Source organism: Notolepis coatsorum, assembly GCF_963971535.1.
Source record: "Notolepis coatsorum genome assembly, chromosome: 15".
NCBI classification, from domain to species: Eukaryota; Metazoa; Chordata; class Actinopteri; order Aulopiformes; family Paralepididae; genus Notolepis; species Notolepis coatsorum.
Window position 1 is genome coordinate 106,133,879 of NC_140179.1, and position 72,089 is coordinate 106,205,967.

Sequence of the window (72,089 nt, forward strand, 5' to 3'; positions counted from 1 at the left end):
TGGTTTTGCAGTTCGCCCAATCCCATCCTCCGTTCTCGGGTTTGGTGCCGACCCTATTGTTAGGGTCAGACGCAGTGACAGCCCTGGCCGACGAGATCCAATCTCTGTTGGCGAAGCAGGCCGTCGTTGTGGTCCCGAGAGAGGACGCAATGTCAGGCGTCTACTCCCGTTATTTTCTGGTGCCCAAGAAAACAGGGGGGGTCAGACCTATACTGGATCTGTCCGCGTTCAATCGGTTGATTGTGGCGAGACCGTTCAGGATGTTGACCGTCCGACTCCTTCTGCTTGCTGTCAGGAGGGGGGACTGGTTCACCTCCATAGACCTGAAGGATGCGTATTTTCACATCCCCATTTACCCTCCTCACAGGAAGTTCCTACGGTTCCTGTTTCAGGGCGTAGCGTACGTGTACCACAGGATGCCGTTCGGTTATTCTCTGGCTCCCCGCACATTCACCAAGTGCGTGGCGGCTGCTCTGGGGCCCTTACGTCGTCTGGGGATACGAGTTCTATTCTATCTCGATGACATTCTACTCCTCAGCCGTTCAGAGGAGGTTGCCAGGTCTCATACTCGGCTGGTGGTGGAATTCCTCACCAGCCTGGGTTTTGCTGTGAATTGGAAGAAGAGTACCCCTCTTCCCAGTCAACAGGTGGAGTACTTGGGCTTGACATTGAGGTCGAGGCCCATGATTGCAACCCTCTCGGAGCAGCGTCGGGGGGCTCTCCGTCACGCGCTCGGGGGTTTCCGTCTGGGAGGGACGGTTACGGCGCTGCAGGTGATGCGTCTGCTGGGCATTATGGCGTCTGCTCACATGGTGGTTCCTCTTGGCCTCCTCTTTATGAGGAGGATACAGAGGTGGTTTGTCTCTTTGAGACTACAGCCGGTGAGGGACAGGAGGAAACGGTTGACGGTTCCTTTGTCGATATGGGGAGATCTCGCCCACTGGAGGAGGCTGGGTATCCTCACCATTGGGGTCCCCATAGGCAGCAGGGGCTCACACGTCACGGTCTTCACCGACGCCTCTCTCACGGGTTGGGGAGGGACATGTCGGACCCATGCAGTGGGGGGCAGCTGGACAGGTCATACTGGCCCGGCTACCCTGCATATCAACGTGTTGGAGTTGAAGGCGGTCCTCCTGGTCCTCAAACGGTTCGACCACCTGGTGGTAGGCGAACATGTTTTGGTCAGGACGGACAGTGTGACGGCGGCAGCGTATATAAACAGGCAGGGTGGGACTCGTTCCGCCCTCCTGCTCCGGGCGGCGCACGAACTGTTGCTATGGGCATCCCGCAGGCTGCGCAGTCTGAGGGCGCTCCACATTCCTGGTACAGAGAATGTGGGGGCGGATATAATGTCTCGGGGGGGTCTTCGTCACGACGAGTGGGAACTCCACCCCGACATAGTCAGACAGATCTGGAATCGGTTCGGGGAGGCCTCGGTAGATCTGTTTGCGTGCCGACGCTCTCACAAGTGCCCCTTGTGGTTCTCGCTCAGTCGGGCAGATCATCCCCCCTTGGGGGTGGATGCCTTCTCGACCTTTCCATGGCCGCCCGGTCTTCTGTACGCCTTCCCTCCTGTACAGCTGTTGAGTCAGCTGTTGGAGCGGATACGGAGGGAGCGCAGGACGGTGATCCTGGTCGCACCGGACCGGGGGCACGTCAGTGTGGTTCCCGGTCTTAATCCAGCTTCTGGTCGCTCCTCCTTGGGTCATTCCGTGGTCAGCGACGGCCCTCTCACAGCGCAACGGATTGCTTTTCCAGCCTCCGGTGTTGGGCCAACGCCTGGTGGTGTGGCTGGTGGGAGGGTGAGTCTGGAGAGGTTGGATCCCTCTGTGGTTGATACCATCCGGTGTGCGCATGCTCCCTCCACTGTCGCGGTTTACGCGGGCAGATGGCGTGCGTTCCAAGAGTGGTGTAAGGGGGAGGGCTGTGACACAGTCTCCTGCCCCCTGGATGCTGTCCTGAGTTATCTCCAGTCTCTTCTTGATAGACTGTCGGCTTCGACGGTGAGGGTATATGCGGCTGCTATATCCTCCTATCATGAGGGTTTTGAGGGGACTGTTTTGTTCAGCCACCCTCTTGTGAAGCGTTTCCTGCTTGGCGCTCGACGCGTTAAGCCGGTGCAACGCTCCTTGGCTCCGACTTGGGATCTTCAATTGGTCCTCGTCGGTTGTCCTTGGCCCCGTTTGAGCCGCTCGAGCAGGCGCCGTTGGGACAGCTGTCATTCAAGACCGCGTTCCTCCTGGCTGTCACTTCCGCTAAACACGTAGGTGAGCTCTGTGCTCTCTCGGTACGTCCAGAGTGCCTGTCTTTTCGGGCCGACTGCGGTGCCACTCTGCGACCTAATCCTGCTTTCGTGCCTAAAAATATCCGGAGTTCCTTCCGCTCCCGGGATATTGTGGTTCAGGCGTTTCGTCCTCCTCCTCACGCTAGTGAGTTAGATGCGGGCCTTCACCTGTCATGTCCAGTTTGTGCTTTGGGGATTTACCTCAGCCGTACTCAGGACTTCAGGGTTACCGATCAGCTTTTTGTCTGTTACGGTGGGGCTCGTGCTGGTAGGGCACTGTCGAAACAGCGCCTGTCCCATTGGTTGTGCGAGGGCATTACCCTCTGCTACACATTGGCTGGGCAGGATCCCCCTGGGGGCATCAGGGCGCATTCCACTCTTGGGGTGGCTGCCTCTGCCGCTCTCCTGGGTGGGGCCTCGGTGGAGGACATCTGTGCTGCAGCTTCGTGGTCTTCCCCGGGCCCCTTTGTAAGGTTTTACCTCATGGACATGACCGGGGGTTCTGTCTCCCAGGCGGTTCTGGGGTCTGTGGCCTTTCCTGCTTCCCGTCCTTTGGAAGGGTAGCAGGACTGTATGGGTATGGACCACAGTGTGTTGAGTCACACGTGGTTCCGCCTGTGCGGTGTGTTCAAGGGGTTCTAGTTCCCTCTTGTTCGCATTCAGGTGGAGTTGACTGCGCCCCCCCTTCATTAGGAAGGATGGGGTGACAGGGCTCCCCGCAACCCTTGATGTGGGCTTACGGGTCCTCAGGGGGTACATCTGTCGGGTCTCGCGTCCGCTCTTCCCCATATCTCATAAGGCTCAGAGCGGGACGCGATAAGCAAATACGATATATAACGATAGGTTATGTATATAACCTAGTTATATTAGTATTGGCTGAGCGTCCCGCTCTGCGCGGCCCTGAGTTCCCTCTTGAGGGTTCTTTTCCTGGAACGAGATTTGGCGAGGAAGGGTGTTTGGTGACCAGAGTCATGGTTATATAGGCTACGCCTCCATAAGGGCGGGGGCCCTTCAGGTATGGTTGCATTTGGTTGTTCGTTGGGATATAATAGGTATCATAGGAGATAGGAGGTATCTCATAAGGCTCAGAGCGGGACGCTCAGCCAATACTAATATAACTAGGTTATATACATAACCTATCGTTTTTCACATTAGGATCTAACATCCCAACAGGCCACCTTGTTTATGGGTTGATTCAGTTTTAGTAGAATGTGAAAGACATGAATGATGTGACATACTATAAAATCAGTTTATTTACAGTGCAATGAAATAGTTCTGGATTACTGTACAGTTCAAAGTAATGTTTACCTTCTGTTGGTATTCACAGTTTAAAACCTGAGTCTTCCCTCTTGTATCAGTAAACACAATGGGTTTGATAAGCGATTGTTTTGATAATCAACCATGTGAGAAATTACTGCATATCAAGTGCAATGCTGCATATTTCCATCTCTAGATTCCACATACTATAAATACTGCCAACAATGTAGAATGCATTACAGTTACCAGGAATGGAAAGATCGTCTACATAACTTCAACGACATTGATCTACCCTTGTGCCTTTACTTTAGGAATGTTACAGGTTAGAAACTGGCTGACAACTTATTAAATGTACATGGAAATTTGAGGCTCTTACAGATTGAAACTTTATTAACAGATGCAGAATACAATACAGTACGACTCAAGACACAGAACATGAGTATGCAAAATAAAAAATTAACACAGATTTGAGGGCGAATAGAGTTACGAGGTTTAGACAGATGATCTGTTTAATGCTTTCTCTTTTACAAGTCGATTATTCATTTCGATATAGAATATTCGTTGACAGCCCTACAAGTACAATTAGTTATTGCACACTACCCCTGAGTGGAACATGGTAAGCCAAACTTTCCCCCACTGTACCGAAAACCCATACCGAACTTCAAAACAGAGGTACGTACCGAACCGTGGGTTTTGTGTACCGTTACACCATTTCCCATTGTTTACTTTGTAAAACCACACACACATGGAGGATGATCTACACAGTTGATTTATAAAAAATTTAAAATGATATCCTGTTTTCGTGGAAACATGTGCCAAACCTTGTCATACCATTGCCATTGTGTGAATGAATGAATGAATGAATGAATGAATGAATGAATGAATGAATGAATGAATGAAAACTTTATTTAACAGATTGCAGAATGGGTACAATACAGTACGGCTCAATACACACAATTGTTAAGGGGATGCAGACCAGTTTCTCCGGTGGTGGTGCTGTTTGTCTTGGGTTGTCCAGACAACACGAGGCACTCTTGGTGGTGGCTGGTTGCCAAGGCAACCTTGGTTTCGGATCCTCGGCGGTTTGGGAGCGCTTGATTTCGTCTAGGCTCGGTGGAGTCTGGCTCCCCTGCTGCGAGGCGATCGTCTATCACCGTCTGTGTCCATAGCTCTGTGTGTGTCCGGCACGGCTCTCGAGTCTCCGGTTCTCCAGTCTCCTTCTGTCTCCGTGTGTGTGTGTGTGTCCGTCTCCATCAGCCCTCCTTAAAAAGGAAAGACTTTCCCCCAGAGCCCCCGGAGACGTACGTCCCCCAGGGCTCGGGCTTCTCCTATTGGCTAAAGGATCTCCCCGCTGAGTGACACGTCAGCCTGGTCTGGTGACACAACGTTACACAGTAGAATCCGACTGGCTGTTAGCCGTTTTCTATTCCACCATCTCACCTGGCAATCCTTACAGCTCCTCTCTCCGTGAACAGATAATTGCATACGTCCTTTCAACAGAAAACAGAATACTTGGTCTCTGACCAACCGACAAGAAGTCCTGTGTCATGGTTTCTTTCATCCCCATTATTTAAGAGCCATTCCCCATTGTGACCACCGTTCTCCTAATAGTTCTAAGAGTTATGCCTACATGCAACCCACGAAATTGCCCCACTAAATGTTTCCATCCTACTGATGGTTTGTCCATTCTCCCAGCAATAACCTCCTCTTTAATCCCTATTTTAGCTTAAACCCTAATTTACTACCTATGTTTTATTATTTGGTTCACTTGTTGTCAACTTTTCATGCCTGCCAAACCTATTATCCAATGTGATTTTGTATGACAGCTCACTTGTAGTTAAGTATGCTAGGCATTAATTCTAGAATGTATTTAACTCTATTTGGTTTTTCTAGTGTCCAATGTAGATCATGTTTGATACCTAACTGAATGTTTCTGAAACTCCCTTGCTTCTAAACTAACCTTTAGTCGATTATGTGATAATTGTACTGTTTAATTGTCTATACTCTGAAACCTAGTCTCTGACCAGCTGTCGTAGCCGGGATTTACCCTCCAGTCCTTAAGGGCCCAACGGCTGGTCAGCTATTGTCTACAAGACCTCTGCGCTCCTCCCGTTCGGATGCACTCCTTGCCCTACTTAGATGCACCTCTCCCCAAATGAGTTTAGGTAGTCCGCTACGTCGGTACAACCGGCTTCTCAGGGCCGCCTTGCCCGACACCGGCCCCTCTCCCCCAACAGAGATGCAGGTCTCCACTTCCGTAGTACCTCTCAGCCACTCAGTTTTGAAACCTACGGTCTGATCCCCACCCCACTTGCTATGGGAATGGAAACTTTGACCGTTTTCACCAGCCTGGCCTGTTCACAGCAGGTGCTGTGCCCCCTCCGGTGCACTGCCCCACTTCTAGGTTTGGACCGTCGTCCACCTACCACCCAGTGCCCACATATACATTACATGCGACGTTACCTGGGCCGACTAGACGGTAACACAGTAAGATGTTGGTCATCTTGCCAGACACGAGGGCCATTCAGTATCTCCCTTGCTTACTATAGAGAGGATTTAACGTGCCCAGGGAATCTTCCGATTCCACCGCCGCCTGCTGAAGACTAGAGGTTCGGGGTGCCTACCCCCTCCCTAACCTCCACAATCTCTGAGCCTTCTAATTCTAGGTTTCATCATCCTACAGAATGTATCCCCCTCCCCCCAGATCTTGTTCATGCCTGTTCTAAAGATAATACCTGACTCTCTAGTCTCCTACCAAATTGGGTTCGACCGTGGGGGAGGATTATTCTCCTTTTGGCCTGGTGCCAGCTGACACCAGTTCTCCCGAAGCCCCTGTGGCCCCTCTGCCAAATCAGCATTTCGTCTAATCATTTTGTACAGTTTCATTGATATTTTTACATGTTTTATCTAGATAATATACGACAAAGCTTACCGTAACAATCTTAACAAAAATATAAAATAAAACCCATATATCTTTATATGACAAATATGAAAATAAACACATTATAGTAACATGTAACTTTGCTGTGTTACAATCACACCAGCCAGCCTGAACTTATATAGCTGAACTGGTGTGGATTAGCTACACTGTACAAGGCTATTAAACATACAGCCTTTCATTTCCCACTAAAATCATATAAAACGTTTGCAAAAGAAACAGACAAAAACATCTCCATACCTGTGTAACATAGATCCAACATACAAAGGTATTAGATTTGGTGTGCAGTGACTTCCTCCACCTTCTGACAAAAGATAAGAATGACAAAACGTCAGCTGTGTGTGAATACACGTAATGAGAAACCGTGCGAACATAACAGTGAGTTTATGCTAGTTACCAAATGATAAATTAGCCCATCAAGACTAGACTGATATAGAATGGTTTGTGATCTTGGATTCGAACAGGATGTACACAGGATGAGTAGAATATTTAACTGAACATGTAGCCATAAGTAGATAATGTTTAAAGCACAAATTACGACTTTTATCAATGTTTATCAGGCGGACATTAACAACGTGGCTCACCTTAATTGCATATCCAAAGCAACAGAACGTGAGCCAGGTTTGATCGTGCATAATGATGTCGTCACGCAATGTCACAATGGTGCGTTCAGCATCCACACCATATCCCAAAACAACACAGGTGACACCATAGGTAAGAGATCACGGTGGTGCGTTCAGCATCCACACCAAAACAAAGGTAGGAGATTCCAACAAAACAATGAAAAAGGGTGTTTTGGCGAAATTCACAAGGGGAACATATTAACCTGTTACACATGGTTACAGCTCAGACTGCATTAAGCCCTCTGGCATCTGAACATTCAAGAGGGGATGTGTCTAAAACTGGACATTTAAATGGATGGAATATTGTAGTGACGGGGCTGCTCACAGTTGTAGCTAACACTTTTGTGTGACATTATTTAACCATCTGGGTCAAGTTTAGACCATTGGAAGGGCACCAATGGGCACGTCCTCTCGCTTTTGCTACTCAAAAGGGCACTTTAGGTTTAGTGCGATGTTTTCAACTGTGGGGGCACATGGTCAAGTTTAGACCATTGGAGGGGCACATCCTCTAGTTTTTTCACTCAAAGGGGCACTTTAGCGCGATATCGCCAGTGGTTGCTCTGCTACAAACACAGTAGAGCAGCTGTGTGCACATCCAACCTGTTTTAGGCCAGGTGCAGGATAAAACTAAATGTGACTGAAGGAAAAATTGCAATGAACTGACCGACACAATTGACAACTATAAGCAATGCAATGCTCAGAGAGAGAGAGCGAGAGAGAGAGAGGGAGAGAGAGAGAGAGAGAGAGAGAGAGAGAGAGAGAGAGAGAGAGAGAGAGAGAGAGAGAGAGAGAGAGAGAGAGAGAGAGAGAGAGAGAGAGAGAGAGAGAGAGAGAGAGAGAGAGAGAGAGAGAGAGAGAGAGATCAAACCAAGTCCAATGTAATACAAAAAGTCAACCAACGAACTCGATTCTTGTACCGGATCTCCTCTCTGGTAAACAAGAATACCCTGAAGACTCTAGCAGGAGCACTCATTCAAGGGTACTACGACTATGCTTGCACCTCATGGTACCAAAGCACCTCAAAGGCACTAAAAAACTAATTACAAACATCTCAAAACAAGCTAGTCAGACTACTGCTTGACCTGACTCCTAGAACCCACCTCACCCCTGCCCACTTTGACAACCTAGGATGGCTTAGAGTAGACGACAGAGTACAGCAACTTGCAATGGGCCTGGTCTACAAGATACACTACGCGACCAAGGTACCCATGTACATGTCAAAATACTTCCCAAAGGTCAGTGAATACTACGATCACAACACCAGAGGGAGCTCCACAAATCATGTTAAACCCAGATTCGGCTCAAACAAGGGACTAAACACGTTTCGCAATTATGCCACATCAATGTGGAACGCCCTACCCAAAGCTGTAAAGGAATGTGAATCACTACCCACTTTCAAAAACACTCTCAAAAAACACCTACGGGAGACTGCAATTCGAAACTGGACCCCACAAATGTCCTAACCCAGGTGTACAGTAAATGACCAAGTATGGCTTTGTCAGTATTCCAATGTACAGTGTACAGTGTCCCCCCCCCACCTCCAATGTACAACCCCCACCCACCCCCACCCCACCCACCCACGCTCCTCCAATGTACAGTTTCTACGTCAAATGTATATACACTCTTTTTCTGGACACTTTTGTATCACAAACAGTACTGTATTTGCAAATCTGATATGTCATAAATGTATAGATGTCATGTAGCATTACTGTCTATCTGTATGTCATGTATGTCATATATGTTATGATGAATTGAAAATGGGGGACCCTGATGTAAACAAGACGAAAGTCTTTCTCTGGTCTGCATCCCCTTAACAATTGTATGTATTGAGCTGTACTGTACTGTACCCATTCTGCAATCTGTTAATAAACTTTTCAATCAATCAATCAAAACCTAGTCCAAGCCACGAAGCCCCGCCCAGACGTTGGGCTTGCGGCTCTGCAGATATACCCTACTAAAAAAATACACACTTTCCGGATTTCTACGAGGTGAGCTGAGGGTCCGCCTGATAAACGCTTATAAAAGTTGTCATTCGTGTTTTAAACGTTATCTACTTGTTGCTACATGTTCCGTAAAATATTCCACTCATCCTGTGTACATTGTGTACATTGTGTTCGGATCCAAGACCACTAACCCACTTTGTATTAGTTTAGTCTGGGAGAAAGTAGGCTAACGCTAGCTCCTGTACAGCTAGCTACTAGCTCCTGTTAGCTCTCTCTCCTCTCAGCTCCAGAGCTCCAGCTGACTGCAGTCAAGTTCTGTTCTGTTGATCAGCTGGAACCAAGCTGCTTCACACCAAACCCAGTGATGTGCATCTGATGTGTGGAACACAGGTATGGAGATGTTTGTGTCTGTTTCTTTTCAACACGTTGTTCTATGTGGAATGAAAGGCTGTAGGCCTAGTAGCCTTCTAGCTAATCCACACCAGTCCAGCTATATAAGGTGAGTCTGGCTGGTGTGATTGTTATTATAATAACACAACACAGTTACATGTTGTTCTAAGGTCACTAAAGCCCTATTTGAATGTGAAGAATGATACTGTGTGATTATAATGTTTTATTTTCATATTTGTTATTGAAGTGAATATGGGTCATTTAATATTTTTGATTGTTTATGGAATTTAATTTAGTTTTTTGCCAAACAGAATATATACAGTATATTAGTGTAATTTGTAACACAGTATTTTGGGATGCCTATGAGGTGAAACCAAGCAACTGCACACCAAACCTAATGATTGTGCATCTGATGTGTGTCACACAGAGACCTCCAGTCAATGAGCCTGATACCCAGTACTGCCTCCTGCCTGATTCATGGTCTGGTTTTATTCTTAATCCCAGAGGGGAAACATGGTTTGCCACCAGAGCGAATACAAATACACAAACAAGAAACAATTACATACAGTACAAATGACACAACACAGTAAATAGAAGATGATTGATTGATTGATTGATTGAAAAGTGTATTAACAGATTGCAGAATGGGTACAGTACAGTACAGCTCAATACATACAATTGTTAAGGGGATGCAGACCAGAGAAAGACTTTCGTCTTGTTTACATCAGGGTCCCCCATTTTCAATTCATCATATGACACACACGACATACAGATAGACAGTACTGCTACATCTATACATTTATGACATACCAGATTTGCAAATACAGTACTGTTTGTGATACAAAAAGTGTCCAGAAAAAGAGTTATATACATTTGACGTAGAAACTGTACATTGGAGGAGGTTCGGTAGGTGGGGTGGGCAGGGAACAAAATAAGTACCCGCCAAGCGCCAATGGCGGGCAGATTTAAGGTTTGGCGAGTAACAATGAGAGGTCTGCCCGCCACCTGGCCGGTAACAAAATAGTTCATATCGATACTCTTATTTTGAAAATCCTGTGGCGGGTCTCATTTCCGCCCCAAGCGCAACTCCAGCTATAATATCTATGGCTCCGGCAGCTAGCAACGTTCGGTTCATATCGATACTCTTATTTTGAAAATCCCGTGGCAACTCGGCGTCATATCCGCCCAGTCCGTGCTTCTGCTGGCATTAAGCAGAGCAGGGCTACACAGCAGTGCGCCTATTTTGCGACCCGAAATAAGTGTTTTTTTTTTCTTCTCACAACGGGTCAAATGCATCTAACATGCTTTGCATCGTCGCCATTCCTTTATGCCCACATCGCCCGAAATTAACGTTACGTTAGCAAGCTAATCCTGATCAGCGGCAGAGCCATAGAGAACAGCAGAAAGTGTGGACTGGGGAAAGGGAAATGGGGGGGGGGGCACTCTCCCTTTCTCTGTGTGTGTGCGCGTTTGGAAAGACGATGAAGTCAGGAGTATATTATAGTAAATTGAGGATTACTGAGGATGGACAGATAATGTTGATATTCAAATATAAAAAAAATTATAATAAATGAATTCATGATCATCATGCAACATAAAACAATTGTAGAAACGGTTTGGGAGAGGAAGGGGTTTATACATGCCCTGATGCCTCAGTGTATGGCAGTGTAAAAAGGTTGGTTGCCCTATAAATATATATATATATATATATATATATGCGGTAATTAAATATAAAAATGTAAATATTATTATTATTAAATGGGTTACAATTACAAATATGTGGAAGTGGAACCATATGGAAGGAGTAAGCCTGCCGCTAAAAAGAAAACCCACCGCGCCTTTCTCAGACGAAAAAGAAAGTTTCGAGAGGAGTGGATGTTTGAAGACAGACTAGACTACAATATGATGCGGGGTGGTGAGTTGAAACAGTGTGCGTGTGTGTCCCGACCCCACTTCTATGTTTCAATAAATTATTTGCATTTAAAACTATTAACGCTGACTCATTCCTTCAGTCAACTCAAAATTATGCTAATATTCCTTATGTTGTTTATGATATTAATTGAAAATAGCATATGAGAGTATTATATAGTAATAATAACACATGGCGATATACTAAAAAGCTATTTATAATTTTTGGCTGGTAAAAGATCTGCCTGGCTGGTAGTTTTTTAAATCTACCAGCCAAATGGGCTGGTAAGTCAAGAAGTAAATTTTGTTCCCTGGGGGTGGGGTTGGGTGGGTGGGGCTGTACATTGGAGGTGGGGGGGACACTGTACACTGTACATTGGAATACTGACAAAGCCATACATGGTCTTTACTGTACAACTGGGTTAGGACATTTGTAGGGGCCAGTTTCGAATTGCAGTCTCCCGTACAGGGCCCTACGCTAACCTTTTTCCCAAGGAGCACATGTGCTCCTAAATGAAAAAATTTAGGAGCACACAAAGAAATTTAGGAGCACCCAAAAATATTTAGGAGCACAGTGAAAATATTTCAAGTAACAGAGTTTTTTATTTTTTTCAAAAATAAATGTATATTTGTACTGTGCGTGCATGTGTGTAAATTAGCCCTTGCTACAACCCTGCATGTTTACATTTTGTATTTTGTACTTGATGTACATGTGCTGTCCCTATCAAATAAACTATCAAATCAAACTACTGCTACAAAAGGTTCAGTCACTTAACTTTAGCTTTTGCCCCTTTTATGCATACAATGCCTATGTTTTGGCTGTGTTGCTCTTCTAGAAAAATAATCCTTTCAGGGTTGCCTATTGAAATACTGTACACCTCCAGTACAGAAACATTGTTTATGAGTTTGCGTGTCAGGTAGACCATTGATTGACAGTCGAGTCTGCCAATTACATCACACCGCTTGCACTCCAGCCGTCCGGCGCTGCAGCTGGACCCTAGCCCATCTCTGCTGTTGATAACGCTAGCCAAGTTATTATACACACAGATACACAGTGGGCCAGTGACTTTGGTGTAGGGGTGTAACAATGCATCGATCCTAAGGGGAAAATTCAACTGCATCGATTTGAAAATGTTAGAATAGATTATCGCAATTTTAATGTGTACACGTTATGTTATTGTCATGTCCGTTACAGCCAACACACAGACATACGCTACTGCATCAACGTTATGATTAACAAAGCAAGGCATTCGTTTTGTTGCATTAACGTTATATTACTATTGCTATCGATAAATCTAGGTGTTCTAAAATCTATTGCTATTGGTAAGAAAGATACTATATAATAAGTTAGTGTCTCGGAAAACGAGAGCCCTGATCGCAATGGCGGAGTTTCAGGAAGTAAACAAGCAAAATGAGAGCTTCCGATTGGTCATTTGCTTTATTTCCCATGAAACCAGTCACTTCACTCTACTGTGATTGGACCATTGGCTTGAGTGCAATGTGGGACTTGTAGTTTTTTAACGATTCTCAGCGGAGAAATAAAAAGTACGACTGAAGGCTGTAATCTGCAGTCGCACACCGTGCGCCTAATTGACTTTTGAGGTTCGCACACAAATATTTTTAGGGGCATATGCAAGCAATATGGTCGCACTGTAGAGCCCTGCCGTAGGTGTTCTTTGAGAGTGTTTTTGAAAGTGGGTAGTGATTCACATTCCTTTACAGCTTTGGGTAGAGGGCGTTCCACATTGATGTGGCATAATTGCGAAACGTGTTTAGTCCCTTGTTTGAGCCGAATCTGGGTTTAACATGATTTGTGGAGCTCCCTCTGGTGTTGTGATCGTGGTATTCACTGACCTTTGGGAAGTATTTTGACATGTACATGGGTACCTTGGTCGTGTAGTGTATCTTGTAGACCAGGCCCATTGCAAGTTGCTGTATTCTGTCATCTACTCTAAGCCATCCTAGGTTGGCAAAGTGGGCAGGGGTGAGGTGGGTTCTAGGAGTCAGGTCAAGCAGTAGTCTGACTAGTTTGTTTTGAGATGTTTGTAATTTGGTTTTTAGTGCCTTTGAGGTGCTTTGGTACCATGAGGTGCAAGCATAGTCGTAGTACCCTTGAATGAGTGCCCCTGCCAGAGTCTTCAGGGTATTCTTGTTTACCAGAGAGGAGATCCGGTACAAGAATTGAGTTCGTTGGTTGACTTTTTTTATTACATTGGATGCCATTTTGTCACAGGAAAGATTAGCCTCTAGGATGGAGCCCAGGTAGGTAATTTCATCTTTCCTTGTGACAATATTGTCACCCACTGTAACTGAGAAGAAGAGAGCCTCTCAACACAGAGCTAGCGGTGTTCGTTAAATAATTTAACCGCAGCAGGAACAAAGGACCTTCTCAATCGCTCAATAGAGCATAGAGGCATCAGAAACCTATCGCTAAATGAGCTTTGCAGAGCATCAAATATATTGTACAGAGGGTGGTCTTCAAAAGATTTGTGTTCAATTTAGTCCTAGTTCGCTTGGCAATAATGATCTCCAAGGAATCAGGAGGGAGGCCAATCACTGAGCCAGCATTTTTTAAATTTTTATATTGATCTTTTCCCCCCTCCCTTTTCCTCCGATTTTCTCCCATCCCAATGTTAGTCGTTATGCCAATTCCCAATCCCCTTCCTGGTCGCTGCACACTTACCCCCCACTGTCGGTCTGGGAGAGTGGAGGCTATCACGTGCTTCCTCCGACACACGTCTAGCCAATCAACCGTTTCATCTGGCAGCGCGGACTCTCACTGAGAGGGTGTAACGTGCAGAAGGATCACACTACCCCCCATAGATCCTATCCGCGCTGAGCAGGCGCCCCGACCGAACTGTAGGAGTCGCTGTTTACAATGACCCGGACCCACCCCGCCAGCTTTCCCACCCTCTAATACTGCCAATTGTATTAGTGTGAACGGCCAGCCAAGCTGGTGACAACGCCGGAGCTGTGAGCTGGATTCGAACAGGCGAATCCAGCGTCTCCGGCGTTTGGTGACGAACGCAATCTCCGCTACGCCACCTGCCCGCCTTGAGCCAGCATTTTTAATGATTTAATATATATGTTTTTTTTGTCCATGATACTGCCCCCCCCCCCCCAGCAGAGAACACAGCATAGAACAGGACACTAGCAAGGCGGCATGGTGGTGTAGTGGTTAACACTGTCGCCTCACAGCAAAAAGGTCCAGGGTTCGATTCCCGCTTGGGGACCAGGTTTCCATGATGCCAGGTACCCAGGTGGGGTATCTCCCAGGCCTTTCTGTGTGGAGTTTGCATGTTCTCCCCGTGCTCGCAAGGGTTTCCCCCCCGATAAGATAAACCCAATGGAAAAAAAAAACATGCACAACAACAGATCGTTAATGCTGTGGCGTCCTTGACGAAGATGGACAGGAGCACTTGGATTGGTCCCCTGGCGCGGCTCACGTTGACGCCTGTCTGCTCCTGGCTGCCCTTGGGGGGGAAGGACGACGGGATGGGTTAATCGCAGAGACGAATCGCATCGGCGATCCTAAAGAGACAATGCATGCGTGTGTGTTCCGGTGTGTGTGCTAAACTAACCGCTGTGTGTACCGCTAAAACCTTGAGTGTCGTTGCATGCCGAATAAAGACCTCTGCAACAGGTCCTGCATTATTAGATTATTAGTAGAACACATGAAGAAGTGACCTGCTGATATCAAAGGATCTAAGCTTCCTCAAATGAAAAAGCAGAGACTGGGCTTTCTTGAACACAGAATCTGTGTTCTTCTTCCAGTCCAGCTTGCTGTCCAGGTGGACACCAAGATACATATAGAACTGGACTATCTCCATTTCTGCCCCCCAATGATGACAGGAGAGACATTCACTGTCTTCCTACTGAAGTTGATGACAGTTTCAATACTCATTTCCCGCAATATCGATACTTTCTGCACTATCGATACCAGCTGGCGTTCTCGCAGTCTTCTCTCCTACAGCTTCTCTCCTTGTTGACACACGCACACACACGCTGCTGGGGCATTGCCCCTCCCCTCCCCCCTCCGCTCCCCTCCCCTCCCCTCCCCTCCCCTCCCCCCTCCGCTCACGGACCTGTCTTGTGTCGACACAATCCTCAGGCTCTCACTCGCTCCAAGTGCAGAGCCTCGACAGCTCTTTCAACATCACTGAATCATTAAACAAAATGACCCATATTAAACTATTGACTTTAGTTTAATACATGAGGCGTTGTCTAATGTTGGCCTTTGTGGCGTTCGTTGCAGGCTTGCAGCTGTTGGCTAGCTGTTGGTTAGCTAGCTATCTTTCTCAGTTGGCTAACATTAGCTACCTAGCTACTAGCTAGCTAATACTGGCTGGCTGCCTACCTTTTAATTCGCAATGGAATGGCTAGCTAACTAACTGTACATATTGATGTGATTGGCTGAGACCGTAATTTGTACGGTTGGCTGGATTGGGGGTGGCCAGCTGGCTGGCTGGCAGTTCGCAGTGCAGTAGCTGCTGGCTGGATAGCTGTTGTATTCTGGGTTAAGGTAGCCAGCTGGCTGGCTGGCAGTTCATGGTGCAGTAGCTGGCTGGATAGCTGTTGTATTCTGGGTTAAGGTAGCCAGCTGGCTGGCTGGCAGTTCATGGTGCAGTAGCTGGCTGGATAGCTGTTGTATTCTGGGTTAAGGTAGCCAGCTGGCTGGCTGGCAGTTCATGGTGCAGTAGCTGGCTGGATAGCTGTTGTATTCTGGGTTAAGGTAGATAGCTGGCAGTTCGCAGTGCAGTAGCTGGCTGGATAGCTGTTGTATTCAGGGTTAAGGTAGCTAGCTGGCTGGCTGGCAGTTCGCGGTGCAGTAGCTGGCTGGATAGCTGTTGTATTCTGGGTTAAGGTAGCTAGCTGGCTGGCTGGCAGTTCATGGTGCAGTAGCTGGCTGGATAGCTGTTGTATTGTGGGTTAAGGTAGCTAGCTGGCTGGCTGGCAGTTCATGATGCAGTAGCTGGCTGGATAGCTGTTGTATTCTGGGTTAAGGTAGCTAGCTGGCTGGCTGGCTGGCAGTTCATGGTGCAGTAGCTGGCTGGATAGCTGTTGTATTCTGGGTTAAGGTAGCTAGCTGGCTGGCTGGCAGTTCATGATGCAGTAGCTGGCTGGATAGCTGGCTAATGTTGGCCAATATACAGTAGCTGTAACTGAATGATGCTAGCCTTATGTGCTCTTATGAGTTTCAGTTCATAGGAAAATACTTTGACTATAATGGTCAGAAGTAAATTAACTGTAGTGTATATACTCTCTTTTTAGAAACTGTCTCTTAAACAGTACTGTATATCTTGTATGTCATAAATGTCTGGATGTAACAGTACTGTTTATCTGTATGTCATAAATGTTATGATGAATTGAAAATGGGGGACCCTGATGTAAACAAGACAAAAGTCTTTCTCTGGTCTGCATCCCCTTAACAATTGTGTGTATTGAGCTGTACTGTACTGTACCCATTCTGCAATCTGTTATGGTTAACACGCAGTACTATTAACTTTACTTAATTTCTAAGATTATATCATTTAGTTATTTTTAAATGTCTGATCTAAAGATAAACAAAGGATTTTAAACGTGTTATATTTATCTTCTCTTATAGTACCAGAGAGAAGCTGAGGAGAATCGACCAGCAACAAAAGCAAAATTTATAAAAAAAGAATATTATATATATATATTTTTTTTTTTACATTTTAAGAACCTTTTTCGCTGTGGTATTGAAAATGGTATCGAATATCGATACTTTTCAAGGTATCGAAGTTCGAAATGCCAGTATCGTGACAACACCTTGTGATGGCCTTCTTACCAGCTATTGTCATGATTTTGAACAGGTACAAGTCTCCTCTGTGATCAAACCCAGGTATATCAACTGGGGTTCCATGGGGAATTCATAGCTAAGAATTCTGTACATTGCCTGTGTAACACTCTTCCAAAATGGTTGCACTTTATCACATAACCAAAATATGTGAGAGTGGTTGGCATTCATCTGTCCACACTGTCTCCAGCAGGGTTGTTGCCCTTTTTAATTGTTTACTCTTAATTTGCGGTGTGATTTTGAATTTCATCACATTTTTCCAACCGAATTCTCTCCATCCTCTAGAGCTAGTGGATGAGTGTTGTGTCTCACATAAAGAATGCCAATCATCCTCCGTCAGGATTATACTCAGTTCACTTTCCCATTTCTTCTTCACATTATATGAATCACAGTTGTTGCGAACTTGTAAACTTTTGTACATTTCCGATACTATTTTCACTGGAGTTTGCGAATACGCCAGCTCCATCATTCCCACCACCCCGTTACCCCCTACCGATATCCTACTCTTGATTTCTGTATCATAGAAGTGTCGCAGTTGTAGATATCTTTTTTTTTTATCCACTTTTTCTCCCATTTTCTATTTTTCTCCCATCCCAATTTCGTATCATCCAATTCTACCCTCCCCTATCTCGAACGCTGTTTCATGCCTCCCACAAGCCGGCTGTAATGTGGACGAAGCCATACATTGCACGAGTCCCCTCCGGTACTCGAGGTAGCAGCCGTCGCATCTTTTCACCTGCGCAGCGCAATCTTTCAGCGTCAGGGGTCTGCGCTTTGGAGGGACGCCGCCCCCGTCGCTCCCTGATTCTACTGCACAGGCGCACCAACCGACCTGTAGGAGTTGCTGTCCACAACGTCCGATCCCCACCCATCAGTTTTCCCACCCTCTAATACTGCCAATTGTATTAGTACGGACGACCAGCCAAACTGAAAACTATGTGGAGAGCTGGGCTCGACAGTTGTAGATATCTAAACAAATTGTCATTACCCAAATACATTTTTTTCTTAAATTGCTCAAAAGACATGAAGTTGTGGTCCTCTAAAAGTGTACATGTGGCTGTTATACCCCTATCTCTCCACCCGTCAAAAGTGGCGTCCAGTGACCCCGGGCCAAAACTGGGGGTCTGGGAAGGCCAAATCAGAAGTCTACTGTCTTCTTTTGATTTATATTTCCTGACCACCTCTTTCCAAACCGCCAGGGTGTGGTCCACTATTGAATTACTTCCCTGTTGTGCTGCGTGTTCTTTCCCTCCCAGTCTGGCCTGAGGTTGGACTCGCTCTAGGTGTGTCTCTATGTCCTTCCACCTGGCCCTGTATGTTCTTGAGCACCAGTAAACGGCGTACCTCAGCTGGGCTGCGTAACTGACTGTTTTAAATGACAATACGCATTAAGCATTCATTGTGTATATTGCTGTGCATTATGTCCACGGAGCGAGCCATAATCAAATCGGTAGTGTGTGTGTGTGTGACTCCACGCAATATCTTGTTATTGCTACTGTCATGCGCTTTAAGATGCATTCTAAACATTGATTTCCCAATAGGTTTTTTGAGTAATTCATGCGAGTACTTGATCTGGGAAAATATTACTCTTGCCCATCCCTAGTGCCAGCCTGCTCATTGGCAGCAGTTTGGGTTTAAGTGTCTTGAGAGTCAATGTGTTTGAATATGGCCAACAGTGATGTCATCAGCAACATTGAATCCTTGTGTTAATTACAGCTCAATGAAATTATATGTAGATGGAAAAAATAGCAAAACTTTGGCCTATAGGGACTGGTACCTTATAGTTTCATTGAGCTGTAATTAACACAAGTATTCAATGTCCCGTGGCGGCCGGGTAGCACAGCGGACAAAGCGTCTGTCTTCCACCGCAGAGACACTCGTATCGAATCCGGCTGTCGGTGGTGCCTCCGGCTTGGTCGGTCGTCATACTGACACAAGTGGGAGGGAAGCCGGTGGGTGGTATTCTGGTCGTTATAAACAGCGACGCCTACAGGTCGGTCAGGGCGCCTGCACAGCGAGGGAGGGAAATGGTGAAGGTAGTGTGACCTCCCACGCGTTACACCTCACCAATGAGAGTCCGCGCTGCCAGGTGGAAAGAGGCTGCTGGCTGTCTCCTATGTCTCGGAGGAAGCATCTGATAAACTTCAGGCACATGCACGCAACGACCAGGAAGGGGAGGGGGGAATTGGCATAACAAAGTGACCAAAACATCGTTCTTCCATCTCAGAAATATAGCAAAAGTACGACCATTTATTAATCAAAACGATGCTGAGAAGCTAATTCATGCATTCATATCTAGCCGGTTAGACTACTGTAATGCACTTTTTACAGGTCTCCCTAAGAAAACCACAGAGAGGCTTCAGCTAATTCAAAACTCTGCAGCCGACTGCTTACTAGAACCAAAAGGAGAGAGCACATTAGTCCAGTCTTAGCTGCTCTACACTGGCTTCCTGTAACATTTAGAATTGACTTCAAGGTCCTTCTCCTTACATACAAAGCTCTAAATGGACAGGGACCTAGCTACATCGCCAACACTCTAATAAATTACACACCAGCAAGAACACTGCGATCATCAGCTGCTGGACTACTAGAGGCTCCCAGAAACGGTAAAAAAAACGGCAATGCAGCCTAGGGCTGGGCGATATGACCAAAAACGTTATCGCGATAAAATTATAAAATTATTTTCATATAACTCGATATCGATAATTATTGTCGATATAATGTCTGTCAAGTTTAATTAACTTCTTATACTGCTGCGAATGTCTCGAGTCGAGTTGATGTCGTCATCAGTTCGCGCATGTTAGCAGTTAGCCGACAAGCGGAGTATCTCATGACAATATACTAAAATATGACCATAAAATACTCTCTTCCGCCCCAATATATTGAAACAACGTCCACTGTATACCCCACACTACTATAAACGTGGCCTCAGAATTCACGCCACACACATACTTGGCACGTAAATATATAAAAACAGCGCCGTGCAAGCTAGTTATCCTAGCCAGCTTCGTTACCAAGCGATGTATTCCATGACAATGTACTAAAATATGACCATAAAATACTCTGTTCCGCCAATACATTGCAACGACGTCCACCGTATACCACACACTACTATAACCGTGGCATCAGAATTCACGCCACATACATACTCTGCACGTAAATATATAAAAACAGCGCCGTGCAAGCTAGTTATCCTAGCCAGCTTCGTTACCAAGCGATGTATTCCATGACAATGTACTAAAATATGACCATAAAATACTCTGTTCCGCCAATACATTGCAACGACGTCCACCGTATACCACACACTACTATAACCGTGGCATCAGAATTCACGCCACATACATACTCGGCACGTAAATATATTAAATAGCGCCGTGCAAGCTAAGTATCCTAGCAGCCTTGAGTCCTGAGCTGTGGTGCGTAAGCACGTCATCACGTAACGTTGGTTGTTGTTAGTGAGTGTGCTGAGCCGAGGCTGAACGGAGCCAAACTTGGAAAATCGATATATCGAAACTTTGCGACCACGTTTCATGTTTATTTCGAGGAAATAATTTAACGCGATATTTATCGTTATCGTTTTATCGCCCAGCCCTAATGCAGCCTTTATCAACTATGCCCCAAACTATGGAACAAACTACCCCAAAACATCAGGGAAGCCAACTCGCTAGACATCTTCAAAAGACAGCTTAAAACCGATCTCTTTGCTCAGGCATTTAAATGAAACATCAGGGATATCCTGACACAAATTGTACTTTACCTGCACTATTCTTACCCTACCTACACTTCCTATCAAATTCACGTGTCGGTCAGCGTTTCCGTTAGCCGGTAATTACCGGTATTTGACCGGCAAAATCTGTTGAAGTCCGACAAATTTAATCTCTCCGGTCATAGTGTCCGGTGAAAATAGTTCCCTCTGGGCACAGTTTGATTATTTGAATTGTATTTGGATGGGCTGGAGTTGGGTGGCCTATGCGATGAACGAAACTATCATTGCGTTTGTTGTCGTTGCTTCGCCAAGCAGCCGGTCTGGTAATGACGACGCTGTGTCAGTGAGAGCTTGCTGCTGGATTTGCGGAAGGCATGCAGCTGCAGACCCACAGAACCCACCAGCTTTGCTGGCACAGTGCGGTCCCCAGACCTGGAAAGCTGCTCTGCGGGTCTGCAGCTGGATGCTTCTTGCAAACTAACTGCGGCCGGCTCGCGCTGATATTGTTGGACCGGTTGCTTGGTGGAGCAACGATGAAACGAATGTAATGAATCGTTCGTCGCATGGGCTATTTAATTTTGGCCTGTTTTGGTACGGTTCGGGTGGTCAAGTTGTGCTTGGAGGGAGTTGTTTTCACCGGACATTATGACCAGCACCAAGTCGTTGGGAGGTGGAGATATACATCACGCAAACTAGGGGTGGACGGTATAAACGGTATACGGTATAAACGGTATGAATTTGCTCTACGGTATGGATTTTGAGTATACCGTGTAACCGGTAGTGCAGCTCTAAAATAGCAATGACGTCATGTAACCACAGCGCGACTATTTCACTGGCATTTGCCCCTAAAAATAGATAGAATTAGTCATAGATAATAGATATGTGCGAACTGGAAAAAGTTATTTAGGAGGCTTCGCGCAGTGGGCGTGCCAGCCCCTACCGCACGCATGTAAACACGGGTCTAGTAGTCTAGTGGGACGGGACACGGGAGCTGTCGGCGTCTCCCTGAGCTAACGTTAGCTTAGCTACCGTTACAAAATGACCCAGTCAACTATTCACTTTTAGTTTAATACATGATGGGGCATTGTCTAACCGAACGGTATCTAGTCGGCCAGCTACCGATAGCTCCTGACATCAACAAACGCTCCACAAAGTCTAGTACTAGAGACGTGTATGCTACCTGTTAGCTCACGTTAACACAAGTTAGTTCACCGTTCAAAACGAAATGTCCCATTGAACTAAATAATTCACTGAGGCGTTGTATTAACGTTATATATGCAGTAGCTACAGATAGCTCATGATATCAATGTCTTATAACACTGATTCGATGCGTATTCGAGCTGAGGGCTTGCTAACGTTATAATACCAATACAATAGGGTCCAGGTGCAGCGCCGGAGAATCCTGGCCGTAGCTCTGCTCGAGGCTACTCGAGTATAGGTCCAGGTGCAGCTCCGGAGAATTCTGGCCGTAGCTGGAGGCTACTAGAGTACACACAGACAGTGGAGCTTGTTGCGTGGTGGCGATGTCTCGCAGATAATACCAGTACAAGTCTAATTATATAATATATATATTTTATAAAAAAAAAATATATATATAAAATAAAAATTTTTTTTTTATCAAAAACGATGATACCGTGATATATACCGTTACCGTCTATGCTTCAAATTATACCGTGATATAAATTTTAGACCATACCGTCCACCCCTAACGCAAACCCACGATAATGTTGCCGTCTCTCTGCCAAATTTCTCAGTTCTTCGCTTGATATAATTAATACAAATGTCCAATATAATGGAATTCGTTAGCTCATAAAAATGTGATTATAACAAGACTGCTGTTTAGTGTCGGACCGACTGCCCACATACGCGGTCTATTTTATTTCAAGTCAGCAGCAGCACGGAGTATCGAGGGACTTATTTTATTTGGAATATATTAATGACTGTATACGCAAAAGTAGTCTAGTTTTAAGTAATAATATTATAAATCTACATGCCTTGAGGATGACATTCTTTATATAGCCTGCCTATCAATTGTTTTAAAGCTCAATAAACTATGACCGGAATTAATCTCATTTGTCCGGTAGATTGAAATCTTGCAGGTCACGGAGACCGGCAACAATTTTTTCTAACGGAAACCCTGGTGTCGGTTCTATGCACTGTAATTTTAAGAGCACTGCTCTGTTGTAATTCAAAATTGAACTATTTTATCACACTTTTTACTTCTTACTGATGCACTGATCTGTTGTATGTTAAATACCCTGTTGTATGTCCGTTCTATTTTATAATTTTTTGCCTATTTTTAAACTGAATCCAACCGCACTTTGTTTTTACTCTGTCTATTCTATTTTTATTATTTGCATTACTGAATGAAACTGTAAACAGAAAGGCCTATTGGGATGCTAGATCCTAATGTGAAACACTGTGATTTACCTTGCTACCTCTCTATCTTTTTTTTATACTCTCTTATGCCTGTATTTTTTACTATTGTGAAGCACTTTGAACTGCAACTTCTGTATGAAAAGTGCTATACAAATAAAGTTTATTGTTATATATAAAATCATAAGAAAAGCATTTTCTTCATTGACGAGATCATCCGTGTGGCTCCGATAGGTACTTCATCCACGGCGTGTGTCGGGAGGGGAACAGGTGCATGTTCTCTCATGACCTGGCCAACAGCAAGCCGTCCACCATCTGCAAGTTCTACCAGAGAGGAGTGTGCGGCTACGGAGACCGCTGCCGGTAGGTGGACAATAAGTTTAAGTTTATTTGGATCCCCATTAGCCACAGCAGTGCTGGGGCTATTCTTCCTGGGGTCCATTACACGTAAAATACAGTTACAGACTTATACACTCACAACATTCACATGTCATACAGACAATTAAAACAACAATAAAAACCCTATCAAATTCATAATACAATACATTATACGCCGTATGAATTCATAATGCAATACAATAATACCTACTCATAATTAATTCATAATACAATACAGCATAATATACTCTTTAGCTTTTACATACATTATCTATGTTCATTTCAGCCAATTATACAATCTTTTAATAATATATCCCTATCAGACACATGCCTTTTCATCTATATATACCTATCTCTTTATCAGACACACACTTTACGTACACACTATCTGTAACTGAGGGGTACAATTCCCTGACTGTATTGATAAGTATGGTATCATTAAACCACTACCGCTTTATGTACTTTAATTACTGGCCATACAGTACATGATATCTAAATATGATGAACACTTCCCACAATGAAATCGGTTCCACACAAAGTAATTATTAAGTATTTAATGGAGCAAAAGGTACATAATATACTTTATATTATACTTTGAATGCACTTGTAAGGCAAAGGAATGTGCGTAGGCAAATCAACAACGAATGTCCATTCTCTGGTTACGCAGGAGGCAAGTATACAACCTGAATCTTAGGGAATTATATCTATGGTACACTAGTAATATAGCGGGAGATACTGGAAGGGTCCCCCCGGTAGTAAGCCGGCAGGGGTAGGGGATCTGTCGGTAGTAGAACGTCTGGTCAACGATGACTAAGGAGACTCCGAGTACAGGAGACGGTGCAGTAGCCTCTTGATCCACAGACGAATACAGCTGTTCTCCGTAGACTGTAGCTCCACAGTGAAGAAAGCTAGTCGGCCTCAGGCTCTCTGAGGCGCCGACTCGACTTGACTCCTCGCGGGGTAAATCCAACACGTACAGGCGTCGGCGATTATCCGCTCCATAAATCACAGGACCAAAGCAAATATATTCCAGCCGCAAAGGGCTATGTAGTCGTCGGGTAGATTAATCCAGTGTACATGTCCACACGGTTCTCGTCTAGGTCTCCTCGGGTGAAAGCGCCATGTGGTCAGCCCAGCCTGGATAAGAACTCTAGCTAATACGAGGAAGCGTTGGAGATGCTGGTCACTGTAGAACTTTAGCCGCACGATACACTATACACAAATAGACTATTATTGACTTAATAGAAATATGTCGCACTCGACGGTATAGCGCCAAACTCTGACAATTCAGTTATTAATTCGCACGCGGTCTCAATGCCCTATTCTGGGGCCAAACAGGCCATACTTCACCGCACGTTGTATCGTGGGTGAGGCTTCAACTTATTGGGTAACATACTTCTGTATTCACCTGCGCCGTATTTATATGCACGGTGAACAAACTAGTGCCAATCTCATTTCTGTCGCCGTATCCCTGGGCAAGGCCGGGCATGTACAGACATGTCGTGACGGTGACTTTGAACCTGGCTCCGGGGGCCGGTCCCTGGCGCCGGTGGACCACTGTCCAATAGGAGAATGAAATATTATGGTCTGTAGTAGGCTAAAGGGACATTCCGTGTATATGTACAAGGAATATACAAGGGATATCAAACGATATACAAATACTATGCAATATATATCAATAAATAAATATATATATTCGGTTTAATCTGATCCTTTGTAACAGCCGCCCCCTAATTAGTCCCACCTAATTAGCTAAGCAGAGACAGATTAACCGCACTGTCCACTACTCAATGTCTGTTGTGAGGGGTCGGTCAGTTCACAAAGTCATGGGGTCATGGTCGTCATCGATAGTATCGGGGAGCCTTGGCAGTTCTATTAGCCTCGCCACGGGTCGGGTGTAGATCCGCCCTTGGACGAGCACTTCGGCTGCTCGGACCTTTCCGTCGGCACCGGTGATCACTTTGCTTACGCGGCCAGCCGGCCACATAGCTCGGGGTAGTGACTGGTCGATAATCATGACGACTGTTCCTTCTGTCAAATTGTCTCTCTCTTTTACCCATTTCTGGCGGGTCTGTAGAGACGGTAGGTAGTGGAGTAGGAAGCTGTTCCAAAACTTGTCAGCTAATACTTGACTGTACCTCCACATTCTTCGGCCGTTCGCTTCTTCAGGCCTGTACATTGTCTGGGGTAGCGCGGGGTCCAGCCGCCCCGTCAAGAGTGTGTTGGGGGTGACTGGGTCGACATCTGCTACATCACTTGAGACGTAACCGAGGGGCTTTGAGTTCAATATCCCTCGATCTCCGTGAGGACTGTCATTAGGACTTCTTCCGCCACGGTCTGGGCCCCAAGCACGGCGTACAGGGCTGTCTTTATTGAACGTACTTCTCGTTCCCAAGTTCCACCGAAGTGAGGTGCGTTCGGGGGATTAAACTGGAAGTCAATCTGGGATGGAGCGAGGTGGGTCTTAAGTTCTGGGCCCATAGCTTGGAAGCTCTCTCTCAGCTCTCTTTCTCCGCCTTTGAAGTTTGTCCCGTGATCAGACAATAATATAGACGGTTTGCCTTTCCGCGATGTGAATCTTCGGAAGGCCATAAGGAATGAGTCTGTGCTCATGGTTGGAAGGAGTTCTATATGCATCGCTCGGGTGGTCATGCATTTGAATACAATACCCCACCGCTTCTCGGTTCCTCTTCCTTTCTTTATATACAGCGGGCCGAAACAGTCCATACCGGTGGAGTGAAAGGGCTTGTCGCCGAGTCGGAGGCGACAGGGAGGTAGGTCAGCCATCCGGGGTATACTGGGCTGCGCTCGCCACTTACGACAGTCTAGACAGGTTCGCTGGAAGCGCCGCACTGCTTCTCTCCCTTGCAGTATCCAATAACGACGTCTGATCTCCGCGAAGACTCTCTCTGCCCCTGCGTGGTGCACATCCTCGTCGTATTTCTTTATGATCAGCTCTGTGACCTTGTGTCGGCTGTTTAAGACTATCGGGTACTTGACGTCATCCGGTAAGTCTGGAGCTCTCCGCAGACGACCACCCACTCTGATGAGACTATGGGCGTCGCTCTCGGGGGCTAGGTGGAGCAGTCTGCTGTCTGATGGGACGGGCTTTGCTCCCTGTAGACAGTCTAGCTCATCGGGGAACGAGTCTCTCCGGGCTCGTTGTAGTAGAAGAAGTTCTGCTTCTTCGTAGTCAGCTGCTGTAATGTCAGTAGTGGGCTGAACCTCTGGGTGGTGCCACAGGAATGTCTTTAGCTGCGCACTCTCTAGGGTGAGGCAATCGTCTATGTCGGGGTCTGTGGAGACGAGTGTGTTCAATCCACAGAACATAGATTTCTTGTTTTCGGCCTCCTCTTTACTCGCCTCCCGTGGGGTGGGTGTAGGCCACTCTTCTTCCGGGAGCTTGAGGAACTCTGGCCCGTCACTGTATAGGTTGTGACGGGTGAGGTCATCCAGGGACATTCCCCGGGTGATGACGTCAGCTGGGTTGTGTTTTGTGTCCACATACCTCCAGCTTGCTACTTCTGTTAACTCTTGAATCTCTGTGATTCTGACTCCCACGAAGACCTTGTATCTGCACGAATCAGACCGGATCCATGTGAGTACTGTCGTGGAGTCTGACCACAAGATTGTTCTTTGCACCGGAATGGTGAGTTCACGTTGGATTAACGTGGCGAGTTGCGCTCCTGCTAGGGCTGCGCAGAGCTCTAGACGCGGGATAGATTGTTGCTTTCGTGGGGCTATTCTTGAGCGAGCCAGGATGAAAGCAGTATGTATTTCTCCTCCCTCCTCTCGGGCACGCAAGTAGGCCACCGAACCGTAGGCTACTTCGGAGGCGTCGCTGAAGACGTGCAGGTCCATCTGGCATGTCTCCGGCCTCACTGTGGGTGGGAAGTAGCTGCGGCGTATGTTGACACCTGGGAGTGAGCTGAGTTCCGTCTCCCACTCTCTCCATGTGGATGCAAGGTGTTCGGGTATGGGGTCGTCCCAGCCCTGGTCCTTGTCCCATAACGCTCTTACAATCATCTTTGCCCTGGTGGTGTAAGGTAGAATACATCCCAACGGGTCATATTGTCTGGCGAGTGTTCTGTATACACTCCGTCTGGTGGTCGGTAGTGCAGTCGACCTTCCCTGCTCCTTGGTCAGGGGTGTGTGTTTATAATGGAGCGAGTCTGTTTTGAAGCGCCAGACTAGTCCTAGTGTCATTTCTTGGGCTTCTCCTGGGATGGTCGCCATCCAGGTCTCGCTGCTTGCTGCCTTGTCCTCGGGGGAGAGGCTGCGCAATACTTGCGGGTCGCTGCTGGCCCACTGCCTGAGATCAAAGCCGCCTTTGATCAGGGAGGCGCGGAGCTTGAGTAGAAGGGCCTCGGCTTCTTCTGGCGTCGAGACGCTTTGCAGACAGTTGTCCACGTAGAAACTATTTCCTACACTTTGTCGGACCTCTTCATCAGCTGCTGGGTCCTCTGCGACGTGTTTTTGCAGTGCAAACGTAGCACAGCATGGGCTGCATGTGGTTCCGAAAGGGAGGACTTCCCATTGATAGATGGCTGGTTGCTCATCCCCGATCCTCTCTCTCCATAGGAACCGCAGCAGGGGCTTGTCCTCCTCCACTAGTCTCACCTGCAGGAACATCCCTTTGATGTCGCCGCTGATGGCCACCTTGTCCTGGCGGAAACGTAGTAACACGCCTAGTAGAGAGGGGCCGAGTGTTGGGCCGGGCAAGAGCTCTTTATTCAGATTTTGTGATCCGATCTGGTAGCTGCAGTTGAACACAATACGATCCTTGCCGTTGTGGTGGACTTTGTGGTGCGGCACGTACCATGATTCGGTCGTCTGATCGGCCTCTTTAATGTCAATTTTCTTTATGTGTCCCGCTGTGATTAGCTTGTTAATCTCAGCGCGGTACACAGTCTCTTGAGCGGGGTCTCTGGCTAGGCGCCGCTCTGTGTTCAATAGATACCGCTCTGTCGCTTCTTTTGGGGCGTGGAAGGTAGGCATACCCTCTCGCCTCAGGAGTGGAGTTGCGTATCTCATCACTCCGTTGACTTTGACTCTCTTTGTCCCTTGCTCGAGGAGGGCTATAGCGTAAATGTCTTCCTTGGAACGAATGTCTTTCTTTTCGTTCTTAAAGGGCATTGTCTCTAGTGTCCATAGCCTCTCGACATGCTGTAGGAGGGTGGTGTCTTCTTCTGTCACTCTGGAGTGGAGGCAGTTAGTGGCTGCGGTTCCGTTAAGAGACTTAGCGAGGGGGCCTTGTAATGTCCATCCTAGGCGGGTCTCGACTGCTGCAGGACAGCCTCTGGGCCCTGTGTGGACCCGGTCAATCGGGACTATGAGGTCTGCATGGTCGGAGCCTATCAGCAGGGTCGGGGTGGCACCGTCTATGAGCGGGATAGGTAGTTGACGCAGGTGCACATATTTATCCATCAGCTTGGCGATGGGGTAGGTGTACTGCGACAGGCCTATTTCTTGGCTGGTGAAAGCATTAGTAATCCTATACCGTCTCTCTGGCTGCCCGCTTGCTGCGATAGTGAAGGAGACATTCTCGCCCTTTATCGTCTTTAGATCTCTTCTTATTGTCCGAATCGTCATCTGGTTTTCGCTCCCCCGCAGCCCCAGCTGGGCCGCAGCGGACGCGAGGAGAAGGGTCTTCTCTGACCCGTCGTCAAGGACGGCGTAAGTGTCCATGACCTTATCTTGGTAACTCAGTGTTACGCGGACCACCTTTAAGAGCACCCGGGCGCCCCCGCTGCTGGCGGGGTCAATGTACATAACACTTGCCTTTGTGCTGCTTGAGGGTGCAGGCTTTCTTCTGTTACTGTCGTGTAGGACATCTAGGTGGGCTCCGTCACACCGACTACACCTCTTCTTTAAGCGGCAATCGGCTGCCATGTGACTGCGCGCACATCGGTAACAGCGTCGGTTGGACTTTATCCATTGACTCACCTCGTCGGCGGTCATCTTCTTGAACATGTCACATTGTGACAACCAGTGTTCCTTTTCGCAGTACGGGCACACCATCTTCCACTTCTCTTTCATCGAGGGGGTACTGTGGTTCTTGCTGCTCGGTACTGATTCTGATTGGTGCATGACAGTCACCAATCTTCGGCCATCGTTTGCTCTCCTAGGTCCCTCTCTGGAGCTTGGTGTGCTCCGCATGAACGTATCCAACCGTAGGCTGTTGACTTCTCTCGCTAGGAAGTCGGCTAGGTCTAGGAGGGATGGCTCGGGACCGTTAGGATCACGGTGGTCTCTTTGCCGCCTGAAGCGCTCTTGTCGGGCGGGCGGAAGCTTCTCTAAAATCCTCTCGACATTAGAGTTCGCGTATAGTTCGTGCATACCCTTTTCTCTTTGCGCCCCCAGCATCCCTACCAGGGATTGTACCTTGATAGACAGGTCATCTAGTGAGCGATTGTCTGTGGCTGGGGGTAGGCGGTCAATATGCCTTATCTCTTGTATTACGTAGTCCCATATGCGTCCATATCTTTGGTCGAGTGCTGCTAGAGCCGCTGTGTATGGGGTAGTAGAGTTGGCATAGGCCAGCGCTATATTGTGCGCTCGGGGCACCTTGAGGTGCTTCAGTAGGATAGCATACTTGTACGGTTTGTCAGCTACATCGGACAACATTGTCTCTAAGCACATTCGTAGCTCCGTGTACTGTGCTCTGTTCTCATGGGTGAAGTCCGGAAACGTCGGTGTGCCAATGTATGATGCCATGGATGGCTGGCACATCGGTGAGCGTTGGAAGAGAGGCCTCCTAGGCGAGTCTCCTCTTACGCCTCTTGGTGGGCTGGTACCTGCTGGGTACCATGGCCCGCGTATCCAGGTGCTGTTCCTCGGGGCTGGTCGTGCGTCAAGCTCACCCGTGAATTGAGTCGGGGGTCTGTAGCGCAGAGCCGCGGGGGTAGAGCCTGGGCTGTACTGGACCTCCTGGTCCTGTGGAGTACTGTGCTGCTGTCGGGCTTGACTCTCCTCCTCTCCCTCTTCTTCTTCTGGCAGGTCCTCTAGATCCTGTAGTCGTCTATTTAGCCTCTCCGCGGTGTAGACCGTTTCTTCCTTGTAGCTGGGTCTCACTTGGACCGGTCGGGGAAGGAGTTCGGAGGGGGGTATAGGCTCTCTCTGGTGGTCGGGCTCAGGGTCGCTTGATCGGGTAGGGGAGGGTGCCCTTGACCCGTGTCTTGACGAGGCCCTGGAACCCCGTGCGGAGGGAGGGGGTGTTGCCCTGGCGATCAGCTGCTCCATTAGCTGCGCTTGTAATCGGTCGCGCTCGGCTTCGCGCTTGGTGAGAGCGATGTCGCGCTCTGCTTCTCTTTGGGCACCGGCAGCGGCGCGCTGGGCTTCGGCGGCGGCGCGCTGGGCTTCGGCCCGGTCCCTTACCATATTCTCTTCCGTCTGAAGGCGTCTAATCTCTAGACGTATACGATCTTCGTCGCTCCGTTGCTGCGCTTGAAGGCGTTCTCTTTCCATGGAAGAATGTTCGCGCTCACTAAGCGTCTGTGCTTGGAGTCGATCGCGCTCTGTTGAGGCTGCTAGGCTGGCGAGGAATGCCTGTGCCATCATCTTGTCCGCCTCGCTGGGGGAAGACGCTGGTTGAGGTGATCCGCTCCTGGCAGTACTCGTTGGAGATCTGTTCTCCTGTGGCGAGTCCTGGAGATCCATCTCCGGGGTGCTCTCCTCTTCTTGTAGCGGGTAGAGTTCCATCCCTGGAGGGCTGTCTTTCTCCTGGAGCTCTCCGGGGACTACTTCTTCGGTCTTGGCGGGGGGTAAAGTCGTGTCGGGTCCCTCCTGGTCCCTACCGTGAGCTTGGTCAGTTACGTTAGAACCCACTAGGGCCTCTATTGGCGGGGTAGCCTGGTCGATAGGGTCGGACATAATTTTACTATCTACTTTTTCCGCATTTACCGTCTGTAGAAGGCTAGGTAGTATATTGGCAACGTAATCCTCTAAGTACTGAGGGGTCTGCCGTCTACGCTGCGGGCGATCTACTTTAGGAGGACCGTTTGTGGAGTGTTCATCATAGGCCATGTCAATATTAATACCACTATATTAATATTACGCTAGTTACCCTCCGGCTCGAAGGACCAATCGTAACTGAGGGGTACAATTCCCTGACTGTATTGATAAGTATGGTATCATTAAACCACTACCGCTTTATGTACTTTAATTACTGGCCATACAGTACATGATATCTAAATATGATGAACACTTCCCACAATGAAATCGGTTCCACACAAAGTAATTATTAAGTATTTAATGGAGCAAAAGGTACATAATATACTTTATATTATACTTTGAATGCACTTGTAAGGCAAAGGAATGTGCGTAGGCAAATCAACAACGAATGTCCATTCTCTGGTTACGCAGGAGGCAAGTATACAACCTGAATCTTAGGGAATTATATCTATGGTACACTAGTAATATAGCGGGAGATACTGGAAGGGTCCCCCCGGTAGTAAGCCGGCAGGGGTAGGGGATCTGTCGGTAGTAGAACGTCTGGTCAACGATGACTAAGGAGACTCCGAGTACAGGAGACGGTGCAGTAGCCTCTTGATCCACAGACGAATACAGCTGTTCTCCGTAGACTGTAGCTCCACAGTGAAGAAAGCTAGTCGGCCTCAGGCTCTCTGAGGCGCCGACTCGACTTGACTCCTCGCGGGGTAAATCCAACACGTACAGGCGTCGGCGATTATCCGCTCCATAAATCACAGGACCAAAGCAAATATATTCCAGCCGCAAAGGGCTATGTAGTCGTCGGGTAGATTAATCCAGTGTACATGTCTACACGGTTCTCGTCTAGGTCTCCTCGGGTGAAAGCGCCATGTGGTCAGCCCAGCCTGGATAAGAACTCTAGCTAATACGAGGAAGCGTTGGAGATGCTGGTCACTGTAGAACTTTAGCCGCACGATACACTATACACAAATAGACTATTATTGACTTAATAGAAATATGTCGCACTCGACGGTATAGAGCCAAACTCTGACAATTCAGTTATTAATTCGCACGCGGTCTCAATGCCCTATTCTGGGGCCAAACAGGCCATACTTCACCGCACGTTGTATCGTGGGTGAGGCTTCAACTTATTGGGTAACATACTTCTGTATTCACCTGCGCCGTATTTATATGCACGGTGAACAAACTAGTGCCAATCTCATTTCTGTCGCCGTATCTCTGGGCAAGGCCGGGCATGTACAGACATGTCGTGACGGTGACTTTGAACCTGGCTCCGGGGGCCGGTCCCTGGCGCCGGTGGACCGCTGTCCAATAGGAGAATGAAATATTATGGTCTGTAGTAGGCTAAAGGGACATTCCGTGTATATGTACAAGGAATATACAAGGGATATCAAACGATATACAAATACTATGCAATATATATCAATAAATAAATATATATATTCGGTTTAATCTGATCCTTTGTAACACTATCTATTAGGGAATGTCAATTTCTTTGGTTGAAAAGTAGACAGCCTTGTGGTTGGATTTCCTTTGATCCTCATGTAGTATTGCTTTACATTTACATTTAGTAATTTAGCTGACGCTTTTATCCAAAGCGAGTTACAAGGTCTGTACGACAAGTCATCAGGCAGGGTACAACTCTATCAGCTGAGTAACAATGTTCATCAAAGTGTTGAGTGCTACAGTGTAGGTTAGTTTATTAGGACAAGTGCATGACAGTAAGGTTTGTTAGGATTAGATATTTTTTTTTATTTTTTTTATTTTACTTTTTTTTCAGATAATGGTTGAAGAAGTGCGTCTTTAGTCTACGGCGAAAGATTGGACAGGTTTCGGCTGTCCTAACTGGGGTGGGTAGTTCATTCCACCATTGTGGGGCAAGGACTGAGAATGGGCGACTTCTCCTTGATGACCCTCCCGGAGCTCTGATAGGAGTGGGGTTGAGGCGGCCAGAAGATGCAGAGCGTAGGGGTCTTGAGGGTGTGTAGTTAGAGACCATTGACCGGAGGTAGGCGGGAGCGGTTCCCTTTGCCGCACGGTATGCCAGGTCGAGGGCCTTGAAGCGGATTCGTGCAGCAATGGGGAGCCAGTGCAGGTCCCTAAGAAGATTTCTCACTCACCATTGTATTAATCCGTTTGACTTAATAACCCCTACCTGTTATTGAATAAATCCCACAGGAGCCAGGGGAAGACGGCTCTTAACCCCTGGAAACACTCTCAAAGAACACCTACGGGAGACTGCAATTCTAAACTGGCCCCTACAAATGTCTTAACCCAGTTGTACAGTAAATTACCAAGTATGGCTTTGTCAGTATTCCAATGTACAGTGTACAGTGTGTGTGTCCCCCCCCTACCCCAACCCCCCCCCCCCTCCAATGTACAGCCCCCACCCACCCAACCCCACCCCACCCACCCAACCTCCTCCAATGTACAGTTTCTACGTCAAATGTATATACACTCTTTTTCTGGACACTTTTTGTATTTGCAAATCTGATATGTCATAAATGTATAGATGTAGCAGTACTGTCTATCTGTATGTCATGTATGTCATATATGTTATGATGAATTGAAAATGGGGGACCCTGATGTAAACAAGACGAAAGTCTTTCTCTGGTCTGCATCCCCTTAACAATTGTATGTATTGAGCTGTACTGTACTGTACCCATTCTGCAATTTGTTAATAAACTTTTCAATCAATCAATCAATCAATCAATCGGTCAGGGCGCCTGCACAGCGAGGGAAGGAGATGGTGAGGGTAGTGTGACCTCCCACGCGTTACACCTCACCAATGAGAGTCCGCGCTGGCAGGTGAAAAGATGCTGCTGGCTGTCTTGGAGGAAGCATCTGCTAGACTTCAGGGGTCCCTAGACCGACCAGTGGGGAGCACATGCGAGCAACGACCAGGAAGGGGAGGGGGGAATTGGCATAACGACTAAATTGGGATGGGAGAAAATCACAGAAAAACAGGAGGGAACAAAAAAAAATCAATCAATCAATACTCTGTTCATTCCTTTGGCATCATTCAAGCCCCCCCCCCCCTCGGGATTGGAATAGAAAATGCTTATTCCCTCCCCCCTGAACATTTATGGAGATGTATGGGCCTTTTAAGGATAAGTGAGCTCCTGCACTGATTATTATAGTTCAATATTCAATATTTGATCACCAAACCCCCCCAAAAAGCATAAAAAGGGGCCCCCCCGCCCGAAAAGGGCCCTTAAAAATTGTGCTTGCGCGCTCGGTTAATATATACACACAAGTGTAGTGCCCTTTTCAGCCTTTGAGCACCTGCCCCTCTAAAGTCCTGTGCACGTCCCTGTTCATCAGGACATATACGACATACATGACATACAGATAGACAATACTGCTACATCTATACATTTATGACATACCAGATTTGCCAATACAGTACTGTTTGTGATACAAAAAGAGTCCAGAAAAGGGAGTATATACATTTGACGAAAAACTGTACATTGGAGGAGGTTGGGTGGGGTTGGGGGGGGGGGGGGGGTTGGGGGGGGAAACACTGAAACACTGTACAACTGTACAAGTAAAACTGTACATTGTAATATTGACAACCATACTAGGTAATTTACTGTACATTGGACGGGGTTGGGGGGGGGGGGGGAACACTGTACAAACAAGGCTCAGGACCCTCACTGACACCCCCCACTGTGTTACACTAACACAACCTACTGGACTATATACTTGCCCACCGCATTGTTACTCATTCTAATTAGTGTATATAATTGACCACATCTGTTGTTGTACAGCCCTGGCCTATTCCTATTTAATTCTTTATATATGTGCTATATTTAATTTAGTTTATATCCCATATAATTTTATTCAACCTCTTATTTACTGATTCTGATGTAACTCTAACCAGTTAATTAACAGTCTCTCCATCTATGTAACTCTAACCATATTTGCATATCGTCACAAACTTAAATGTCCAAACCCAACCACCTCCAATGTACAGTTTTCCCCACCTACCCAACCTCTTCCAATGTACAGTTTCTTCCCACTCAAATGCTCTCTGTTTAGACTATTTTTGTATGACTCACAAACAGTGCTGTATATTTGTAGATCTGGTATGTCATAAATGTCTAGATGTAGCAGTACTGTCTAGATGTATGTCATGTCTACATCCCCTTAACAATTGTATGTATTGAGCTGTACTGTATTGTACCCATTCTGCAATTGGTTAATAAAGTTTTCAATCAATCAATCACAAATGTAACACAAGACGATGTTGTGTATGTCGTAAACAAGGCGAAACACGTAGAGAGAGAGGCGTCTCTACAATTCGTAGCCGCATTTCTGCAGACCCCTCTCTGATTGGTTGAACTCCATTTTTGCAGACCCCTCTCTGATTGGTTGAGCGAAGCCCCTCTCTGATTGGCCCCCCGCATGAGCCGAGACAAGCTCCTCTAGCCAGGAGTCGAAACTCCGTTAACTCCAGAGAGAGAGGCTGAACGCAATTTATACGCATGGAAGTATTGATTACGCCATAACGAATCATTAAAAAAATATACCGTTAACTGGAATATGTTGTGTGTGCCTTTACACATGTTGGATAGGATTATGTAATTGGTTTGTATAGCGTCGCGTATAACGTTATTTCGCGTGACTTCACGGTTTATTCACATTTCACAACACAGCCAGCGGTCAACTTGTTTACACTCCCCACTTACTGTACAATGTAACATTTAGATTAACCCAGTTGTCTATCTGTATGTCATATGTTACGATGAATTGAAAATGGGGGACCCTGATGTAAACAAGACGAAAGTCTTTCTCTGGGGTCTGCATTCCCTTAACAATTGTATGTATTGAGCTGTACTGTGTACTGTACCCATTCTGCAATCTGTTAATAAAGTTTTCAATCAATTCAATCAATCAATAACTAGACAGTTACAATATAACATTTAGATTAATTAACCCAGTTAATGCCTTAAGAGAGAGAGGCTGGTGGTCAAGTCAAGTCAAGAGTTATTTGTCACAAGTTGTTTATTAGCCTAGACATTTTCAATTCATCATCTTGTTTACATCAGGGTTCCCCATGTTCAATTCATGATAACATATATGACATACAGGTAGACAGATGGACAGTACTGCTACATTTAGACATTTATGACATACCAGATTTTGAACTTGTGGTAGTCCTAGACATTTTCAATTCATCGTCTTGTTTACATCAGGGTCCCCCATGTTCAATTCATGATAACATATATGACATACAGGTAGACAGATGGACAGTACTGCTACATCTAGACATTTATGACATACCAGATTTTGAACTTGTGGTAGGCCTAGACATTTTCAATTCATCGTCTTGTTTACATCAGGGTCCCCCATGTTCAATTCATGATAACATATATGACATACAGGTAGACAGATGGACAGTACTGCTACATCTAGACATTTATGACATACCAGATTTTGAACTTGTGGTAGGCCTAGACATTTTCAATTCATTGTCTTGTTTACATCAGGGTCCCCCATGTTCAATTCATGATAACATATATGACATACAGGTAGACAGATGGACAGTACTGCTACATCTAGACATTTATGACATACCAGATTTTGAACTTGTGGTAGGCCTAGACATTTTCAATTCATCGTCTTGTTTACATCAGGGTCCCCCATGTTCAATTCATGATAACATATATGACATACAGGTAGACAGATAGACAGTACTGCTACATCTAGACATTTATGACATACCAGATTTACAAATACAGTACCGTTTGTGATACAAAAAGAGTCCAGAAAAGAAAGGCTATACATTTGACGTAGAAACTGTACATTGGAGGAGGTTGGGTGGGTGGGGGGGACTGTACATTGCTTCTTCTAAGTGTCTATGCTTTTTTTTGTCAGTATTTACTGGCTTTCAAAAAAATAACATCTTGTTGCTTGTGTGTTGAAGGACTTTTACCGAAGGGTTACACATATCATGTCTGCACGTACAGACGTGCGGTGAACCCATCCTGCGTTGACCATACCTCTTTTGAGGCCACTGTGCGAATGACTCACCAGTCTGAGGAGGAGATCCTGGTATGTCATAAATGTCTAGATGTAGCAGTACTGTCCATCTGTCTACCTGTATGTCATATATGTTATCATGAATTGAACATGGGGGACCCTGATGTAAACAAGACGATGAATTGAAAATGTCTAGGCCTACCACAAGTTCAAAATCTGGTATGTCATAAATGTCTAGATGTAGCAGTACTGTCCATCTGTCTACCTGTATGTCATATATGTTATCATGAATTGAACATGGGGGACCCTGATGTAAACAAGATGATGAATTGAAAATGTCTAGGCTAATAAACAACTTGTGACAAATAACTCTTGACTTGACTTGACCACCAGCCTCTCTCTCTTAAGGCATTAACTGGGTTAATTAATCTAAATGTTATATTGTAACTGTCTAGTTATTGATTGATTGAATTGATTGAAAACTTTATTAACAGATTGCAGAATGGGTACAGTACACAGTACAGCTCAATACATACAATTGTTAAGGGAATGCAGACCCCAGAGAAAGACTTTCGTCTTGTTTACATCAGGGTCCCCCATTTTCAATTCATCGTAACATATGACATACAGATAGACAACTGGGTTAATCTAAATGTTACATTGTACAGTAAGTGGGGAGTGTAAACAAGTTGACCGCTGGCTGTGTTGTGAAATGTGAATAAACCGTGAAGTCACGCGAAATAACGTTATACGCGACGCTATACAAACCAATTACATAATCCTATCCAACATGTGTAAAGGCACACACAACATATTCCAGTTAACGGTATATTTTTTTAATGATTCGTTATGGCGTAATCAATACTTCCATGCGTATAAATTGCGTTCAGCCTCTCTCTCTGGAGTTAACGGAGTTTCGACTCCTGGCTAGAGGAGCTTGTCTCGGCTCATGCGGGGGGCCAATCAGAGAGGGGCTTCGCTCAACCAATCAGAGAGTGGTCTGCAGAAATGGGAGGGGTCTGCAAAAATGGAGTTCAACCAATCAGAGAGGGGTCTGCAGAAATGCGGCTACGAATTGTAGAGACGCCGCTCAGGGGGGGTCCGTAGTTCAAGCTTTCAGCTCATCGCCATTCATTTCATTGTTGCCGAGGCGGCATTGATTGATTGATTGATTGAAAAGTTTATTAACAGATTGCAGAATGGGTACAGTACAGTACAGCTCAATACATACAATTGTTAAGGGGATGCAGACCAGATAAAGACTTTCGTCTTGTTTACATCAGTTTACTTTACTTACTTACTGCATTTTTTACATTTTAACGCATTAGCAGACCACTCATGGATGTAGTCAATAGTGGTATTTTATGTAGCAATCTTTAGTTAATGTTTATCATAAGTTAATAGCTTGTTAGATTCTAAATGCAGTTAGATAACGTTACCATGTAACGTTAAATGTATATACACTCTTTTTCTGGACACTTTTTGTATCACAAACAGTACTGTATTTGCAAATCTGTTATATATGTTGTTGTTTTTTGATAGATTAGAAGATAACCATTTGCATGATTGATTGATTGATTGATTGAAAACTTTATTAACAGATTGCAGAATGGGTACAATACAGTACAGCTCAATACACACAATTGTTAAGGGGATGCAGACCAGAGAAAGACTTTCGTCTTGTTTACATCAGGGTCCCCCATTTTCAATTCATCAGGACATATATGACATACAGATAGACAGTAGGCCTACTGCTACATCTATACATTTATGACATACCAGATTTGCAAATACAGTACTGTTTGTGATACAAAAAGAGTCAAGAAAAGGGAGTATATACATTTGACGTAGAAACTGTACATTGGAGGAGGTTGGGTGGGGTTGTGTGGGGGGGGTTGGGTACATTGGGATATTGACAACCATACTGGGTAATTTACATTAGAGGTGGGGGGGGGGGGAAACACTGTATAAACAAGCAAAACTGTACATTGGGGGGGGGGGGGGGGGACACACTGTACAAACAAGCACAATTGTACATTGGAATATTGACAACCATACTAGGTAAATTACTGTACATTGGAGGGGGTTGGGTTAGGACATTTTCAGGGGCCAGTTTCGAATTGCAGTCTCCCGTAGGTGTCCCTTGAGAGTGGTTTTGAAAGTGGGTAGTGATTCACATTCCTTTACAGTTTTGGGTAGGGCGTTCCACATTGATGTGGCATAATTGCGAAACATGTTTAGTCCCTTGTTTGAGCCGAATCTGGGTTTAACATGATTTGTGGAGCTCCCTCTGGTGTTGTGATCGTGGTATTCACTGACCTTTGGGAAGTATTTTGACATGTACATGGGTACCTTGGTCTTGTAGTGTATCTTGTAGACCAGGCCCATTGCAAGTTGCTGTACTCTGTCGTCTACTCTAAGCCATCCTAGGTTGTCAAAGTGGGCAGGGGTGAGGTGGGTTCTAGGAGTAAGGTCAAGCAGTAGTCTGACCAGTTTGTTTTGAGATGTTTGTAATTTTGTTTTTAGCACCTTTGAGGTGCTTTGGTACCATGAGGTGCAAGCATAGTCGTAGTACCCTTGAATGAGTGCTCCTGCCAGAGTCTTCAGGGTATTCTTGTTTACCAGAGAGGAGATCCAGTACAAGAATCGAGTTCGTTGGTTGACTTTTTTTATTACATTGGATGCCATTTTGTCACAGGAGAGATTAGCCTCTAGGATGGAACCCAGGTAGGTAATTTCATCTTTCCTTGTGACAATATTGTCACCCACTGTAACTGAGAAGCCGTCGGTCTTGCTGAGTTTGTTATTTGAACCGAAGAGAATTGACTCTGTTTTGGCCATGTGTAATGATAGTTTGTTATCAGCGAGCCATGCGCAGATTCTGCCGAGTTCTGAGCTGAGGGTTTTTTCAACCTGTAACTTGTTCTTGTCAGAGACCAGCAGGGCTGAGTCGTCCACAAACAGGAACAAGTTGCAGTCACAAGCTGACGACATGTCATTTGCATAAATTAGGAACAGTAGCAGTCCTAGTATGCTTCCTTGTGGAACACCACAGCTTACTGTGATGGGGGGGGGGATGCCTAAATATTAAAGGCAACCAACTTGTGTCTAGCCACGCCCAACTTGCGTCTAGCCACGCCCCCGCGGCAGCATTATGTAGCAGTAATCCCCCCTTTTTTACCATCGACATCTAGCTCAACTGGCAGCGCTGCCTTGCTGTGGATCCTGCGTCTGTTGGTGACAAGTTCGATTCCCTTCAATTTTTTTATTTATTTTTTTTAACATGCATTCTTTCGCAGGTTAAGTTTAGGCATGTTAACTTTAAGCATTGTTTCGGAGTTGGTTAAGGTTAAGGTTAGGCATTGTTTCGGAGTTGGTTAAGGTTAGAAGGGTTAAGTTTAGGCGCTGTTAAGGAGCTGGTTAAGGTTAGAGTTTGTCTTAGAGAATGGCAATAGACAGCCTATTTCCGCGCTGCAGCTCTCTCGCGCTGCCGCGGTCACATGGGCGTAGTGGCCAATCAGAGAAACGCTAAACACAAGTTGGTTGCCGAAAATATTCAGGCGGGGGGATAGAGTACCGTTTACCTCCACCATCTGTTCTCTCCCCTCCAGGTAGGATTGTATCCAGCTCACTGATAGACTATCAAAACCAATTGCTTTTAGCTTGTCAATCAGAATGGTGTGATTGACAGTGTCGAAGGCCTTTTGTAGGTCCAGCATGACCATGCCGCAGTATTTGCCCGCATCCACCTCTTGTTTGATGTGGTCGTTCAAATAGAGAAGGCATGTGTCAGTGGAGTGGGACGTTCTGAAGCCAGATTGGAATTCGTAGATCAACGCTATCAACCATTATTTCAACACGTGTAAAATCATGCCATTATCTCCTTGTTTCGAGTTATCCAATTAACGAATTCCATAATCTGATCAACCGTAACTCAATAATGTACCTTTTCTTTCCCCAAAAACCTGATTTATACAATAATCCCTATGTCTTCTAAACACTGTATTTAATTCATAAAAAACATGTGTGTTTGGTTCCCTGCAGGAGAACCCCCAGGCGGGCGGAGAGAGAGACCTGGAGGAGAATAAAGTGGAGCAGCTCTGCACCGAGCCGTCTTCAGACCCGCTGACGTCACACAGCCGCTCCCTGGACTCCGGATCCCCGCTGACGTCACACAGCCGCTCCCTGGACTCCGGATCCCCGCTGACGTCACACAGCCGCTCCCTGGACTCCGGATCCCCGCTGACGTCACACAGCCGCTCCCTGGACTCTGGATCCCCGCTGACGTCACACAGCCGCTCCCTGGACTCTGGATCCCCGCTGACGTCACACAGCCGCTCCCGGGACTCTGGATCCCCGCTGACGTCACACAGCCGCTCCCGGGACTCTGGATCCCCGCTGACGTCACACAGCCGCTCCCTGGACTCTGGATCCCCGCTGACGTCACACAGCCGCTCCCTGGTCTCTGGATCCCCGCTGACGTCACACAGCCGCTCCCTGGTCTCTGGATCCCCGCTGACGTCACACAGCCGCTCCCTGGTCTCTGGATCCCCGCTGACGTCACACAGCCGCTCCCTGGACTCTGGGTCCCCGCTGTCAAGTCAAGTCAAGAGTTTTATTTGTCACGGCATACAAGTATACAATGAAATGCGGGTGGTCTTGCCCGCAACGATGTGCAATACAGTGGTACAACATATAATAGAATCCAATAAAAACAACATTGTGCAATAACAGGTAACAGGTAACATGGTGTGACATCTCGGTATCTGTACATAGTTATTTACAGAGCATATAGGACATGCTAGGTAGCTTTGGTAGTGCAATACACTGTTAATGTTGCTATACTAATTTAAAGTGGCCTTTCCTTACAGAGACATGGAATGGAATCAGACATTTCAGACGACACCGACCAGGAGCTTGACATCGAGGAGGACGACGGCGTGGAATTCTGATTGAACCCTCAAATATTAGTAATATTAATATTATAAGATTAGTTAACGACCATGCTCACCAACGGAAGCTGAATAACCAGATTTTTTTTAAAAACATAACAAACATAACATAACCAGATTTTTTTTTAAAACATAACAAAATAACAAGAGAAACAAACAGAGAAAAGACAGTTCCGCTAATTCCTGAAGTGCCCTTGAAATTAATAAAGCAACTAATGACTCGACATTTCCCTCTAATTCCCAAATATTGAATATAATGGGATCGAATAGGCTTATTTTCTTTTTTTTTATCCTTGAATGCAGACTAATTTCCAAAGTGCCTTGACGTGAACGGGCAAACATTCTCTCGCGGGTCTCAACTGAAACAGTTCACAACTCGTTGAGGATTATTGTCTTAATTGTCACTTGAAAATCGTGTCCTTCAGTCTATACTGTATTTAGTGTTTGGTTCTATACACTGTAATGAGTAGCCTATGTCGTGTGTACTATACTATAGTGTGCCTTATTATTAGGCTATGATTCGTTTTCTGTCGTTTTGGATGGTGGACTCTCGTGGGGTCTATTCTGTTCACGGCTTGTTGTTATGCCACTGGAAATACATATTGTGTCCTTAATTATTCGATGTAATTCGAATTATGTTGTGTTGGGTGATTTACAATAAAATATATTTTGTGATAACTAAAGATTAGTCTATTTGAGTCGCATCTGAGTTTATGGGAGAATTCGGTGAGTGATGTATTAGTAATATGATATCTTAGTCATAATGTCAAATACAAATTCAACTTTAAAATAAAAAAAAGTAAGCTACATTGAATAGTAAAGGTTGTAATTCAAATTATGTTCTTTCTTTTTACAATAGTTATAGATGAATAAAATTAATCTAACTATAAAGGAAGGATCGTGTGTGTGTGTGTGTGTGTGTGTGTGTGTGTGTGTGTGTGTGTGTGACCGTGTGTGTGTGTGTCGAGAACCCCTCATAGGTATAGCTGTCATTAATATTTATTAAATAATTATTAGTAACCTATAATAAAAAAAAGACTATGTGCCTTTTGAAATCGAATTGAGCTGGATTCAATCAATTTGAACCATTTATGAATTGCATTTTACACAGTTTTAGTTGAATACAATTTGCTGATAGTTTGAAAGTGACAAGAGGACGATCAGTTTTTACAGTGATATACTACAGGAACCTTAGTCCTGCACACCTCTATGGAACACTCTCTCCCTTAGGGCCACACCCCTATGCAATAAGAACTTCTACTCAGAGTCATGCACAACAGGAAGGATGGAGAGGAGATAGTAAAGTACTGCAGTCTATGTTTTTGGGAAATGTCAGTGAAGCAGAAAACATATCCATTGTATCAAAGTCAAAGAATAAGACATCCATTGACAGTGATGGGATAGATATGATTATAGTGAAGAAGACAATTGATTGTATGATCAAACCTCTCTGTTATATTTGTAATCTTTCTTTTCAGACAGGTATTTTTCCAGACAGGATGAAGGTAGCAAAAGTGATCCCACTTTACAAAGTGGGAGATAAGCACAGCTTCACTAACTATAGACCAGTGTCATTGCTCTCACAGTTCTCGAAAGTGCTTGAAAAACTGTTTTCGCATAAGTTAGATGGTTTTGTGGAAAAGAACAAACTGCTGAGCAAAAGCCAGTATGGCTTTAGGCAAAACAGATCAACAGCGACTGCCTTAATGAATATTATTGAAGAAATAACAACAGCAACAGATAAAAGGAAATTAACAATAGGGGTGTTTATTGATTTAAACAATTTGATACCTTAGATCATAATATTCTAATTTCTAAATTACGCACATATGGTGTGAGAGGAGTGGTTCTAGAATGGTTGAGTAGTTATCTCCACAATAGGCAACAATATGTGCAGTTGGCAGATGTCAAATCTGAGCTCATGAAAATTGAATGTGGGGTACCGCAAGGTTCGGTTTTGGGGCCCAAACTCTTTCTTTTATATATTAATGATATTTGTGATGTTTCAAAACTATTACAGTTTGTCTTGTTTGCTGATGATACCAATTTTTTTTGCTCTGGAAATAATTTAAAGGAACTAGCAGAATATATTGTGTATGAAATGACAAAGCTAAAGAAATGGTTTGATGTAAATAAGCTATCACTGAATCTGAAAAAAACTAAATTTATGATTTTTGGCAATCGAAAACTAGATGAAAATAATTTCTTAGTGTGATTATGGATGATAAATTAACATGGAAATCGCACATAGCACACGTTAAAAAAAAGATGTCCAAGAGTATTTTTGTTATGAATAAAGTAAAGGATGTGTTAGAGTATGAGGCAATGAGAACACTCTACTGTTCACTCATCTCACCTTATATCAGTTATTGTATTGAAGTATGGGGGAATACTTATGGGACCAATATAAAACCATTATATATACTACAGAAGAGGGCCATAAGAATCACACATAAAGTGAGTTATCGAGAACACACAAATACATTATTTATTAAATCTAGAATAATTAAACTTGAAGACATGGTTAAGTTTCAAACAATGTTAATTATGTTTAGGGCAAGAAATAATACACTGCCAGAAAAACTACAACATCTTTTTCATTTAGAAAGTGAGTTTAGTAGGAGAAAATACAATTTTAAACATCAGTTTGCACGTACCACACTTATGTGTCAGATGTGTCCTTCAGTTATTGGTGTAAAGTTGTGGAATTCTCTCCATAGCGAGCTTAAGGGTTGTAATAGTGTTTATCAATTCAAAAGAAATTATAAAAAAGAAATATTTAGTCAGTATGAAAATCAAATGTGATCTGAATAGTGAGATCTTTTCTTTTCTTTTTTCTCTCTTTCTTTTATTCTTTATTCTTTATTATTATTATTATTATTATTATTATTATTATTATTATTATTATTATTATTATTAATATTATTATTTAATTTTTTCTTTGTTTAACTGTGGATTGTGAGTTTCTGTATAATGGTATAAATTATTATTTGTATAAATTAGGTTGTACGCCGACCATTAAGAAAATACTTTTTTAGTTTAAGAATAAGGGGCAGGTAACTATAAGATTTATTCTTCTTCCTGCTCCTTTTGTCCATGGAATGTTATTTATGATTGTGTAATGAAGAAACTCTGATTGTATGATTCCATGTGGCAAATAAAACTCTGAATCTGAATCAATAGAGAGCATCCTGACAGGCAATATCACCTCCTGGTTTGGGAATAGCACCGCACAAGACCGTAGCAGACTACAGAGAGTGGCACGTTCAGCCGAACGCACAATTGGAGGGGGGCTTCCCACTCCCCAGAACATTTACAACAAGCGGTGCATGGGTAAGGCTAAGAGAATTATCAAAGACTCCAGCCACCCAACCAACTGCCTCTTTGAACTGCTGCGGTCAGGCAAGCGATACCGGAGTCTCATGGCAAGCACAGAAAGACTCAGAAGAAGCTTCTATCCCCAGGCCATCAGGATGCTCAACGAACAATATCAAATGCACTCACAGCACACACATCCACATGCACACACTCATTTTAAACAAACAACTCACTGCAGCACCCACTTTACACACTTTAAGTTTAGAACACCTAAACACACTTTATATTTATTGGTAAAGAATTTGCACTACAACCCATACCTCATTACACCTTACTGTAAATTGTACCTCATCCCATTTCTGCTTTGCACTATATAGTATATTGTATATTAGTATATTGTATGGTAACTCAGTTACTTCTACTCTGCATTGAACATTGTACATATATACTTACTGAACACTTGTGTCCACGTACGTGACTTCTATTTTTACTTGCTATACTTATTTTATTTTATACTTGTCTATTTTTGTCTAGCACAGTCTCTGGAGCGTAATAGAAAGAAGCATTTTGTATAAAAGTATTCTGTACTTCTGTATGACAACTAATAGACTAGAAACTTGAAACTTGAACTTGAATATGATAAATGGTGCATTTATATAGCGCTTTTATCCAAAGCGCTTTACAATTTGTTCCTCACATTCATCCATTCACTCACACATTCACACACTGACGGCGGAGGCAATAACCATGCAAAATGCCAACCTGCTCATCGGGAGCAATTAGAGGGTAAATGTCTTGCTCAAGGACACTTTCAGATCTAATTGTTGCTACCTGCTAACAATAGGGAGGAGAAACTAACTGCGTTTCAATATTTGTCAAAAACGTTACCTTTTGTGGCTTATTATGCAGAATAATAACAGTTATTGATATAATTCATTCAGAACGCTGAACTTTGAACCCCCACAGAATCTGCCAGGAAGTGTAGTTCGGAAAAACGCTGATCAACAGCTATGCATGCCCTCTTCAAAATGGCCGCAAAAAGACTACAATTCCCATGGTTAAAATAGATAGATAGATAGATAGCGGGGGGAGCATATGAATGAATGTGGATGAGAGCCGTGATGTAAGTGGTTGCAGATACGGCTGTGGGGGTGCTGGAGACATGATCGAATAGACTTGTATGGGCCTGAATCTCCTGAACACGGCGCGAGCCCTTCCTAATCGATCAGAACTAAATCGGCAGAGAAAAAGCCCGTTTTAAGCACCTATTCCCCATGCACATGCGCAGATTGCCCACGGATTGTGACGCAATGCACACCCGCCCTGGACTGTTCCATCAGAGGGCGGAGCTTCGGTGGCCAGTGTGAGTGGCTACAGACCACTGCACTTAAATATAAACATTAGTCTACCTGGAGACTCAATGAGGTAATTGTAGATGTCGCCATAAGACGCGTCTGGTCATTTAGTGGGATCATTGTTTCATTATCCTGTTCGGCTGAAAGGACACTGGTCACCGAAACTCCCCCCTCTGATGGAACAGTCCAGGGCGGGTGTGCGTTGCGTCACAATCCGTGGGCACTCTGCGCATGTGCATGGGGAATAGGTGCTTAAAAACGGCCTTTTCTCTGCCGATTTAGTTCTGATCGATAGGAAGGGCTCGCGCCGTGTTCAGGAGATTCAGGCCCATACAAGTCTATTCGATCATGTCTCCAGCACCCCCACAGCCGTATCTGCAACCACTTACATCACGGCTCTCATCCACATTCATTCATATGCTCCCCCCGCTATCTCCTCCCCGATTTCAATGTAACGCAGAAGTGTAGTGGTCTATAGACTTCCGCAAATCGAAAACTTAAAACTACCTAATGGCACTTTTAACCTATTGCTAAACTAACGTATTGATGATAATATACATTCTACATGCTTTTGTGACATGTTAGTGATGTTAATACTTGAAAACGTTTGATTTTTTGCAACACTCTGAAAAATATTGATTTATGACCAGATGCCGTTTTGGGACCGGATCCGGTCCCGTCGGGTGGAACAGGTTAAAGGAACACGCCAACATTTTGGGAAATCGTACCGTCTTCTCCAGAGAGAGAAAAGAAGATAGATACCAGTCTCCTCTCTGTTCAGTAGAAAGCTATCTGGCTGCATGTTAGCCTAGCTTAGCACAATGAATGGAAGCGGACATTACCGGTTAGCCTTCGGGAGAGGTGTTAGTTGGACAATGCCTAGGCTAGCCGGTCATGTCTGCCTCCATTCATTGTGCTAAGCTAGGCTAACATGCCCCAAAATGTTGGCGTGTTCCTTTAAATTTCAAGTTTGTAGAGAGAATGACAGCAACAAAGTTGAAAGCAGCACTTTATTCAACACATCATTCAGAGTTGAACTTATCCTTGACCTTTTGAGGTTTGAAGTTGAACCTTTCTTTTTTTTAATGTTTACTAGACCTAATGTTCAGTTAATAATCACAATGGTGTTGATCGTACGCCTCAAAGTGTGTTCATTCTCGTTCACGTTCTGTATTTTGCCTCATCATATAGAACCGTTCACGAGCCCTCAGCATGTTGTTCGTGTTCCACGTTCCGTGGCTGCGGGTGCGATTGCCAGATCGAGGGAGGCGTTGCCAAATCATGTGTGTGCAAAACAGCGCTGACCTAGATAAAGGCTGCCATGTTAATGAGTAACTGTAGCTGTAATCCCCCCATGGGACAGATAGGTTACTCGTTACCCTCTGTTCACCGCTGTGCCACGTGAGATTGCAGTGCCTGAAATATGATAAATAACCTTCTGAGTTATTATTATAAGAGGCATTTGGGATCGTACGTGATGCGGGGGGAGTAGGGATGGAGGGAGGGAGAGAGGGGAGAGGGAGAAGGGAATGAGAGAGAGAGAGATGAAAACAGAATAAAATAGGTAGTTTAATAGCCATCAGCACAACACATCAGAGAGAGAGAGAGGGGGAGGGGGGGGGGGGGTTCAGTGAAGTTGAAGTTTATTTATCACATAGCAGCTGCAGAAACAAAAGCATGAGCATTACAACAGCACAGACATGACTAAAAGGGACAGAGAGGAAACTAAGATAAGATAAGATATTCCTGTATTGATCCCCTTGGGGAAATTCAGGTATCATAGCAGCATGGGGGAGGGGGGTACAGGTAGTAGAAGACATACAGGTACAGGTCACAGAATTATAGTACAGTGGAGAAGTACAAATAAAATAGAATAAAAAAGCAGTGTAAACAATATAACAAATCAATATAATTAACTCTGGACATACACAAGGTGCGAGATGAGGGTATGTATGCCCTCTCAGTTATATTTGCCCTACAATAAAAAGTTACAATACATAATCTAATAATACAATAATCTAAATCTAATCTAATATATATTAAAAAAATGCTTAAATGCTAATATATAATCTGGTATCTATCTTCTTATCTGACTCTGGAGAAGACGGCAAGCGCATTTCCCATGATGTTGGCACGCTCCTTTAACCCTTTCACTGCCGCACTACCAAACGGTTAACCCTTTCACTGCGACACTACAGAAGGATAACCCTTTCACTGCGACACTACAGAAGGATTCACTGCCACACGACAAAGGGTTAACCCTTTCACTACCACAATACAGAAGGTTAACCCTTTACTATCACACTACGGGTGAATGTGAGGCATAAGTTTCAAGATTCAAGATTGTTTATTGTCATGTGCACAGTTAAACAGACAGTTTGCCATACAATGAAAATCTTACGTTGCTAGTCCGCCCTTCACACAAAATCACACAATACTTAACTTAAACATATTTAAATAGAAGCGAGTGCTAGAAAATAAGGTACGAATAGATAAATATATACAAGGCACAGTGAGTAACATTGCATGTTCCGATCAGTATTTACATATGAATGGAGGTGACAGTGGGTCAAAGCAGCAGTTAAAAAGTGTCTTTAGTGATTCATAGTTCAGGGGGGAAGGGTGACAGTGTGTTCACAGCAGTAATCAGGTCAGTGTCTGCCAAGGTGTGTGTGGGGGGGGGGGGGGGGGGGTGCTAGGTGGAGGTGCTGGCATTCAAGAGTCTGATGGCCTGTGGGTAGAAACTGTTTGTCAGTCTCGTAGTTCTGGCTTTCAGTCGTTGTGCTTTGGATTTCGATAAAAACGCTATATAAATGCAGTACATACAGACAAACAGACAGACAGACGCCATCGTGTAGAATAGTGTAGTGAGTCTGGCCAATCAGGGCGCCATCGTGTAGAATAGTGTAGTGAGTCTGGCCAATCAGGGCGCCATCGTGTAGAATAGTGTAGTGAGTCTGGCCAATCAGGGCGCCATCGTGTAGAATAGTGTAGTGAGTCTGGCCAATCAGGGCGCCATCGTGTAGAATAGTGTAGTGAGTCTGGCCAATCAGGGCGCCATCGTGTAGAATAGTGTAGTGAGTCTGGCCAATCAGGGCGCCATCGTGTAGAATAGTGTAGTGAGTCTGGCCAATCAGGGCGCCATTGTGTAGAATAGTGTAGTGCAGTGCTTCTCAAACTTTTTCTGTCAGGCCCCCCTTTGGCGGACCAAAATATTTTGCCCCCCCCCCCCCCCCCTCGCCCCAACAAAATAGTCATGAAATGGGCCATGTTTAAATTTATTGAAATAACACCAATATCGTGACCTTTCAAATTGGCCCTATATTTTGTTTTCAGAGCTGTCATGGATGAAAAGCCAGCTTCACACAGACACTGTATGTGGTGCTGAATGGTATCAACACCTTAACTGCTGCATCATGAGATACTTGGTGGGCCATGAGATGAGATACTTGGTACTCAGCACCACACTCTGAAACTAGCTCTAGGTGGTATCAGATGAGATTTCAAAGAGTTCTTCCAAGAGTTTGGATGGAGATGTGTCAGGAAGCTTTGTCTCAATGTTATCTGTAAAGTTTTTTTTTATCCAGAGTAACTTGGTGATCCTTTTCTGTGTTTTATTAAATAATGATTTTCAGATTTTGAGAAATGGTATTTTCATGGAGAACAGTGCAGCTGGAACAGAATAGCACTTTAGTGATAATTTTCTGTAATAAAAAAAAAGAAAAAAAAAGAAAACGTTTATTTTCCTTTCGGAACTTCATTTGTGCAGTGGTTGAAAGACAAACATACAGTCACAATACATAGGCACTCACCACTATATAAAAAAAATAGTTAAAACTACAATAAAAAGACCACTATATAAAAAAACACCAACTACATTAAAACTACAGTACTTAAAGCATGATATATTAAAAACCATGTGGAGCAGTTCTGTATGTATATAAATAATAAATAATAGTAGTACAGGTACATAGTATATGTCCATCAGGTGGAAGGGGGAGTCTATTTTAAGTAGTCCAAAGTCCTTGGGGGGGAGGGGGGGGAGCAGTCCGGCCTCCACCAGACCTAGGTGTTTAGCAGTCTGATGGAGGTTGGCACGAAGCTACCTAAGCCCCTTTTGTTCAGTGATGAAGCTCTGTATCGACGGCCTGAGGGCATTCGTTTGTAATGGGTGTGAAGGGTGTGTGTGTTGTCCTCAACTATTTGGGAGGCCTTTTTAACTGTCCGTTTCTTGTGGATGCTGCTGAGTGGCTCCTGGTCCTTCCCAATTATCTTGCCGCTGATAACGGCAACGTCTAGTAGAATTGACGTATAAGGCTATAACTCAGCATTTCGGGAATTACCCCAGACCGTTCTAAAACCGTATTCATATTCACCACGGTATAACACGGGAACGTATGGATGGAAAAAAAATCATTATTTTTCACATATTGAACGATAGGTGATGTCAAATGGGCCATAGTATTGTCTCCATAGCTATAATATAGAATATAGTTATAGCTCTACAAACAAGGTGACGCACTCCTATCTTTTAAAGCATGGCCTTGCTATGATGGGCTCCGTCTAATAGCTGGCGCTGAATGAGTTAAAGGGCTCTACATGCTTGATCGTCAACAACACAATAGCAAACTAATCTTAATAACATCGGTAAACAAACGTAGTGCTGAAAATATACACTTTGACTGCTGTTTTGACAGGGTTAAGGTCTTTACTCTTGGCTACATTTGAAAAAGAAACACAACATTAATTAATACAGTCTGTATTGATCAGGGGACCCTTGTCTTATTTCAGTAGTGGCAATAAAATATCGAAAACACACAATTAGTTGTTTATTTTACTTCATTTTGTCTGATTGTGTCCATAGATCACAATTACAATACAGAACTTTGAGGGTGTTTTCCCAAAAATTTGTTTTCTTACACACAAGAGATGAAATGTCCCATTTCCCTAGCACCTGCACACCATACTTTCCAAATGTCTTCCTATCTATACTGTAACTGAGGGGTACAATTCCCTGACTGTATTGATAAGTATGGTATCATTAAACCACTACCGCTTTATGTACTTTAATTACTGGCCATACAGTACATGATATATAAATATGATGAACACTTCCCACAATGAATCGGTTCCACACAAAGGTGTAATCAAGTATTTATTGCAGCAAAAGGTACATAATATACTTCTCTGTATTTTACTTTGGATGCGCTTATAAGGCAAAGGAATGTGCGTAGGCAAATCAATAATGAATGTCCATTCTCTGGTTACGCAGGAGGTAATTATACAACCTGAATCTTAGGGAATTATATCTATGGTACACTAGTAATATATAGCGGGAGATACTGGAAGGGTCCCCCCGGTTGTAAGCCAGCAGGGGTAGAGGATCTGTCGGTAGTAGAGCGTCTGGTCAACGATGACTAAGGAGACTCCAAGTACAGGAGACGGTGCAGTAGTCTCTTGATCCACAGACGAATACAGCTGTTCTCCGTAGACTGTAGCTCCACAGTGAAGAAAGCTAGCCGGCCTCAGGCTCTCTGAGGCGCAGACTCGACTGGTCTCCTCACAGGGTAAATCCAACACGTGTAGGCGTCGGCGATTCTCTGCTCCATAAATCACAGGACCAAAACAAATATAATCCAGCCGCAAAGGGCTATGTAGTCGTCGGGTAGATTAATCCAATGTACATGTCCACACGGTTCTCGTCTAGGTCTCCTCGGGTGAAAGCGCCATGAAAGCAGCCCAGCCTGGATAAGCACTCTAGCTGGTACGAGGAAGCGTTGGTGATGCTGGTCACTGTAGAACTTTAGCCGCACGATACACTATACACAAATAGACTATTACTGACTTAATAGAAATATGTCGCACTCGACGGTATAGCGCCAAACTCTGACAATTCAGTTATTAATTCGCACGCAGTCTCAATGCTCTATTTTGGGGCCAAACAGGCCATACTTCACCGCACGGAGTATCGTGGGTGAGGCTTCAACTTATTGGGTAACTCTACTTCTGTATTCACCTGCGCCATATTTATATGCACGGCGAACAATCTAGTGCCAACCTCATTTCTGTCTCGTATCCCTGGGCAAGGCCGGGCATGTACAGACATGTCTTGACGGTGGCTTTGAACCTGACTCTGGAGGCACGGCCCCGGCGCCTGTGGACCGCTGTCCAATAGGAGAATGAAATATTATGGTCTGTAATAGGCTAAAGGGATATTCCGTGTATATGTACAAGGAATATACAAGGGATATCAAACGATATACAAATACTATGCAATATATATCAATCAATAAATATATATATTCGGTTTAATCTGATCCTTTGTAACATATACCGTGCATCTTTTTACGAAGGGATTTGTTGATATATCATTCATAGTCTGATTTATAGTACATTTATAACAAAAAACCTGGCAAATCATTTTTTTTATGACTGTAGACAGCATTTCCTGATTTATGGGATGATAAAAAAGTCATAGCCACAATCCCTTCTGTATGAAGTCCATTGTGTTATGTGTCAACATAATGAAATCTTTTTTTTAAATCTGGCATCATCCAATGTGTGATGTCTATCCTGGCGATATATGCAAATGAGCGCATATTTAATTAGGAAACGCCCATTTTGCATAAACATAAAATCTCAGAAAACCAGCAATACATTTTTTCTTAGTTGTTATGTACATAAAACCTGCGAAAGTTTCATAGTGATATCTAATAAATATTTTTTGTGGCCTATTAGGGGGTACTGTCTCAATGGACGCCAACCACGTTTATATACATGTTTGGCGGATGACCGTTGAACGCCAACCACGTTATTAGATCGTTTTTCCTTTTTTTCTATTTTAATATCCTATTCAATGTCAGGGACCCATATGTTGCCGGTAGAAGGCATACTGCGACGCCGAGTGAATGAATGAATGAATGAATGAATGAATGAATGAATGAATGAATGAATGAATGAATGAATGAATGAATGAATGAATGAAAACTTTATTTAACAGATTGCAGAATGGGTACAATACAGTACGGCTCAATACATACAATTGTTAAGGGGATGCAGTACCGGCTAGATCCTCCCTTTTAAACATTGTATCTTGGCCTGTGGGTCGATCTAATGGGTCCGGGTCGTTTTTTTTGTTTTGCTCAAGCTCAGCGTTTATAACGGTCGGATTGAGAATAATCAACTACTCCCAATGCATGATGTGTGGTGGATTATGTTGGCGACACGATGGACACCAATACTTGCGACTTGAATGGTGATCAGATAAATGGAATATTCTTTTTGGGGTACATCGTAGTCAAGGTAAGGGTTATATGATATCAATCTTGCGTTGATCCAAGCATGTCTTCAATGCAATCCGACCGTGTGTGTGTGTAACGTTAGTCCACAACGTATGCCGTTGGTGGCGATCAAAGCATCAAAAAACGACCCCCCCCCCTTTCATGCATTCATGATGAAACATAATACCTATGATATAGATTTGATAATAATAGCGGGTCCAGGCAAGAAACGGCAACGGCTTTAGTTTAATACACGCATAAGGCTATTGCTGAGCATTTCGGGAATTACCCCAGACCACTCTAAAACCATACTCATATTCACCACGGTATAAAACGGGAATGTATGGATGCATTTTTTTTTTTTCACATATTGAACAATAGATACTCAATGTCAAATGGGCCATAGTATTGTATCCATAGCTATAATATAGAATATAGTTATAGCTCTACAAACAAGGTGACTCACTCATATATTTTAAAGTGTGGCAGTGGCTAATCAGGGCCAAGGCTAATTGATTGATTGATTGAAAAGTTTATTAACAGATTGCAGAATGGGTACAGTACAGTACAGCTCAATACATACAATTGTTAAGGGGATGCAGACCAGAGAAAGACTTTCGTCTTGTTTACATCAGGGTCCCCCATTTTCAATTCATCATATGACACACACGACATACAGATAGACAGTACTGCTACATCTATACATTTATGACATACCAGATTTGCAAATACAGTACTGTTTGTGATACAAAAAGTTTCCAGAAAAAGAGTGTATATACATTTGACATAGAAACTGTACATTGGGGTGGGGTTGGGTGGGTGGGGCTGTACATTGGAGGTGGGGGGGTATCCAAATTATCTTTATTCTATAGTAGTGTTCTCAGTTCTGAAACAGAAAATGTACCAGTTTCTACACAGTGTCATCTTTACCAGTGGTGCAGTGGTAAATTGACAGTAGGTCAAACGCTCCACGCGCATGTGCGCGCATGCACAGTTTTTTTTAGCAATTTTTTTTTTTTTTTTTTTTTTTGCCTTGAAATAGAGAAGCTGAAAAAGGTAGCAGGATGTTGCCTATATTGTCAACAGATATGGTTGAAAAACAAACAATGTTTTAAATGTATTGATACAATTTCTTTAATTGAATCAACTTAAACTAGAAAAGTAAATACAAACTAAATTAACAATGTAAGTTACATTGTTAATTTAGTTTGTATTTACTTTTAGTTTAAGTTAATTCAATTAAAGAAATTGTTTTACACACAAACACAAAAGCAAACTTAAAATAATCAGACAACTTGTGTTTACTTGGTTCTTTATTTTGAGAAGGGGAAAAAGTACACATCACTTAAATTAGTTCAATGTAATTTGTTTCACAACAGTGGTTTCAAAACAGTTTCAAGTTTCTTTAATAGTTGTCATACAGAAGTACAGAATACTTTTATACAAAATGCTTCTTACTGTTACGCTCCAGAGACTGTGCTAGAGAAGATAAGTATGAAATAAAATAAAGTAGCATGTAAAAAGAAGTAAAAATAGAGGTCCCAGTGTTCAGTATAGACATATGTACAATGTTCGATGCAGACTAGAAGTAACTGAGTTACCATACAATCAGTCAAGCAAGCCCCCACCATAGGGTGCTGGGCCTATGATTTGGTTTTGCTATGTAGGCTATTGTACCATTCTGAAATCTGTTAATAAACGTTTCAATCAATCACTTACATTATTCGTTTCATTCAGTGATGGTGGCAGGGTACTTTTTGTACAAGTGGTGGGCACCGTTTCATGGTCCTGTTGATGAATAAACAAAACAGAGAACATTAGAACATATACAATTAGTCAACTGAATGCTTTGTATCTTGTTTGCTAATTCAGGTTAAAGACAGCCGATTTAACCAGCATATTAAGAGAGCAAGACTGTCTATCTGGTGTATGTTATGATGTTATGTTACTGATGTAAACAAGACGAAAGTCTTTCTCTGGTCTGCAGAGAACATCATTCCCAGCATATGAAAGACAATGACACTGTCACTAATGGCCTCTATGGATGGAATGGCATTCCATGGCAATCACAGACACAGCCCATCGTTCACACCAAACTTGATAAGGGGGGGCAGGGAATCAGGGATTCAATGTGGACAGTGGAACGCTCTACCCAAAGCTGTAAAGGAATGTGAACCACTACCCACTTTCAAAAACACTCAAAAAACAGTAAATTACCAAGTATGGCTTTGTCAGTATTCCAATGTACAGTGTGTGTCCCCCCCCCCACCTCCAATGTACAGCCCCCCATCCATCCACCCACCCACCCAACCTCCAATGTACAGTTTCTACGTCAAATGTATATACACTTTTTCTGTACACTTTTTGTATCAAACAGTACTGTATTTGCAAATCTGGTATGTCATAAATGTATAGATGTAGGTGTAGCAGTACTGTCTATCTGTATGTTGTGTATGTCATATGATGAATTGAAAATGGGGGACCCTGATGTAAACAAGACGAAAGTCTTTCTCTGGTCTGCATCCCCTTAACAATTGTGTGTATTGAGCTGTACTGTAGGCTATTGTACCATTCTGCAATCTGTTAATAAACGTTTCAATCAATCACTTACATTATTTGTTTCAAAACAGAGAACATTAGAACATATACAATTAGTCAACTGAATGCTTTGTATCTTGTTGTATGTACCCATTCTGCAATCTGTTAATACATTTTTCAATCAATAGCAAGGCAAATCATTACTGAATGATTATTCTTCCAATGTGATTGCGTGGCAAATACATTTCTTTGTAAGAATATATCTGCATTTTGTCAATACAATATTAATCAGTGATCACATTGAATTAAAACATGATTATTTCTTGACTCTGTAAACAAAACACGCATTTGTCATGTCTCAATCTCATGATTCATGAACCACAGAACCAGTGACTGTGCCACGATTATTTATTTCAAGATAATAAACAAACAGGCAAATAGCCTATAGCTTAGTCAATCTGGATAAATAAAGAAAAAAAGAAAAGCTATTTTAAATGCGTTACTACTTGCCTTGTTGAACTTGTACTGGAGTGGCAAGAGGACTGCTGGACTCAGTGGACTCGGAGGCTTTGGAGGTAAAGCGAAACTGACTTTGCTTTGGGCGAGCTGCTGCGGCATCTTTCTTCTCTTGGACGGCGGTGGCATGTTGCGTTGCAGGTAGATTAACAAGTTCAACATGAATGATACTGTTGTTGTCAAAATGATCCGTTTATAACGACTACTCGCGGACGTGGTTGGAGACACTGACTCTACCTGTGCTTTTGTTATGTAAAAACGGTGGCCGCGCCGAGCCGGCACTTAGTTACAACGAATGGGAACAGCGGATTTTTGTGTGAGTGACTGCGCGTACACGCGCGAACATTTCCGTGCGCGATTGCGCGTACTTCAGCCTCAGTGAGTGAGGTATCACAGTGTGAAACCGAGTGATACCAGCACTGCAACACTGAATTCTTTACCATATCTCACCTGTACTTAAAATGGGGTGTGTGGGTGTATTCTGTATGGGTGTAGGACATAAGTGTCAAACTCATGGCCCGCGGGCCAAATGTGGCCCGCCACGTCATTTGATGTGGCCCCCCAAGAGCTCTGGTAAATTTTTTTTTTTTTTTTTTTTTTAAACATTAATCTTGGGTTAAAAAATAGCTGCGTTAAAATAATTGTGGGTTAATGCATTAATAAAGCTTTAACTTTGACAGCCTTAGTTATTACACATTCTTACACATACATGTATGTTGAACATCTGAGGTATTGATGAAGTAACAAAGGAAAAAAGCCAAAAGCACTTACTCCTCGGACATTCTTTGACAATTTTACAGCCCAAAATACAAAAAAGATCCAGGCGGAATAGGTAACAAAGGGTTGAAGAAATATTGTCTGAACTGTCAGATGCAAACTGGCTGTGTGACATAACTGAGCATCTCGCTCAATTGAATAAGAAGCTGTAGGGACGCAAACAAGTCCCACCCAAAACTTGACCAATATAGTTGTGAACTGAGACAACCCTTATTTTGTTATTTTTGAGTACAGTTACAGTTATGTGTTCATGCAGACACATAATAGCAATTTCATTACGAATTGAAAATGGTGGACCCTGATGTAAACAAGTCGAAAGTCTTTCTCTGGTCTGCATCCCCTTAACAATTGTGTGTATTGAGCTGTACTGTACTGTACCCATTCTGCAATCTGTTAATTAAAGTTAATTAAACTATCTTCCATTAGTTGGATGTATGGCCTCTGCAAGGTTGTGTGCAGCCATTTGTTTTTGTAACATCTGCTACATCTGTCCCACGTGTTCTTTGCAGCTCAGTTGTTAGTTCTGCCCCTCTTGACTGTGACAAAAAGGTTTTGAACAAACTTAATGTCATAGTTTGTATTTGATGATCTTCTTCTTTGTTATTGGAGACACAGGCAGATACATTTAGCTGCTAGAGATTTCATTAGCCTGATGTGGCTTCTTCAGTAGTTATATTTAACCACTTAATGGTTACATTTCCTGTTTCACTGTTAAGACATGGTGAGGTCAGACATCTCAGATCATCTACCCCATACGACCCAGTGGTTCAGTGGTTAGTACTGCTGCCTCACAGCAAGAAGGTCCTGGGTTCAGTGGTTAGCACTGCTGCCTCACAGCAAGAAGGTTCTGGGTTCAGTGGTTAGTACTGCTGCCTCACAGCAAGAAGGTCCTGGGTTCAGTGGTTAGTACTGCTGCCTCACAGCAAGAAGGTCCTGGGTTCAGTGGTTAGTACTGTTGCCTCACAGCAAGAAGGTCCTGGGTTCAGTGGTTAGTACTGTTGCCTCACAGCTAGAAGGTCCTGGGTTCAGTGGTTAGTACTGCTGCCTCACAGCATGACAGTCCTGGGTTCAGTGGTTAGTACTGCTGCGTCACAGCATGACAGTCCTGGGTTCAGTGGTTAGTACTGCTGCCTCACAGCAAGAAGGTCCTGGGTTCAGTGGTTAGTACTGCTGCCTCACAGCATGACAGTCCTGGGTTCAGTGGTTAGTACTGCTGCGTCACAGCATGACAGTCCTGGGTTCAGTGGTTAGTACTGTTGCCTCACAGCATGACAGTCCTGGGTTCAGTGGTTAGCACTGCTGCGTCACAGCAAGAAGGTCCTGGGTTCAGTGGTTAGTACTGATGCCTCACAGCTAGAAGGTCCTGGGTTCAGTGGTTAGTACTGCTGCGTCACAGCATGACAGTCCTGGGTTCAGTGGTTAGTACTGCTGCCTCACAGCAAGAAGGTCCTGGGTTCAGTGGTTAGTACTGCTGCCTCACAGCAAGAAGGTCCTGGGTTCAGTGGTTAGTACTGTTGCGTCACAGCTAGAAGGTCCTGGGTTCAGTGGTTAGTACTGCTGCCTCACAGCTAGAAGGTCCTGGGTTCAGTGGTTAGTACTGCTGCCTCACAGCAAGAAGGTCCTGGGTTCAGTGGTTAGTACTGCTGCCTCACAGCAAGAAGGTCCTGGGTTCAGTGGTTAGTACTGCTGCCTCACTGCTAGAAGGTCCTGGGTTCAGTGGTTAGTACTGTTGCCTCACAGCAAGAAGGTCCTGGGTTCAGTGGTTAGTACTGTTGCCTCACAGCATGACAGTCCTGGGTTCAGTGGTTAGTACTGCTGCGTCACAGCAAGAAGGTCCTGGGTTCAGTGGTTAGTACTGTTGCCTCACTGCTAGAAGGTCCTGGGTTCAGTGGTTAGTACTGCTGCGTCACAGCATGAAGGTCCTGGGTTCAGTGGTTAGTACTGTTGCCTCACAGCTAGAAGGTCCTGGGTTCAGTGGTTAGTACTGCTGCCTCACAGCATGACAGTCCTGGGTTCAGTGGTTAGTACTGCTGCCTCACAGCTAGAAGGTCCTGGGTTCAGTGGTTAGTACTGCTGCCTCACTGCTAGAAGGTCCTGGGTTCAGTGGTTAGTACTGTTGCCTCACTGCTAGAAGGTCCTGGGTTCAGTGGTTAGTACTGCTGCCTCACTGCTAGAAGGTCCTGGGTTCAGTGGTTAGTACTGCTGCCTCACAGCAAGATGGTCCTGGGTTCAGTGGCACTTATATGCACATGTTTTGGGATTGCCCACCAGTAGCTTGTTTTTGGAAATCCATAACAACTAAACTTTCAAACATATACATGTATATGTAACCTAACAATCCCACTAACAGCAGCAACACTACTTCTGAATGATATATCATTACTACCAGCATCCATACAACAGAAAATAATGTTAATAACAGCCATGAGGTGGAAAGAACCTGAGAAACTCACAATGATGAATTGGTCTTTGACACTGCTGGATGTTATTTATATGGACATCTCTACTGCTCTCTAATTGGAGTGGGACTGGCCAGCATTGAGCTGTGGGTCGCAGCGGCCGACGAGGTCAAGACCACCATATAGCGGCGGGGCTGGGGTGTTGGTCCTGGGGGTCCGGCGGTCCTGGGGAAAGGGGGGGGGGAGTGGGGGAGGAAAGGTCTTTTGTGGTGTCTGTAATAGTATAAGTTGGTTATAAGTTTTGTGTATAAAAAAATGAAAAAGAACTAAAAATATATAAAAAAGAAAAAAAAATTAGCATTTTCCTCATTCCATTCCATGCCATCTCCTCGAAACACACCCTTGGTTATGCCAAAAGTAAGGTTTTGCGAGATCTAGTCGCAGTTCAGTTGGTGCTACAGTATGTGTAATGAGATTCCAAACTCAGATTATGATCATTTTCCACCATGTAGTAGTTTGAATGTAGTATAGTTTGACAAACTACATTTCTTTGAGAGTAGGTTAAGATTGAGTTTTACTATACTTCTCATTACAGAGTATAGCTAGTCGTTTGGTAAACTACAGTTTTAAGGTAATTTCCCTATGTCCCCCTGAGAGGAGTTAACCCATGAAAAGCAACATGTTTTCGAGGGGAGGGTACCCTTCATGTCGGCATCGGCTTCATGTCGGTCGCTTGGACACTCCAGCTATTGTTTCTCTGAAAAGGATTTCCTGGTGAATCACTGCCTGTACATGGAAACAGCAGATTAGGACACAACTCAGTTCTTGTCAATGGCTGCTGCTATCAGCGCATTCAACTTCAAATGCCTTATCGTTTGTCGTTAGACAAACAGAACACTAGGCTCAGTAAGAAGATAGTGTTAATGATTGTGGGAATGATCTGACACAGAGAGAGACAGTGGGGGTGATCGATACTTTTTCCAGTACAGGTTTGTTGATGTAAATGTTGATTTTATCGTTGTACTTGAAACAAGTAACGCTTTAGGTTCAAGTTTTAAGCGTGTGGTGTTTCTTTCTTTTTTTCCCCTTTTCTTTTCTTATTCTTTTTGTAAAGTTGTCTTGGGGGGGAAAGCGCTATACTCAGATGTCGTGATCGTTCGGTGAAGTCATCGGCTCGAGTTCCACGTCCTTGTACATGGAAGACCGTTCCAAAACCAACAGTATGGCTATTGATCCCGGGTGCCTGTATTGTGTAATGGTTCGCAAATTGTGCAGGGAAAAATCAACATTTGTCCAGATAGAACACACGGTTGGTGGGTGAAACGCTGGACAGATAGCCCACTGGTTCAAAAGTACCTCCAGTCGAGATCAAGTGAGGTCACATTTAGCAGTCTGGCTTCTACTTCCCTTCCTAATAATAATAATAGACTTTATTTGTATAGCACCTTTCATACAGAAACTGCAGCTCAAAGTGCTTCACAACAGAAAAAAGACATAAGGCATAAAATGAGCCCATAAAGTGCAGACATATAAAATCACAGTTTATCACATTAGGATCTAACATCCCAACAGGCCACCTTGTTTATGGTTTGATTCAGTTTTAAATAGACAACAATAAAAAGAGTAAGATAGAATAGACAAAATAAACAGAGTAAAATAGTGCAATAGTGCAGTGCAATAAAATTGTAGAATAGAATAGATTAAAAATATATCTATATTTTACAGTGCAATAAAATAGCTCTGGATTACTGTTCAACAGTTCAAAGTCGTCTTTACCTTCTCTGTTTGGTATATCCACAGTTTAAAACTTGACAGTCTTCCCTCCTGTTTGATACCCACTTTGACCCTTCGAACCTCCCACTCAGGGCAAACCTCCCTCTCAGGGCGCAGTTCCCTCTCTCAGGGTGCAGTTCTAGGCCTGGGTCTTACACAGCTTTAAAGCCTGACAGTCTCTTGTTTGATACCCACACAGTTTAATACCTGACAGTTTTGAAACTGTAATAAAAAGCAATAGACAGAGTAAAATAATACAGTGCAATAAAATAGTACAATAGAATATATAGTAAAATTATGCAATATAATGGTAGAATAAAATAGTGCTAGTGTATTAGAAGGCTATGGTGAAGAGGTACGTTTTTAGCTTATTTCTGAAAATATTAAGAGATCTAGCTTCCCTAATGTCCATAGGTAGTGTGTTCCATAACTTTGGTGCATAGTTTGCAAAGGCTGCATCCCAGATTTCCCTTAGACTGTGGCTTGGAACCTTCAATAGACCAGTAGTAGATGATCGCAATGTTCTAGGAGGCACATAGTTGACTAGAGCATTTGCAATGTAGCTTGGTCCTGTTCCATTTAGTGCTTTGTACATAAGGAGGACCACCTTGAAATAAATTCTAAATGTTACCGGAACCCAGTGTAGGGTCAGAGCCAATCAGAGGCAGAGTAGGGACGCAGCACCGAGCATTGGAAGGAAAGGATGGCAGACTGTCATGTAAATTGAGGCGTAACGTTAAGCTATTGCCCATCAGAGGTATTTGGGTAGCTATTCAGTGAGAACAATGCTACCACCATTTCAGCCTGGTTTGGTTTCAGTGCCATTAAACCATCTGTAGGGTGCTCCAGTCTGCTCCCATTGACTTTTCAATTGCAAATAAATTAAGAGGAGTGTATCCCACTGCTATACAAATGCTTATTACGTTATGCCCGGGCCATTGGCTCTGGTATGTCATCATCAGTATTGTTGTGTTTTATTTGTAAATTGGTCTGTGGGTAGACAGATAGACAGGTAGATGTAGTTTGGTCTGTGGGTAGACAGATAGCCAGGTAGATGTAGTTTGGTCTGTGGGTAGACAGATAGCCAGGTAGATGTAGTTTGGTCTGTGGGTAGACAGATAGACAGGTAGATGTAGTTTGGTCTGTGGGTAGACAGATAGCCAGGTAGATGAAGTTTGGTCTGTGGGTAGACAGATAGACAGGTAGATGTAGTTTGGTCTGTGGGTAGACAGATAGCCAGGTAGATGTAGTTTGGTCTGTGGGTAGACAGATAGACAGGTAGATGTAGTTTGGTCTGTGGGTAGACAGATAGCCAGGTAGATGTAGTTTGGTCTGTGGGTAGACAGATAGCCAGGTAGATGTAGTTTGGTCTGTGGGTAGACAGATAGACAGGTAGATGTAGTTTGGTCTGTGGGTAGACAGATAGCCAGGTAGATGTAGTTTGGTCTGTGGGTAGACAGATAGACAGGTAGATGTAGTTTGGTCTGTGGGTAGACAGATAGACAGGTAGATGTAGTTTGGTCTGTGGGTAGACAGATAGACAGGTAGATGTAGTTTGGTCTGTAGACAGATATCCAGGTAGATGAAGTTTGGTCTGTGGGTAGACAGATAGCCAGGTAGATGTAGTTTGGTCTGTGGGTAGACAGATAGACAGGTAGATGTAGTTTGGTCTGTGGGTAGACAGATAGCCAGGTAGATGAAGTTTGGTCTGTAGACAGATAGCCAGGTAGATGTAGTTTGGTCTGTGGGTAGACAGATAGACAGGTAGATGTAGTTTGGTCTGTGGGTAGACAGATAGACAGGTAGATGTAGTTTGGTCTGTGGGTAGACAGATAGACAGGTAGATGTAGTTTGGTCTGTGGGTAGACAGATAGACAGGTAGATAAAGTTTGGTCTGTGGGTAGACAGATAGACAGGTAGATGTAGTTTGGTCTGTGGGTAGACAGATAGACAGGTAGATGTAGTTTGGTCTGTGGGTAGACAGATAGACAGGTAGATGTAGTTTGGTCTGTGGGTAGACAGATAGCCAGGTAGATGTAGTTTGGTCTGTGGGTAGACAGATAGCCAGGTAGATGAAGTTTGGTCTGTGGGTAGACAGATAGCCAGGTAGATGAAGTTTGGTCTGTGGGTAGACACATAGGCGCCTACGTAATGGAGCAGCGGAAGCACGTGCTCCAGGAGTATTGAACTTGGGGGAGCAAACTTGTCCCTTTGCTCCCTCACTTTTTGATCATATGATATACCCCCCCCCAATATATAAATATTATCTAACCATAACTACGTAATTTCAATCAAATTAATAATACGCAATGACACTTAATAGCAAGTTTTTAAGTTTCCAAAGATTGCGACACCCCCCTGCCCGATATGGTTTGATCCAGTGCCTCCCACAGAGAGCAGACAGAGTGGAGCCCGGCCGGCGCACTCCAGTCTCACAGCGCTGCAGGCAGCCTCCAGGTGTAAACTCGTACGCAGGCAGGCAGCGTGAAGTTAACACTTTAGGCACAAGTTACAACAGCAGGATTTTCCACTAAGTAAGTTCAGTTGTTCAAACAAACTATTATGTTAGACATGTCTTTACTGTCGAGTGGTAGAACATCTACCACGCAATACAATAAAAGTGTTTCACGGTCCGAAATGCCATCTGGTCATACCGTAACTAATAAATAATAATAATATAACGTTGGCGTTAGCCGCTAGCTAACGTTGTCATATTATCTAGAATAATGGTGTCAGCTGGATGCTGTTGACTTTGTTTGACTCCTCTCTCTCCTCTCCTCTCCTCTCTCATCTCCCCTTTCTCTCCTCTCTTATCTCTCTCTCCTCTCCCCTCTCTCTCCTCTGCTCTCTCTCCTCTCCCCTCTCTCTCCTCTCTTATCTCTGCTCTCTCCTCTCTCTCTCCTATCTCTATCTCTCCTCTGCTCTCTCTCCTCTCTCTCTCTCATATCTCCTCTCTCTCTCCTCTGCTCTCTCTCCTCTCTCTCCCTCTCTCTCCCCTCTCTCTCCTCTCTTATCTCTCTATCTCTCCTCTGCTCTCTCTCATCTCTCCTCTCTCTCTCCTCTGCTCTCTCTTCTCTCCTCTCTCTCCTCTCATATGCCCTCATCCTCCTTCACCTCTTGTGTTTTCCCTCCTTCATCTCTGTTCTCCATCTCTGTTCTCCTCCATCTCTGTTCTCCATCTCTGTTCTCCTCCATCTCTGTTCTCTGTTCTCCTCCATCTCTGTCCTCCTCTGTTCTCCTACATCCCTGTTCTCTGTTCTCCTCCATCTCTGTTCTCTATTCTCCTCCATCTCTGTTCTCCTCCATCTCTGTTCTCTGTTCTCCTACATCTCTGTTCTCTGTTCTCCTCTATCTCTGTTCTCTGTTGTGTTAGTATGACGGCCGGCCAAGCCGGTAGAAACGCCGAGAGCTGGGCTCGATACCAGCATCTCCTGCATTAGTCTGTAATCAACTGGACAACCTTTTAGACTGTTCCAACTTCAGTGTGTGAATTATGTTAATCCCACAATTACTCAACTGCACTCAATATTTAAATACCAATGCTAGTCTAAATAAATGTAGACAGACAATGTACGCATTAAAAATATAATAATAATAATAATAATAATAATAATAATAATAATAATAATAATAATAATAATAATAATAATAATAATAATAATAATAATAATAATAATAATAATGCAATAAAAGTCTGAAAATGAAGGGATTATGTCCATGAGTGTCAGTTTTAGAAATTAAGGCCTGCCTCTTATATAACAAGTCTCTCTAATAAAGGCCTGGTGCTCTTTGCAGCTGAGGTAAATAGAAGACCTATATTTGAGGATTTACGGTAAATCAAGATTTTCAATTATCTTAAGGTACAATACCTGAAATGAAAATGTGTGTGTGTGTGTGTCCAGCCAACCAGGTACCATGGCAGAAAAAAGAAAGAATACAGACATCAGAGCATTTTTCAGTACACCAAAACGCAAAGTAAGAACCCTAGTAGCCTAATAGCTCAAAGACTTAAAGGGCGGGCTCCACAAATAATTAGGGATGTCCGATATTATCGGCCGACCGATATTATCGGCCGATATCGGCAGTAAAATGTGATATCGAAAAATATCGGTATCGGTTTAAAAAAAGAAAAAACAATAACAATATTTGTTATATATATATATCCAGTGAAATGATTAGTTACCTGAAATTATTCCGTTTTTTGGGGTGGGAAACCCTGCATATATCGGTATCGGTTGATATCGGTATCGGAAATTAAGAGTTGGACAATATCGGAATATCGGTATCGGTAAAAAAGCCAATATCGAGCATCCCTACAAATAATGGATTGCACGGTGTTAATTGCACCCTTACTTACAATTCATTATGAATTGTAAGTGGGGGACCCTGATATAAACAAGACAAAAGTCTTTCTCTGGTCTGCATCCCCTTAACAATTGTGTGTATTGAGCCGTACTATATTGTACCCATTCTGCAATATGTTAATAACATTTTTAATCAATCAATAACAGATTGCAGAATGGGTACAGTACAGTACGGCTCAATACACATGATTGTTAAGGGGATGCAGACCAGAGAAAGACTTTCGTCTTGTTTACATCAGGGTCCCCCATTTTCAATTCATAATGAATTGTAAGTAAGGGTGCAATAGAAATGTTTCATAATGATGTTCAGTGTATTCATAAGTGTATTGCTCTCCTTAATGTAGAATGATATGGTGACTGTGCATACTCAGGAAGGAGAGAAAGAGACCCAAGAGTTACAGGTAATGGAAATATCAGACAGTTTAAAGTGTAGGATAACATAACAAATTAAGACACAAATACTTGGATTATATATCCCCCCCCTCTCTCCCTTTCTTTACAGATTAGCATAAAGATTGTGTATTCAAACCGGTTCAGTGTATTCATAAGTGTATTGCTCTCCTTAATGTAGAATGATATGGTGACTGTGCAGACCCGGGATGGAGGCAGAGAAGGAGAGAAAGAGACAAGAGTTACAGGTAATGGAAATATCAGACAGCTTAAAGTGTAGGATAACATAACAAATTAAGACACAAAATAGGCTATATTTACAGCAGACCCTGTTATTGTTCCTTGTTGGTATTTTTTCTCTCTTTCTTATTAAAAACTTGGCCTATTTGAAAGGAGATTGATTTAATAAAAATAAAAGAGCGAAAAATCAATATACAGTATATATACAGTATATATATATATATTAATATATTATTATTATTATTATTATAGTAATTGGCTATCATACTGCAATATAAACTGAGTTTTATAGTGAAAAGAGCAGCTTTATTGGTCAAGATTGAAGGCTCTATATTGCAGGAAATTGCACGTACAGGTTCATTAAATGAAAAAAATATCTGCCGTGGAGGGGGTCGTGCAGGACCCCCTCCAAACCACCCCTTGCCTGTAAAAAAAAAAAAAAAAAAAAAAAAATGCACCCCCACTTTCAACTATAACTAGGCGGCCATGGGTAGACACATAGCCAGGTAGATGAAGTTTGGTCTGTGGGTAGACAGATATCCAGGTAGATGAAGTTTGGTCTGTGGGTAGACACATAGCCAGGTAGATGTAGTTTGGTCTGTGGGTAGACAGATAGACAGGTAGATGAAGTTTGGTCTGTGGGTAGACAGATAGACAGGTAGATGAAGTTTGGTCTGTGGGTAGACAGATAGACAGGTAGATGAAGTTTGGTCTGTGGGTAGACAGATATCCAGGTAGATGAAGTTTGGTCTGTGGGTAGACAGATAGACAGGTAGATGAAGTTTGGTCTGTGGGTAGACAGATAGACAGGTAGATAAAGTTTGGTCTGTAGACAGATATCCAGGTAGATGAAGTTTGGGCAGCACTCAGTTAGAGGAAGGGAAGTTGTGGCTTCAGTGAGGTGTTGTTCCCATGACAACAAGTAGTTTTCTTCAAGCCACTATTACAGCTGTCCCTCCAAGACAAGCCTTTCTTACACTGAGACTAAAGAGAGCTGCTCCATGGGATGTTGCTCTGATCAGGGGCGTAGCTGGGGGGGGGTAGCTTAGGATGATTCCAAGGGCCCAGCACTGGAAGGGGGCCCAACATTTTTTTTTTTTTGTTTTTACTAGACATCACTCAGGTGTATTATTGATGCTCTCATTGATACTATGTTTGTTAAGTGTGTGTGTGTGTGTGTGTGTGTGTGTGTGTGTGTGTGTGTGTGTGTGTGTGTGTGTGTGTGTGAGATATATAGAGAGAGAGGGGGGGCTTTGGTAGACTATTGCATTGCATTGAAGATGAACGCAATGCGACATCCTTTACTAGGCTCACCCACCAACAGTGCAGGTGCTGAACTGCTGATCCGAATGTATAGGTAAAAACCATATTATGCGTTTTAATCAATAAAAAAATGTCCCAAAAAAAATCCGCTCGCGCACTAACGCGCGCTCGCATTCACTGGGGGCCTAAAAAAATATTCGTTCATGGGGCCCAGAATCTGGAGCTACACCCCTGGCTCTGATACTACATGCTATCAGTGAAGTCTCTCAGTGAAGCACTGGGGTGTCCGTTCATTATCATGTGCTGCCCTCTAGTGAGAAATGTCAACAACTGCAACTTCAAAAGGTGTATTTAAAGGGTTATTCTACTGAAATCTACTTTTAGGTTGTAATTCCAAGCACAGGTAACTAATTGAAAAGACAGACAATATAGGTGGATCTTTCTCACAAACTACATTTTCTTTTGAAAAACAGATAACACGTTAGATTTCTGTAGCTCTTTCAGTTGGAAGCACTCAAATAAAATACATTTGCTATGAAATTCCATGCACACGTCTTGGATTATAAACTCCCATTGATTTGCATTGCAGTGAGAGGGGAGGTGTGTCAAAATAACATTGTAGATACTAAGCAGCTCATGTGACCTGACCCAGTGGGCCTACAAACCACAGAACGACTCCAACTCATTCAAAACTCAGCAGTTAGGCTACTAACTAGAACCAAGAGGAGAGACCACATCAGTCCAGTATTAGCTAACCTACACTGGCTTCCGGTAACATTTTGAATTTATTTCAAGGTGGTCCTCCCTATGTACAAAGCACTAAATGGAACAGGACCAAGCTACATTGCAAATTCTCTAGTCAACTATGTGCCTCCTAGAACATTGCGATCATCTACTACTGGTCTATTGAAGGTTCCAAACCACAGTCTAAGAAAAATCTGGATGCAGCCTTTGCAGACTATGCACCAAAGTTATGGAACACACTACCTATGGACATTAGGGAAGCTAGATCTCTTAATATGTTCACAAATAAGCTAAAAACTTACCTCTTCACCATAGCATTCTAATACAATCCGCTGTTGATTGTACTGTAGCACTGTTTTACTCTGTGTGACTTATTCCATTCTATTGTATTGCACTGCACTGTTGCATACTTTTACTATATATTATATTGTACTATTTTATTGCACTGTATTATTTTACTCTGTCTATTACTTTTTATTAAAGGTTCAAAACTGTCAGGTATTAAACTGTGTGGGTATCAAACAAGAGGCTTTAAAACTGTAGGACTAAGGCCTAGAACTGCACCCTGAGAGGGAACTGCGCCCTGAGAGGGAACTGCACCTTAAGAGAGGGACCTGCGCCGTGAGAGGGAGGTTTGCCCTGAGTGGGAGGTTCGAAGGGTCAAAGTGGGTATAAAACAGGAGGGAATACCAAACAGATACCAAACAGAGAAGGTAAAGACGACTTTGAACTGTTGAACAGTAATTCAGAACTATTTTATTGCACTGTAAAAAAAATAATTTATCTATTCTATTCTACTATTTTATTGCACTGCACTATTTTACTCTGTCTTTTTATTATTGTCTATTTAAAACGGAATCAAACCATAAACAAGGTGGCCTGTTGGGATGTTAGATCCTAATATGAAAAACTGTGATTGTATATGTCTGCACTTTATGTGCTCACTTTCTGCTTTTTTCTGCTGTGAAGCACTTTGAGCTGCAGTTTCTGTATGAAAGGTGCTATACAAATAAAGTTTATTATTATTATTATTACAGATCTCAGGTCTGGTACTAAGCAGCTTATGTGACCTGACCCAGTGGGCCTACAGATCTCAGGTCTGGTACTAAGCAGCTTATGTGACCTGACCCAGTGGGCCTACAGATCTCAGGTCTGGTACCAAGCAGCATATGTGACCTGACCCAGTGGGCCTACACATCTCAGGTCTGGAACCAAGAGTCAAACGTTCTTCTTATCATCATAGCACCTCTTTGTATTTTATTTTTTTTATAATTTTTTTTAACAAACACAAACATAAACATAACAACATAAAATTAGATATACAAGCATTAATTAACAGTGCACATCCAATGAAATCATCATTTAAATAAATGTATTATACAAGATATACACCTAATACTTGCTATCTAATACCCTACACACATATGCTCTCGCTCGTTCTATTTTACATGCTATACTATTTTATTTCATACTTATCTTGTCTAGCACAGTCTCTAACAGTAACAGTAAGAAGCATTTTGGATAAAAGTATTCTGTACTTCTGTATGACAACAATGTATGCCTTTCAAATGTTAAATGATAAATGATTAAATGATACACACTGAAATCTACGCTCTCTCATCCTGCTTTCCACAACGCGACAATATTATTAAACAAGAAGCGACAATAGCATTAAACAGTAGCGTTTCTGCACTCAGAAGATGGCGCGACAATATTATTAAACAAGCGAGCTCTGTCATTGAAGTGGGAAAAGTGATTCTTGACTCAAGATGACTATCGCTCTGGCATTAAAGTGGGAAAGCGGCAGTAAAGTCCAGCGTTGCCGCGCGCGCGTCAACACACAGGCAGCGGCAGAGGCAGAGGGGCGGATAGCGGCGTGCGTCACGTGGTTGTCTCCCGGCCAATCAGGGGAACCCGGAAACCAAATTCCGTTGCGGAAGCGATACACGCCCCCGGGCCCCCCCTTGGATAATCCATCCATTATCATTCGCTCCTAACCAGGCACTACAATTATATGCTAGCTTTTATTCTCTCCACCACTTCTAACCACATTGTAATTTTGGATTCACTGAGACCCAAAATTCTTGCTGTAGATATTTCTAGATAAATCACATCGAGATATGTAAGAATCCAGACCTTCCGGCACATTTTTTCCGGTTGAAACCATTGTGATGCTATCAGCTTTTTAGCTGCTGTGATACCAGATAAAACCAATCTCTTTAGCTGTATAGGTACTGCACACTCAAAAACATCATTCAACAGTAATACAGAGGGGTGTACAGGTATATTCAGAGTTAAGAGATTTGATAATTGCTGGGTCACTTCTTTCCAGAATATCTTAACTGGTGGGCAGTCCCAGTACATGTGCATAAATGTACCCTCATCCCCATTTGTACATAAGGAGCATTTGGAGTCTTGTTTAAGACCCATTCTGTTCAGTCTTATAGGAGTCAAGTATGTCCTATGAATATAGTTAAGATTGATTTGTTGATGGTCCGGGTTTCGTGACGCAAGTCGAACATTTGCCCAGGCTTCTTGCCAATCAAAATTTATTTCCAGGTCTGGTATATCCCTCCTCCAGACTGAGTCTAGGTGGAGGATTTCATACGAGGACGTTAGTAATT

At 43.9% G+C, this 72,089-nt stretch overlaps 1 long non-coding RNA gene across 1 annotated transcript; it reads left to right on the forward strand.

The window, feature by feature from the left end:
* Window positions 1-9,110: 9,110 nt before the first annotated feature.
* On the forward strand, window positions 9,111-41,759 carry LOC311241500. Its single transcript, XR_014620550.1, has 3 exons — window positions 9,111-9,435; window positions 23,478-23,606; window positions 41,601-41,759. It is a non-coding gene; the product is annotated as an uncharacterized lncRNA (long non-coding RNA).
* Window positions 41,760-72,089: the final 30,330 nt, after the last annotated feature.